Source organism: Stylophora pistillata, chromosome 2, assembly GCF_964205215.1.
Source record: "Stylophora pistillata chromosome 2, jaStyPist1.2, whole genome shotgun sequence".
Taxonomy (NCBI): domain Eukaryota; kingdom Metazoa; phylum Cnidaria; class Anthozoa; order Scleractinia; family Pocilloporidae; genus Stylophora; species Stylophora pistillata.
The window spans coordinates 45,081,393-45,152,377 of NC_142520.1; the positions used below are offsets into that span (position 1 = coordinate 45,081,393).

Genomic DNA, 70,985 nt, shown 5'->3' on the forward strand with positions numbered 1-70,985 from the left:
TTGTAAACTTTTACATTTTCTCAAGGATTATGAGAAAATTAATGGAGAACTGTACATAACACCCAATATGCATCTCCACCTTCACCTCAGGGAATGTGTGGAAAATTATAGCAGTATTTATGGATTTTGGCTGTTTAGCTTAGAAAGATACAATGGCATTTTAGGATCTTACCACACAAACAACAAGACTGTAGAAATACAAATCACGCGGAAGTTTGTGACTTCTGGAACTCTGGCGAATATGCAATATAGTTTACCAACACAGTACAGTGATCTCTCCCTGCCCAACTGCAAAGCACAGCTTGAATCAAAAGAGAGACATGAAGAAACCAGTCTATTTCCACAACTATTGCTAGCATCTTCTGGTTCTTTATTTGGCAAGGAATCTGTATGGGCAGATTTGACATCAATCTGTTTTGAGAACATATACAAGCTGGCAGGTCTTGGCCAATCAGAATTGAGTGCATTGCTTAAAGTTTACCTCACCTTATATCCGAAAGAGACAGAAGCCTCACTGAAAGTGTCTGTGCTTTACAAGATGTATAAGTTTTTAACAATCGGTGGTGAGAGGTATGGTTCAACAGCAGGTTCCAGGCTTTGCCCTTATGCTCAAATAATTGCATCATGGTGTGACAACAATGGAATTATTAACCCTGGAATGATGAAGCCTGGAATAATTCGCTATTTCATTATTCACAGTTTGGAGATGAAGGGACAGCAGAACATTCATGCATTAATTTTGCTGTTGTGGACTGGTTGAAGTCATCTGAGCAAGACTTTGGTTATGGTAATCCACTGTCTGTTTGGTTTGCCAAAGAATTTGAGAAAACTGGACCAGCAGTTTTCTTGCCTGTCCAGAGGATCCACTCATAGTTTTTATATGCCGATCGACTTTATTGTGGACAAAAGTACATTGTAATATCTCCCATTTGCAGGAGAATCTTGTTATAATGTTTTATTAAGAATGCTGGGAATACTTAGGAAAGTTAATATGGTCACACTTTGAGGCTGCTATCTGTCAGTGCAAAAATTTCTAATTTCTTATTTGAAGTTGTTGGCTTTCAACTTTTGTACTTTCAAGTACAATGTACATGTTCAGTGGCATTTTACTGGTTTGATGTTGTTATGTCACAGGGTGCCTTGTACCTGTTCTCAAATATTATTGTTATGACTTTAATTTTAGGAGGGAATCTGTCGTGGATAATACTTCTGAGATTTAAGAGCCTAAAGGTTTTTTTTAAAGCAATGGAAAGTTATAAAATGGAATTCCAGTTTTGTTAACATTTCTCTGCAAAAGTACTAAAGCTACAAGAGAATTGATATCATGATAACATCAGGAGCTTTTAAGATCTTATATTTAGAAAGTCAGGCACAGTTTTCAAATTTCTGTCCTAGCAGCTTGAACAGAATAGCTAAAATCTAATAAAGGTTCTCCCACTCCTAAAACATAAACTATTTACTTGATATCTCCCTTCTTGTTTTAAGCACTTTTTGCTAAAGTACTCCTATTCAAGTTCAATAAATATCCATGTGACAGCAAAAGAGTAAAAGATATGCCATAAAATTGTGATGTACAGAGTGAAATGAAATTGCATTGGTAAAAAATGTAACAATCCTATTTTGTTGTGAGTATTTTTTTTAAAAATCGGCAGCTGTGTAATACTCAGGTGGATGGGGTTACTGAAGTGTAACATTGTCCAAATGTATTCAAATTTTTTATAGCTGCTAATTTACCACAAAATGACCCACCCACACAAATGGCCTGACTGCCTCAAATAAATCAATCTGTTTCAATAATGACTCTGTCACCTAAATGACGACTGTCCCAAATGAACCAAATACAATTTGTTTCAATGGCCCAATTATCTCTTGTGACCGCATCATCTCTAATGACCCAATCCACACAAACGACCCAAATGTCTCAAATGAACCAATCTGTTGCAATGATACAATTATCTCTAGTGACCCCACCATCTCTAATGAAGCAATCCACGCAAATGACCCAACTGTCTCAGATAAACTAATTCGTTCCAGTGACTCATTTATCTCTAGTGACCCAACGATCTCTAATGACCCAATCCATGGAATAAACCGACTGCCTCAAATGAACCAATCTGTTCTAAAGACTCAAGTATCCAGCGAGCGACCCCATTATCAAATGAACCAATCAATGAAACCATAGTTCCCTAGAATTGTTTATTATCTTTTGTTTTTGTGAAAACACACTTAAAATTGGGAGCACTCAAGTTTGAATTTTTGTTTTAAAAACAAGAAAATCTCTGCATTCTGGGTCGAGACTGATCTGTACAGCTTATTCTGTGTGTATGGGGAGAAGAAGAGCAAAAAAGAGAAACCTACATGGAGATCTCCTCATAGTTCATGAAAAAGGCAATTTCCACTTGGTGAATTGTGAAGAGGAAAAGCCAAGCATTACTGTTACTGTAGTTTTCCTAAGTCTGAAAGCAATGAAAAGTGCTACTATTGTGGTCATCCATTCATGGCTGAAGTGTCAAAGTCAGTTAAGGAGAGAAAGCCCACAAATGACTGCCTCAAATATTTGTCATGAGGTACATGGAGAAACCTTGGGTTACAATGTTTACAGTTTCAGATAATTCGGTTATATTTTCCTCAACTCTAGATGCTAAAGAGAAATATAAAGCATAACATAGATATCAGTGATTTTACACATGCTCGTAATTATTTCGTCTCACAACTGGGCCACTGTGTCCATTTCTATTGCTCATAGCCATAGAGTTCAGTTTCAGTGCTTTCACTAGTGGTTTGCTTAGTTTTTTTTTCCAAAAATGGCGAGGCAAAATATGGAGGCAAAATATCCAGAGGCTATATGTAATATGAACATTAAATCCCTATGAACTGCTTGACTGAATATAAATATTTGATATCTATTTTACAAATGTGGTGTCTAAAACTTGGGTAAGACTGATGTGTCAAGCCATTTATTTATTTTGTGTTTGTAGAGGTAACATCATTTCCATCTAACAGCAACAATTTCAGGTTTGGCCAAAGGGAGTGGGATTCTGTATTTTGATTAAAGTATATATATTAGTATCTCGGGATAAAAGTGGGAGATATTGATACCAAAATAAAAACAATTTAAATGCATTCTGGATACAAAAAAAATCCTCCAATTACCTTTGTAAACAAGAAAACCAAATGTGACAAGAGAGCTCACCATTATCCAAATCCCCTGGGCCTGAATGTTTTTTGTTTAAAATAAATTCAACAAGCATGCATGTCATTGAAGATGCATACCTCTTTCCTTACATTATCAGCAGTATTTGTAATTGTGATGATCATTTCAATTGCATAAACTAAAAACAACAGTTGCAGTTTCAATAGTTACTGTCGAAATAAACAGGTGACTTTCTGTATTTATTGCTGGCTAATTCCAAACGAATTCCAATAGCCATAGCTGTCGATTTCAGTTGCAAACACTCTGCAGCTTTTTCATTGAAGGTCATCACTCCTTTTTTGTCTTCGCTAACAATTAGCTTTGCTTGTTCCTTTCATTCACCAAGCTGCTTTATAAATCCATCACTCTTACAGCCTTCAAATCGGTCAAATAAAAGGTAGAACCTTCTCAGACTCAAAAAGGTAATCACAGAATGTGGTTTAATTTCTCCTGTACTTCCAAACCATACCTTGTTCGTCCAAGAATCTCTTTAGGCAAAAGTTTAAAAACCTCTCGTGTGATAGGAAAATCGAAGACGACCATCCACGGGTGCAATGGCTCATTCGATGAGAAAGCCAGTGATCAATTGCACATTTCGCTGGAATCATCCAACGCTGTACCATTGGATATAGTTAAGTTTACAAATTTCATACTTCGGTCTCTCGAATCCCTCCAAAGTTTTCCTTCCTTACTGGCTCAGCAACATGGTTTAGTCCATTAAACGTGATATCTAGATCCCTGAATTTATTCCCATCCAGAGTTCTCTGTTGCAATGCCGATTTGTTATTCTTAAGTGCTTTTTTTACTGAGGATATTAGTTCTTCATCACAGGCCATTAGAGACAGCGCGTCACCCAAGCAGAAAATAGAAAAAAGTAAACTGTAAAGTACTTGGAAGGGGAAGCCTGGTTTCGATAAACAAAAGCGCCTGTCGTCTAGTGCGGCTTCGTAAGGTGAACATCAGTGCTAAACGAACACTAACTGTTTAGAATTTAGATATCGGTTTATGTTTTGCTTAAAAAAGCCGCTCCTGTTTACAAAGAAATGGCACGCGATTGTTTCACGAGAACTCGTCGTAAAATGTAGTTTGCCTTGAGAAAAACATGGAATCCAGCGCTCTAAGAATATTTAAAGTAAGTCAGGAACACACTTGCTCACTTTCCTTACAATATTAACAACAACAGCAACAACTAATAGACAAACAAATTAAACAAATCAATAAGGTCTGTCCTTTTAAGTACTCCGTATCAATTGTTTCTACGCACCACCTTTCTATGCATTTTTGGGTGCATCTTAAAAAAGTCAGTGAAGTACTGAAATCTGAATGTATTAAAAAAAAATTCGTTTTAAGGAAGCAATCGTTTCAAACTGACAAAATTTTTTTTGTACACTACGCAAGTAATGCTTTTGAATCAATGTTAATTACACCTTGTGTATTTCTTATCAACATACCGAATTCTACTTAACTTGACTTAGTGAAAAGCAAACTGACCTCTGCCAGATGAGATTGTTAATTTCTGTTTGATTTGAAATATTCCTTTCCCTGCTCAATATTGCGAAGCACATTTGAGCATATCCAAAATTGAAAAGTAGTAAAAAAATATTTCACATTATTATTATTACTATTGTTATTACTATTATCAGTATTATTACTATTTTATTATTATTATTACAACCCTCTGGCCTCATTTTAGAACAAAAACTCTATTAAATATAACTTGCACATTGTAGAGAGGCTAGGAAGGCTTTTAGAACTAAACCAAAGTACTTTAATTTCAATTTGACCTTCTTATGAAACAGGTCTATTGCATTGCAATATCATTATGTAATCAACAGTGTTTAAGTGTATATCAAGAGTATTAATTGGTTATGCACTTTACTTGGCAAATAATTCATGGGTGTATGATGGCAAAAAAGGGAGAGAAATAACTGAAAAATGGTGCTTGTCAAGACTGTGAGGAACTTAACATCTCAGGTAGCTGTGCTTCTTGTAGGTATCACAGACCCTTAATATTAATCTCAACTGGGCAATCAGCTTCTTATTTACTTGTTGTTACATTAAGTTATGTTAGAACAAGAAACATAACCTTGACAGAGCTCAACAACATCGCAACCTGTGGTGTCGCGAAAGTGACTAGATTTTACACAGTGGCAATTATTTTTTTGTGCTCAGTCACCAGCTGGCCACCAAGACTTTTTACATTTGTATTTTCAATTTCCTTAGATCCATCGTGAGTTTCTCATTTGCAGTTGCAAAACTTTCTAGAAAATTTGTGGGGACTGGAAAATTGATGCTCGAAACCAAATCTAAAACATTTAGCAGCCACCTGGCCTCAAGGTTTATTTTGAAAGTCAAGCCCTGTCTAGTCTGAGTCACTAATTTGGGCCATACACAAGGTATGCTAATGTAAATTAACAAAATAAGAGCTTCTTCAAGAGCGACACATATAACACACGTAGTTAGCCTTGTCTTCAACATAGTCACACAATGTATGTACCCACACTGCACAGTTATTGCCTCCACCCAGTCAACTAAGCCTCCGTCACTGCCAGGGCCATCTTCCTAAAAGCAGAAAGCTCATACCTCTGGATTAACTTTATTTAATTTCTCTAATATAGATTGAGAAATTACAGGTTTTTTCTTTTGGAGTTTTCATTTTTTTTTTTCGTGGAAAAGAAACGCTTTTGTTTCTCTGCAATCTTATCTCAAGGGTAGATTTTAGTTTTTAGATATTGATGATCATTGCCAACCACAGCAAGCCCTCTTGCCACTGATACTGCGGAAGGAACGTGATGGAGAGCTGCGTGAATGGCTTTCAACCGATTTATTGTCTCAAAATCCTTTTTTTCTCGCTATTGATGATGAAAACAAAAAACCTATGAAATAGTACTATAATGTACTCCTTCAATGGTCTATATTGGCTCTAGTCTCAATTCAAATTTTGCAGATCATCGAAGTTTTGAACGTTATGAGCCCTGATCCCTGCTTTAATTTACCGGCGCATTGCTCTACCATTTCAGCTATCAAGCCAACTAGGATCTGGACATTTAAGTGAGTTCTCAAATATAGTCCCGTAGATGATGTTTCAGTAAGTGAAAGCGTTACATCAATCCCGCAATAGTAATTTCCGGTCACGACAGGATTATCTGCAAATATTTTTTTCAGCCTTTGTGACCCTTTTTTGGAATTTAAGTGAAGTTAGTTTGTCTCCTTTCAAGAGCTAATATGTAGCTCCAAATGGAAAAAAAAAATTACTCACCGTAAGTAGGTAGAAGATCGTCGAAGGTTTTATCCCATATCATGTCTTGAAATGAATCAATAGTTGTTGCGAATATCTCACGCTTAGTTTTTGGCTGATAAAAGCCTTTCGCAAACCACTCCATCTCCGCCTTGAAGGCGTGGGGCATTTGTCTTCAGCGAATTGCATTAGAAGGATTCATGTCCGTTAGATCAACAGTGAAAAAGTCAGGATCATTCAAGGGTATCGAACCGCTTTGTTTTATTCAGGAATTTTAAATTTCCCGCAATTTGGCTTTAACAAACAGGCGCACTTATATGGTGACTAGGTACCAACTCCCTCTGAGTTATTTCTCAGTGTCCATCCAGTCTATTCTCGGCTTGGGTGACGCGCTGTCTCTGATGGCATGTTTCTGTACCGTTGCACTTATGTCCTCATGTTGTAGATATGTCCTCTGACGTAATGTGATACAATGGCCAATCACATCCTGTGATCTTTAGAGCGACACGCGGCTTGGGACTGGTTAAGAGACTCCGTTGCAGTTATGTCTTCAACCGAAAGTGCTCATTCGAGAGGGTCGGATAAGTAGAAAATTTGACACGTATGAGCAACTTCCAACTGATCTCAGGAAAACATGCTGTTCGCAGTCTCTCACATTACTTTCCTTGAAGTTCTATCGCTCCTTCGTTAACGCCGTGTGATCGCATCATTCTTCTAATCTAAACGTCCTAAATGTGGAAGAGCAACTTGCTACGTAAATAACAAAGCGACTTTTGACCAAAGGATGCGTTATTGTTCACGCTTTATTTGCAGTCTTGCTTTATTTACAGACGTCATTGCTCGACTTGCGACTTCAATGACAACATTTTACCCATATCACAATTGTTTTATTTTTGTTTTATTTCATTTTCGTTGAAGATCATATATTATGGTTCGTTGGCATAAAATTATATATTTTTGAAGCTTCGCTGATCTGCCGGAGGTGAGATCCAATGAGAGGTCAAAGTTTTGATAATTTGCTTGCGTCACGAAGTCTTCCTTCAATCACAGAAGTTTGGCCTTCAGTTGATTATTTCGAATATCGTAGGTTTTTGCTGTATGGCAAAAATCTGAAGTAGTAGATTGTGAAAATTTGAAATAGTAGATTGTGATGTGATTTTATTACGGTTCCGCTGATATTAGCTGTACTTTCTTTAGTTCTGTCTCTAAATTTCATTACGGTCCGGTTCCGCTGTTTTAAGCTGCTCTTTTTTTTTAAGTACTGTTTCTAAACTATTGTCGGATTTGTTGCACTTTTAGGTGGATTTGTCATAAGTTACCCCGTTTACGACAAATTCACATAATGATCAAATCGGAAATCGGGTAAAGATGCCTATGGCAAGTCATTAGGATATATTCCACCTTAAGGACCTTAAGGATGAGTTTCACAGAATTTACCCTGTTTTTCTAGAATTCGCTGATCAAATGGAAAAACCAGGTAAAGGGGATGGCATATGGAAACTTAGCGTGTTAGCCACTTGCGGATGAATTCGTAGAATTTATCCCGTTCTTCTTGAATTCATAAAAAAATGGAAAATCGGGTTAAAGATTGGCTATGGCAACTTGTGATCTAATTAATTCGGAGGATGAACGCTTAGACTTCACCCCGTTTTTTGTCAAAAAAATTGGAAATTCGGGATAAAGATAGCATGTGGGCACTTCGGGTATTATTCACCTGTAACATGAAGGCTCAGAATTTACCCCGTTTTTCTCGAATTCGATCGCTGATCAAATGGAAAATCGGGGTAAAGACGGCATATGGGAACTTAGCGTGTTAGCCACTTGCCGATGAATTCGCAGAATTAATCCCGTTTCTCCTGAATTCATTGAAAAAAGAAATGGAAAATCGGGTTGAAGACTGGATATAGCAACTTGGGATCTATTTCATCAGGGAGGATGAATTCTTAGATGACCTTAGATTTTACCCCGTTTTCCTATAATTTTTTTTAAAAAAATTGAAAATTGAAAGACTTCGTATGGGAACTTCGGATATTATCCACTTGTGACATGAATGCTCAGAATTTACCTCGTTTTTCTGAAATTCACTAATCAAATGGAAAGTTGGGGTGACGATGGCATATGGGAACCTAGGGTACTAGCCACTTGTGAGCCGAATTCTCAAAATTCATCCCGATTTTCTAGAATTCATTGAAAGAAAAATGGAAAATCGGGTTAACGATTGGCTATGGCAACTTGGGATCTATTTAATTCGGAGGACAAACTCTTAGACTTCACGCCGTTTTTTGTCAAATTCACTGAAAAAAAAACATGGAAATTCGGGGTAAAGATAGCATATGGGAACCTCGGGTATTATTCACTTGTAACATGAAGGCTCAGAATTCACCCCGTTTTTCTCGAATTAGCTGATCAAATGAGAAATCGGGGTAAAGATGGCATATGGGAACTTATGGAAAATCGGGTTAGGGATTGGGTATGGCAACTTGGGATCTATTAATTCGGAGAATGAACTCTTAGATTTTACCCCGTTTTTTGTCAAATTCACTGAAAAAAAAATTGGAAATTCGGGCATATGGGAACCTCGGATATTATTCACTTGTAACATGAAGGCTCAGAATTTACCCCATTTTTCTCGAATTCGCTGATCAAATGGGAAATCGGGGTAAAGATCATAATATGGGAACTTAGCGTGTTCGCCACTTGCGGATGAATTCGCAGAATTAATCCCGTTTCTCCAAAATTCATTGCAAAAAAATAGAAAATCGGGGTGAAGACAGGATATAGCAACTTGGGATCTATTTCATTTGGAGAATGGATTCTTAGATTTTACCCCGTTTTTCTCGAATTTGTCGGAAAAATAGAAAATTGGGGTAAAGATATAATACGGGAACTTTGGGTATTATCCATTTGTAGCATGAATGCTCAGAATTTACCTCGTTTTTCTAAAATTCATTGATCAAATGGAAAATCGAGGTGAAGATAGCATATGGGAACTTAGCCTTCTTGTGGGCCGAATTCTCAAAATTCATTCCGTTTTTTTAGAATTATTGAAAAAAAAATGGAAAATCGGGTTAAGGATTGGCTATGGCAACTTGGGATCTATTAATTCGGAGCATGAACTCTTAGTTTTTACCCCGTTTTTTTGTCAAATTCACTGAGAAAAAAAAATGGAAATTCGGGCATATGGGAACCTCGGGTATTATTCACTACATGAATACAACATGAAGGCTCAGAATTTACCCCATTTTTCTCGAATTCGCCGATCAAATGGGAAATCGGGGTAAGGATCATCATATGGGAGCTTAGCGTGTTAGCCACTTGCGGATGAATTCGCAGAATTAATCCCGTTTCTCCAGAATTCATTGAAAAAAAAAATGGAAAATCGGGTTGAAGCCTGGATAAGCAACTCGGGATCTGATTTCATTTGGAGGATGAATTCTTAGATTTTAACCCGTTTTTCTATAATTTGTTGAAAAAAATGGAAAATCGGGGTAAAGATATCATATGGGAACTTCGGGTATTATCCACTTGTGGCATGAATGCTCAGAATTTACCTCGTTTTTCTAAAATTCACTGATTAAATGGAAAACATATGTCGGGGTGAAGATGGCATATGAGAACCAAAGGTATTAGCCACTTGTGGACCGAATTCTCAAAATTCGTCCCGTTTTTCTAGAGTACATTGAAAAAAAAAAATGGAAAATCGGGTTAAAGATTGGATTTGGCTCTCTAAGATCTATCCCACTCGAAGGACGAATTCTCAGAATTTATCCCGCTTTTCTAGAATTCACTAAGAACACAAACATTTTTTAAATGTGGAATTTTTTCTATCTTCCATTTAACTAAGACTAGCGAGCCGCACAAAGAAACACTTTTTGTAGTTGTAAGCTTCTCATTTATTTCGGACGCGTTTCGACCCCAATGAAGACTTCTTTAGGCAATGATTACAATTAAAGAGGAACAGTACATTACATAGCGCGTTGTGTCTAAGTTTTTAATTTCTATAGAAGTTAATTAATTAATAATAACTGAAAGCGGGCCGGCGTTATAAAAAACTCCTAATTACAATTAAGCTATTTGCGTATTGCTTTATTTTAAGGGGCTAACGATTAACGCTAATCGTAGAATTCACCGCTGATAAAAGAAATGGAAAATTGGGGTAAAGATGGCATATGGGAACTTAGAGTCTTATCCACTTGTAGCGTGAATCCTCAGAATTTACTCGGTTTTTCCAGAATTTATTGAAAAAAGAAATGGAAAATCGGGTAAAGATTGAATATGACGAGTCAGTGGGAGCCCCGCTTTTCTACTCATTGAAAAAATGGAAAATCGGGGTAAAGTAGATTAGATGTGGCAAGTCAATGGAATATATTCGACTTGGAGGATGAGTTTCTAGAATTTTCCCTGTTTTTCTATAATTCCTTGAAAAAAATTCCAAATCAGAGCAAGATGGCACGAGGGAACTACGGGTATTATCCGCTTGTAGCATGAATTCTCATAGTTTACCCCGTTTTTCTAGAATTAATTCATTAAAAAAGGAAAATCAGGAAAGATTTGACATGACAACGTAGGTTATATTCCTCTTGCGGTATTAATTCTAAGAATTTACCCCTGTTCTCTAGAGTTCACTTAAAAAAAAAATTGGAACATCGAAGCAAAGATGGCATTTGGGAACTTCGGGTATTATCCCCTTGTAGCATGAATTGTCAGAGTTTGTCCTGTTTTTCTGGAATTGATTCATTAAAAAAAAAAAAGGAATTCGAAAATTGGGGTAAAGATTGGATATGACAACTTAGGATATACTCCGCTTACGGTATAAATTCTCATAACTTACCGTCCCCTTTTTTTTCTGGAATTCATTGAAATAAAAATAGAAGACCGGGTTCAAGATTGGATATGGCAACTTAGAATGTATTGTACTTATGGGGTGAGTTTTCAGAATTAACCCCGTTTTTTCGGAATTTATTAGAAAAAACGGAAAATCAGGGATGTACTGAGTTATAATTCAATCAGCGCGTTGGAATATATTCTTTTTATGACATGAATTGTTTTTTTTTTTAAATTCTCTCAAAATAATGAAAAATCGTGCAAAGATTACACACAACAAGTTGGATTATGTTTCAGTTGCCGGATGAACTGTCCGATTTTACCCATTTTTGGCATATCCCACATGTGGAATTAATTGTCAGATTTTACCTTAATTGTCTCTAATAAACGAAAAACAAAATGGTGAAATTAGGGTAAAGATTTGATATGGCAACTAAGGTTATATTCCACTTGCGTGATGAATTGTCAGAACTTATCGCGGCTTTCTCGGGACTCGTTGAACAAATGGAAAATCGGGGTAACGATTGGACACGGCGAGTCACGAATCGAATTGTCGCGATTCCCGTTTTTCTACAGTTAATTGAACAAATCGGGGTAAAGATTGGATATGGAAAAGTTATGACCTTATCCACTTGTAGGATGAATTGTTATAATTAACCCCGTGTTTCTAGAGTTGATCGAGAAGTGTAAAATTGGGGTGAAGATTGGATTTGGCATGTTAGGATATATTCTATTTGCTGGATAAACGGTCAGAATTTATTCCCTTTTTTCGAGAATTTCCAAATTTAGTGAGAAATGGAAAAAGCAGTTAATAATGGATATGTCAAGTTTGGATGTATTGCACATGCTGAGTACGAGCTGTGAAATTGTTTTGATTTTCGAATGCACTCAAAACATGGAAATAGGGATAAACAGATATACTGCAGTTGTAAGTTAGATCGCTGGAAGTGCACCCTTGATTCGCGTAAGAAAACTTTGGGTCGGGGGGTAGTTGTCGGAAGGCTATCCCCGGGTGAAGTCTATAATTTTAGCCGGTACTTTTTAGGATCCCCCGCACAAAGCCTTAGGATTAGTGGACAAATATCACTTAGTTTGACGAGATTATTTTGCTGGAAAAGAGAATGTAGCCTTCCCCATAAAATATTTATCAGTATGCAAGTTTTGGTGTTATGTTTCACCACTGTGATGTTCTGATTGTTGAAAAGGGTCTGCATATTATTCACACCCCTGGAATTTAAGTCAATTTAGCGTCAAAAATGTCTTCAGGCAATGAGAAATTTTCCCAGAAGTCGCTGTAGACACAGATGCAAGTGCATATATTGACGGCAAACTATTGATTTATCTTTGCTGGACAAGCAAAGTGAACGTCTTCGTAGAGGCTCTTGTAACAGAATAATTGAAGGGTTCATTGCAAAAGACGCCTTTGGTGATTTAGGACGAACTACTGTCGTCCCATTCCAACGTGCTGCCTATTTACTTGAGGAACCGAAGGAGAACTTAACATGACATCAAGAGTCACTTAGTAGGGCTTCACAAAAGAAAAATCTATGTAAGCAAAGGACAAGTTTTAAGTTTCTCTTCCAAATATTTAATGTCTTCCGATGACATTGACGTACTAATATGGCTGTCCTATTATAAACAAGACCATTAAGCTCACTTAAAAAGAAAAAAAGAAACAATATACATTAATGCAGTAAATGGTTTGAACCCGGGGGTAACATGTGAAGGTGTAGTCTGATCGTCCGGGTGAGTGTAGTCCTGAGAAGGACTGTTGCCGGTGGCAGTGACTGACGTTTCGACAACCTGTGCGAAAGTCATCATCAGAGTCAAGTGAGTGATTGTTGTCAGTAGAATGTTCTTATTCCAGTTCGTGTGAAATGATCGGTTGGTTTTGCCGTGATGTTATTGGCTGTAAGACTCAAGTGACGTAAGTCGTTCGTGATTGGTCTATTTCGGTCTGTCGGTAAGGCTAGGTTGTTCTTTTTCGGTCGTTTGTGATGTTTATGTCGTGAATGAGTCGTTTGTATGGGGCGGGTAGTTGTTGACATCTGTTTAGGGGAGTCTGTTCTAAGTTAGTAAACCAGCTTTCCAGAGTCAGTCGTTGAAAATAGTCAGTGCTGTAGGTTAGGCATTGCGCAGAGTCCCAGAGCACAACATTGACTGGGACTCTGCGCAATGCCTAACCTACAGCACTGACTATTTTCAACGACTGACTCTGGAAAGCTGGTTTACTAACTTAGAACAGACTCCCCTAAACAGATGTCAACAACTACCCGCCCCATACAAACGACTCATTCACGACATAAACATCACAAACGACCGAAAAAGAACAACCTAGCCTTACCGACAGACCGAAACAGACCAATCACGAACGACTTACGTCACTTGAGTCTTACAGCCAATAACATCACGGCAAAACCAACCGATCATTTCACACGAACTGGAATAAGAACATTCTACTGACAACAATCACTCACTTGACTCTGATGATGACTTCCGCACAGGTTGTCGAAACGTCAGTCACTGCCACCGGCAACAGTCCTTCTCAGGACTACACTCACCCGGACGATCAGACTACACCTTCACAATATACATTAAATTTATATCCCTGATAGAGTAGTTTTCCAAGAGATTATGATTTCACATATTTGAAAAAAAGAGGAATTACTGTGTGACATAGATATACAGGTTGAAAATTTTAAAAGGGATAACTTAAGTATAGGTATGTGTCGGAAAAATGTTCTTCTCCCTTTCTTTGTTTCTCTCTTTTCGTTTGCTCCTCCCTTTTTCTTTCTCTTCCTCTTTCCAGCTGCTCTTCCATAACTATTTCTTGTTCCAGCCTGTCCATGTTAATCACATGCTCTTCAAAACATAAGATATGTATCACTTAGTAACAGCAATGTACGACATTTTACAAAGCTGTTTAGCCCTGAGCCTCTGTGGTTTAATACTTCCTTCAAAATTCGTAAACATGGCCGTTCAATGATGGCCTTTGTCAAAAATATCACCAGCAATGTTCATACTAGAGATACAATAACGTTCACCCTAGAATGTGCACATGAACCATTAGGGAGAGTACCTATTTCCGTGCCAATATTCTTTGATATGCCTGACACCTAAGTCGCTGATTATTAATTTTTAAGTAATGTTGTAAGTGAGAAAACAGTAGTTTGATTGCTTCTCAGGGATGAAATGCACCAGTACTTCACTATGCCAGACACCCTCATCTGAAGTTGTGTGTAATTCATAACAGCCTTGTTCACTGGTTTTATTTCATGATAGGTGATAAACCTCAAAGCAACTTCAAGAACTCCCTTAGAACATTCAATTTAAAAGGGAAGATTTCCTGTTGAGTTGTCAGGTTAGCCAAAATTCTGTTCTATTCTGAAAGTATGAGAAACCCTCTCAGGATGGCAGAGCAGAAATTAGTTTATCTCACCACGTGGTCCTCCATCTTGAGCCATGGTACTTAGCAAAAATTGATCAACAATCCTATTTTAAAGAGAACGAGAGAATATGGATGGTTACCAGTTTGCTCGGCTCCCAGGTATTCAGAGAAAAACATAAGAGGATATGCAGAGGCTAAAGCCACTGTGTATCAAAGCATTCATTTCAATATATAAAAGTAATGTAAATTTTTCGTTTCTAGGGCAGATTTATGATATGACTTAATCGCATGCCACAAGCTCAAGGTTACTTCCCACTTTTGCGGGTGTCCTTCGGGAAAAAAATTGTTTGCACACTACAGTAGTTTCACTAAAATCTTAGAAAACTATATATCAGAAGAAAGCTTTATAAATGTTTACGATAAAAATATGTCTCAAGCAACTTTTCTTTTAAGGACGTGTCAAGATCCAATAAGGCGTGAAATGATCGAAGGGTCTTCTAAATTGAATTTATTGGATATGGGATGCTGCAGCACGAGCTAATTCGCTGTACAGTCTTATTCACACTTATTACACAACGCCTGTGCAAAGCATGTCAATTAAAAATAACAAATATGGAGAGTGCAGACTACTTTCAATAATTTATAGTGCAAGCAATTTGTTCCTTACCATCATTATTTTGTTTACTTTCCATTTAGACTCAATTGGCTGTAATGAAAAAAAATTCAAAAAATTTTACCTTTAGTTACTTCTTAAAGTAAGAAATCACAAGACTAAACAACAAGTGTAGAAACTTAGACATACTTAGGCTAAAACTCTGATTCAAAAATAAAAAACTACCCCCCTGCAAAAAAGAATTATACAAGTCTTTGATACCATCCTGTTCATCTCCAATTTTTTTTCACTTTTCTTTGCTTTTAATTTTGTAATAATTTGGATATATCAACAAAGTTGAAATGGTAAATTGGCCACCGTAACGATTGCAAAAGCTGACGTTTCGAGCGTTAGCCCTTCGTCGGAGCGAATAGAGCCGTAAAAATCTTGAACAAAAGCTCATCTTTCAAACCAGCAGTCTAAATCCCACAGGGATCAACGAATGCTTTTCATTCCACTAATTTATTCATGTTTTTCTCATTGCCATGTTCCCACCAATAACGTAGCTCCATTTTCTGCCTTTAAAAGCACACACAACCCACAATTCCTCTATTAATAAATTTGGCAATCAATGAAATGATCAGTGTCTAATCATGAACTAGCTCTTTGTCAGTGACAAGTTTGTAAAATTAATATTGGAGAAGGGTACATTACTTCATACAACAGTTACTGTGAAACCATCATACTGAAAAATATGGCGACTGCTACACTCAACCAGAACTCTCTGTGCTAGAAAATCCTGGAACCACTCATAAAAACAAGCAGTAAAGGTCTGAAAAATTTAAACCTTGCATACGTTGTTTTTTTGTGAAATATTGCTTTCTACATGTGCCTTATCCTAAGAGTAATGGTAAAATGTACAGGTGCCATCTTTGTCTGTCAGTGGATTGAATCTATTGGGTGAACACCAGAAAAATAATAATATTGATACAATTAAAATGAGGGTTTAGTATAAGTAAGCTGTGGTTCAGTTTCATCCTTAGTTTAATTCTTTTACTTTTAATAGAGGCCAAATTGATGGTGACACATCATCTCATCATAACTTACACTCTAGGAGATATATTTTATCTTTCTTTACACAGAATGCATTTTCATTCATATCATTAACAAAACCAAAGGAAAATTATGCTTACACCAAGGACAAAAATTTATCACAACATTTACCTTTTTATAGCTAGTGCATAATTTTCCAAGAAAATGTTTACAATGGAGCTTACCACCTCATTGGCACTTTTGTTTACTTTGCTTTGCTGCTGGTTGTCATCCATGCCTGTATGTATGAAATTAAGTAAGGGTGAAAAGATTAGTATTTTCGTTGCAAAGATAGTTGCAGCGAGTGTCTCCCCTAATATATGGATCACCAAAGGCTCACAATGAAAGCCAACAAGACCAAGTTCTTGCTAACACATGTAGGAGCAGTAACTGCTAATAATAGGCAATAGTCTCTACTGAATTAAGTATTCAATTGTGCATGAATTAGTATTTATTTCATTTCAATATTTGAAACACATAGTTGAAAAAGCATGTAAAGCGTGGTAACATATAACCTGCATATTATTATCATATTCCTTATGATTTAGTTCAAAGGGTTTTATTCTAAATAGATCATAAGAAAGAAAGTGGCTTACGTCAGCCACTGATTTCAATGAAAAAGCACATATTATTAAGTGAAGAGTAATTTTGCTGCAAATCTGTCCTCTTCTGGGCGAGCAAAGAGAATGATTTAATGGATTGTAACCCAACTGTCTATTCCTGGAGAGCATGGGAGAGAGCACCCTATCCTTTATAAAAGATACCAGATCTTCATCATACGTGTCAACAGTTTGTGAGTTAACTTTCCAGGATATATGATGTTTGACATCAGCCATACCAGAGGTTGAATTTTTGCGTAGTCCCATACAATTACAATGAATACATGTCTTCAATCGTCTCCATAATAACTATCAATGTAGACACTATGAGATTGCTAAATGCAACATAATAAAAATTATAATGAGGCTGGAAGAAAATTACAAATTTTCGGTCATTGAAACACGGAGATCTGTCTCGTTTTTTAATTATGTATCATCTAGTTTTGCATGTCCCAAACAAAATAATAATAATAAAAAAATCATCCCTCGACACAGAAGGATTCAATGAATCCAGGTTAGTAGTTACTCGGACGCTGTATCAGTATACATCTGACAGTATTTAGCCCGAAACTTGAACGCGATCTTTGAATATGGTTGTAATATTTCAATTTGACAAAAATACTAGCATGAAGTGCAACCGAAACCTTACCTTACCGTACTAGTTCCGATAGAAAAGCACAACTTCGATCACCAACGCACTCCAAACTAATAAGGGAATCGAAGCCACGAGGCAACGTCAAATTCTGGTCTGCCTAAGCTTTCCAACCTATAGAAGAAAATTCCGCCAATAATTCGCACTTAAAAACGCAACCAGAATCTTAATCTTTCACCAATCCGAAGTGTCCCAAACGACACCTAGGATAGCTCATGAAACAAGGATATCCCGTGAAATTCTTAACCTTCGAGCGCCGAAATCTTAACGATCTTCTTACAATTGATATTTTTGCATTGCATCCCTCCCCTAGTTAGGAAGTGACAAGCAAGAGACACGTTCACAACGCCTTTTGATTGGAAGAAATAAAACCACATTCTATTGGTTATTAGTTGTGAGGACATAACTGCAACGGAAGACACAACTGCAACGCTACATGTTTCTTCATCGGTGGGCTCAGAAAAATCCGCCATCTTAGATTTAGGTAGAGTTTGCCCCAGGTTACGCGCGGCCAATGACTCAAAATAACAAATAACCCAACCAGCGCAAATGTCCCAACAAGTTCCATTTATCGGCATATGGTATTTCGAGGACTGGACTGGACTGGACTGGACTAGTAAAACGCGGACTAGTAAAGCGCGGACTAGTAAGACGCGGACTAGTAAAACGCGGACTAGTAAAACGCGGACTAGTAAAACGCGGACTAGTAAAACGCGAACTAGTAAAACGCGGACTAGTAAAACGCGGACTAGTAAAACGCGGACTAGTAAAACGCGGACCAGTAAAACGACAACAACGAAAAAAAACAATTTCATACGAAGTCGATCATAAGACTTAATGGCAAGCCAATTTAGTAAGTGACAATCCCTGTTTGACTTTTAAGCTGCAAATGGGTTTGACATGCGCCAGATACAAACGAATTTATAAGTTTAGGCTAAGAAAGAATTTTATTCAGCACCAGTTCAAAGTTCTAAAATACACTTTCGTCGTAAATTTCACGGCAGAAACGCAGGAATTCGATGAATAAAAGTCGCATTAAATCTCCTTGTGTCTAGGTAGAAAGAGTCTCATTGACCTCAGCTTTTCGGTGGAAGAAACAGCGATTTACACACGCCATTACAGAAAACAAACAAGCAGACTGACAACTCCCGGCCAAAACACATATTTGCATTCACTTACAATTTGACTTTCCGTGAAATTTTAAAACGGAACAGAGGTAAATCTTCGAAGATTAATCGTCGTTGGAAATAAAAAAATACTTTCCGTAAGATCTCTAACTGTTTTTCTTTGTACGAGAAAATCGTCGCATGATAATTTAACTCGTGTGTGTTTGTCATACCAGTACTTCTGTTTCTTCAAAAGCGTATGTTTCTTTCTTCTTCAATTGACAGGTGTCACATCCTCACAGTTGCTTATCAAAAAAATGTTTCGGCGAAAACATCCTCTTTAACTTGAATAACGCTTGTTTTCTTTATAACTCACTCGCCATCAAATTGTGAAGTTCAAGGAGGATTTTCCCGTAATTAAACTCGTAATTGTAGCCCTAAATCATTCGGGTTCTTTTAGCAATCATTGCTTTTATGCGTTAGAAAAAGATAAAAGTGTTATTCACCAGCATAGGTCGGTCCGTAATGGGAACTTCTGAACTGTTCGTATATTTCTGAACTGTTCAAAAATACCTAAATTAAACGAGGCTTACCTGTAAGGTGAAGTTTGATTGGGATTCTGTGAGTCATTGGTCGGGAGCGAAGGAGTCATGTGAGAAGGCGCACGAGCCTGGGAAGATCAGTCTTTAACAGATGTGAGCACTTACACCCAGTCATGGGCGGGTTAATAACACATGGGTGGGCACATGACTCCTTCGCTCCCGACCAATGACTCACAGAATCCCAATCAAACTTCACCTTACAGGTAAGCCTCGTTTAATTTAGGTATTCTGTTTCGTCATTGGTCATTGGTCGCTACGGAGTCACGTGAGATTTTAAAGCAGTGTGAGTGCGAACTCAAACATAACAATGATTTATAGCAATATGAACCTGCTTTAATAACATTCTCTCTTAGCCATCAAAACGTACAAATATAGGACACAATCTTAGGTGTCCCTACATACAGCTTTAAGGAGCTCAGTTCCGAAACTCTCTTGAGGTTCCACTGGTTTGTTGTAAAACTTAGTAAATGTGGACTCCTGGGACCACCCCGCACTTTTCATAATTGTGGCGATAGATATGCTGTTTGCTTTTGCTGCAGATGTAGATGCTAATCGAGTGCTGTGTGCACTGTACTTCGAAGTGTCAATTCCAGCATCAACCAGTGTAGCCTTAATCCATCTGCTTATTGTATCAGGGGAAACAGCTTTATGAGGCTTAGAGTAACTAATAAGAAGCTGCTTTACATTACTTCGAAGAGTATCTGTGTGCTTCAGATATTGCTGAAGATGCTTTACAATACAAAGACTTACATCTGGTACATAGGCCTGAAACTCAATACAAGCTAGATGTTTACCTGGTCTGGAAGTTTTTAACAATGAGTTAATGGAAAACACAGCCTTTTCAGAACTTATTTGCATATAATCAATTGATAATGTGTGCAGAGTCTGGCGACGCTGTCCCGAAAGCAACGCCATCAACATAACCACTTTCAAAGTCAAGTTCTTAAAACTAAGTTTCACAGGTGGCCCAAGTTTAGCTAGATAGTCTAATACCACCGTGACATCCCAAGTTTCTTGGTACCTTGGGAGAGAGGGTCTGCACTCAAAAATTCCTTTGAGGAAACGACAGACTAGGGGATGCTGTCCAAAAGTGTAATGCTCTGATGTAAAACAAACAGTAGACAAAGCACACCGTGCAGTGTTGAGGGCACTGTATCCAATCCCTGTGTGGTAAAGTTCTGCTAAGAAATTAATCCCATGTTCTATAGTTGCTGAAAAGGGATTAATCTTCCTTTGACAACAGTATTGTTCCCATTTAGTGATGAATGGTTTATATTGTTGTTTGGTGCCCTTTCTCCAAGACTGTAGGATGAGTGAGGTAGCTGATTCCGAAAGCCCTCTGCCTTCAAGTGATTTCCTGACAAGTGGCATATCAGAAGTGTGAGCTTCTGATATAGTGGATGCACCAAGTCTGGCTGTTGAGGTAGAAATAAGGTGTGTTTCTTCTTGGGAAGCACAAGGGGTTCCTGAACCAACAGTCTCATAACCAATGGCCACCATGGCTGAGTTGGCCAGCACGGCACAACTAACAGTCCTGTGGTCTCCTCTGCTTGAATTTTCTGTAACACTTTTGGGATGATACTAAAAGGAGGAAAGGCATAAAAAACATAAGGTTTCCAAGAAATTGAAAAGGCATTAATAGCCATTGCTTCAGGGTCTGGTTGGTAGGCAACAAATGGTCTTAGCTGGTAATTAAGCCTAGATGCAAATAGGTCAATCTGAGGCTCAACATGAAGTTTCTTAATGGCTGCGTGAAAAATTTTTCTGTCTAGAGTCCATTCAGTTTCTTTCCTAGATTTCCTGGACTCTGCATCAGCTAGTGTATTCTCTTTCCCTGGGATATGACTTGTGGTTAACCACATGTTATTGTCAAGGCACCACTCCCAGAGCGTACGGGTTAGATCATTTCGCTTTCTGGAATGGCTTGTGCCCATTTTACCTAAATCTGACACAGCAGTCATATTATCAATTCGCACAAGTACATGCTTTCCTGATAACTCTTTATGAAATGCCTTTAGAGAAAATAGCACTGCAAGCATTTCAAGATAATTTATGTGATTAGAAGCCTCTTCTGGAGTCCAAGGTCCCCCAATCTTTGCATTATTGAGTACTCCTCCCCAGCCCTCTTTACTTGCATCTGTGTATAAAGTGGCCTCTGGCTGAGGAGGGCTTATAGGGTTGTATAATGACCTTGCTGAGTTTATCCACCACTGCAAATCACTGCGAGACAACTCAGACAGTTGCATAAATGCATCAAAGTTGCCCTTGTTTAGGCCCAAGGCCTCAGTTTTGTCCATGTCCAGTGACCTAAAATGTAAAGGCCCTAGCCTTGCTGCTGGAAAATTTGATATGAGGAACCCAAGGGTTGATGCAACCTCTCTTACTGTAGGGTGCAGACACTCCAACAGCCCTTGACAGGTATGAATTATCTTTTCGGTCTTCTCAGAGGTTGGATAAACTTTCATTGTGATTGAGTCAATGATAAACCCCATGAAGGTGATTCGATGTTGTGGAACAAAGGACGATTTTTCAGGGTGTACAGTAAACCCAAGAGAATCAAATAATCTGACAGTATCCCAAACATTTCTTTCACAGTCATCATAGTCATCACCCTGGAGATACGAGTCATCGATATAACTTGCTGAAAGGTGTCCCAGCTGTCTCAAATGTGAATATACTGGTTTTAATAATTTAGTAAACTTCTTGGGGCAAAATGCCAATCCATTTGGAAAGCAAACATATTTATACAGTTTTCCAAGCCACTGAAACTTCAGGTATTTTTGGTCTGCAGTGGCAATAGCCACAGAATAATATGCATCCTTTAAATCTATGGATGCCATAAAGCACCCAGGTTTTACCATTTGTAAAACAGTATTAAGTGAGTCCATTTTAAAATGGTGGTATTGTACATGAATGTTTAAACGCTTGAGATTTAAAATTACTCTGAAAGAACCATCCTTTTTGGCCCTAGTGAAAATAGGAGAGATATATTCCCCTTTTTCATGGCTACTTGGGGTAATAACACCCTTAGCAAGGAGTTCAGCTATTTCAGTATCAATGACATGTTGTTTATCTAAATCAAGGATTTTCTTCTCTTTGGGGACTACTCTTTGATATGGAGTTCTGGTAAACTCGATTGGCTGGCCTAGTATCATTTGCAATATCTCAGGGTCTGAGGTTAAGGCCTGCCACTGATAAAAATATTCTCCCAGCCCCCCTGCTTTAAAGCAGTGCGCCTTGTGCTCAAAGAACTGTAACATATTTACCTTGTTTGTTGGGATATCAGAGCATTTCACTGGCTGGATTTCTTCTCGGTTGCCTGTGGTTTGTAGGAATTGTGGTTGTGTGGCCGGTAAGACCGGCCCCTCTTCCCTAAAAAAGGCTTTCCATTTGAGTGAGAAGATTTGCCCTTCCAGCCATCGCTATGGTTGCGATAATATGGCTTTGCAGTAGTCGCATGACCAATTTTGTTAGTTGCTTTGATATTGTTAAGCTGAGATTGCAGCTCATCTCCAAACAATAAACTCGTGATGAGTACTTGAGAGCCACACAACGAGGAATATTCGTTATTTAAGTTTGGTTTGATGGCGTCGCGTCGACGGTATGATAGGTCAATGTTTACATGGCCTAACAATGCCAGAGCGTCAGCATTATGCGTGATTAATTTCCCCAATTTCTCAGTGAGAGCCGACGCTGAAGTCTTCTCAGGATCTGCACGGATAGCCAACAGTGTGTCAGTCGATTTAGCGATTGCACTACCGACTTTGACAAGTACTTTCTGCATGTTGGCAAGGCGTAAATCTGCGCTCCTGGTCACGTGCTTCAGCTTATTCCAGATCTCGGGGTTGACCTTTGGCACAGTTAATTTCTCGCAATTATCGGGTCGATTGTATTTCGCCAATTTTTCTTTCAATTTGGCTTCCTCTAACTTAGAACCCCATCGCTTATTGACAATATCCGCCAATTTCTGAGCGACTTTTGGGTCAGTTTGCTCATCCGACTCAAAGTCTTGAGCAATTTCATTGAGCAATGCGTCGGAGCTGCCCAGTTTTGGCGGGTCGCCATTGGGCGGGAAATTAAGTTCCTCAGAATCTGACTTCTCAGGGTCTGAATCTCCACTATCACTCATGGTATTAGTTGTAGGAGATGTTCTCCTCTTTTTTGATGGTGTAGCATGGTCTTCTGGTGCGCCAGCTAACCGTTTCATTGTGTTTTCCATGGACGACATGGTAGAACTCACTTGGGTCATGGCCGACAATACATCAGCAAGCACTTTGTCTGTACCCCGATGCGAAGAATTCGCTGTCTCGTTTTCTTCAGAAAGTAAATTTTCTTCTTCTACCGGTGAAAGGGGGTCCCTTCCACTCATATTTTCGGCAGTCATCTAGTTTTCTCAGTGTCGTGCAAACACCGTCCGACCTTCCCAAAAGGATCGTACACAACTGATCTTCCCAGGCTCGTGCGCCTTCTCACGTGACTCCGTAGCGTCCAATGACCAATGACGAAACAGAATTGGTGTAGCATCCTGGATTCTTTAAGGCTCGGGTCGCATTACGACCGAATTGTTTACTCTAGGGATTAAACTCTGTCAACACAAGCATTTTCTAATGCGACCCAATTTTTGCGGTTTCCTAAAAGTTTCAAAATTATAAAAATCATCAAAGACGCCGGTGTGCCTGGGTGGGGCTGACCGATTTTGCCAAATTTTTTTGAAACGAAAGGACCCGCGTCCGTTGCGGACAAAGTTGTCATTTGTGCGTGCGTGTGAAAAAAGATAAAAACCAAAAAGAGCGGGAAACACATATTTGCATTCACTTACAATTTCACCTTCCGTGACATTTTAAAACGGAACAGAGGTAAATCTTCGAAGATTAATCGTCGTTGGAAATAAAAAATACTTTTCGTAAGATCTCTGTTTTTCTCTTTACGAGAAAATCGTCGCATGATCAGTTTAACACGTGTGTGTTTGTCACACAAGTACTGCTGTGTCTTCAGAAGCGTATGCTTCAATTGACAGGTGTCACATCGTGACAGTTACTTTTCAAAAAAATGTTTGAAAATTTGTTCGGAAGCCTTTTAACTATCTTTACACTGACAAATAAAAATATTTCGGCGAGAGCTTTCTCTTTAATTTGAATACCGTTTGTTTTCTTTATAACTCACTCGCTATAAAATTGTTCAGTTAAAGGAGGATTTTCCCGTAAATAAACTCGTAATTGTAGCCCTAAAATCATTCGGGTTCTTTAAATTAAAGAGAAAACTTTCAACGAAAGATTTTTATTTGTAAAGGTAGTTAAAAGGCTTCCGAACAAATTTTTAAACATTTTTTGGAAAAGTAACAGTCACGATGTGACACCTGTCAATTGAAGAATACGCTTTTGAAGACACAGCAGTACTTGTGTGACAAACACACATGAGTTAATTGATCATGCGACGATTTTCTCGTAAAGAGAAAAACAGAAATCTTACGGAAAGTATTTTTTATTTCCAACGACGATTAATCTTCGAAGATTTACCTCTGTTCCGTTTTAAAATTTCACGGAAAGTCAAATTGTAAGTGAATGCAAATATGTGTTTTGGCCGGGAGTTGTCAGTCTGCTTGTTTGTTTTCTGTAATGGCGTGTGTAAATCGCTGTTTCTTCCACCGAAAAGCTGAAGTCAATGAGACTCTTTCTACCTAGACACAAGGAGATTTAATGCGACTTTTATTCATCGAATTCCTGCGTTTCTGCCGTGACATTTACGACGAAAGTGTATTTTAGAATTTTGAACTGGTGCTGAATAAAATTCTTTCTTAGCCTAAACTTATAAATTCGTTTGTATCTGGCGCATGTCAAACCCATTTGCAGCTTAAAAGTCAAACAGGGATTGTCACTTACTAAATTGGCTTGCCATTAGGTCTTATGATCGACTTCGTATGAAATTGTTTTTTTTTGTTGTTGTCGTTTTACTGGTCCGCGTTTTACTAGTACGCGTTTTACTAGTCCGCGTTTTACTAGTCCGCGTTTTACTAGTCCGCGTTTTACTAGTCCGCGTTTTACTAGTCCGCGTTTTACTAGTACGCGTTTTACTAGTCCGCGTTTTACTAGTCCGCGTTTTACTAGTCCGCGTTTTACTAGTCCGCGTTTTACTAGTCCGCGTTTTACTAGTCCGCGTTTTACTAGTCCGCGTTTTACTAGTCCGCGTTTTACTAGTTCGCGTTTTACTAGTCCGCGTTTTACTAGTCCGCGCTTTACTAGTCCGCGTTTTACTAGTCCAGTCCAGTCCAGTCCAGTCCAGTCCACGGAATACCATATGCCCCATTTATCCAGTCCCCTTAAGACGCCCATGGCCAACCGCCTCAAATGACTCAGTTGGCCAAGTTGTCCAAGCTATCTCAAATTATTCTACGAGGTCATGCGTATCAGAAGCCGAAGTTACTAATTCATGTACAAACTTTCTCACGATAGTTGTTCCGAAAAACCCTTATTTATTCAATTTCATCGATATCTAAGTGGATTTTCTTGCCGTCTAAATTTCGTCAAAATAGTAAAAATCAGGCCCAAAATCATGATCGGTTTGTTTTCCGTCATTGCAAAGATTCAACAAGGATATTAAGAATCCGTTTGCAGAAACATAACGGAAACAAAAAGCAGCGGAAACGTCCTGGCTTAAATATAACGGAAACATTGCTTGGCATTTCCGTTCCGGAAACGTGACAGAAACTTGATAGAATCGCCAAGCTTGGTACTACATGTTTCCGCAAGACGTAAATATAACGGAAATATGAAGCCCTGTGTTTCCTTCACATTTACGAAATGCGGAAACGTGGGATTTCGTCCTGTGATCACTTTTTGGGGGGCGGTGCTTTATTAGTAGGGTATAAACATTTCAACAACAAATAGATACCAGTTAAACGATGCGTTGCCTTACGATGTTCATAGCTCTTTGTGTCTTTGGAGCATGTCAAGTTCTGGTGCAAGGTATATGAGCTCAAGAACTAACTCTCAGTTCGTCGAGCTTTTCTTAATTGATAACAGATGAAATTTGCTTTAATACTATACCTGTCTTAGATGTGGATCCTATCGTTTCCAACTGATTCCCTCAGTATATTCGTTTTATATTGTATTATTATCTAAGTATAAACTACCGATGTTAAAGATAGACAAGAGATTAGTTTAGCTGCTGTAAAAAAAGAACGACAAAAAAAAAATGAGTGTTTTAGTAGGTATCTACGATATCACTACACAGTCCATGTATTATACATGTTGTCATTAGTCTCGAGCGGTCCACAAAACTCGATAAAAGCCGGAAAATAATTCGCACGAGAGTTTAAAAAGGAGTTTCACTTAGTAAACAAGAGATAAGTAATTGCATGGATTTGCAAAACTTCCCCTCAGGAAATAGAATGGATCAATATCAATAACTAGGCGCAGTTAAATCAAGTTCGCAGTTAAATCAAGTTCTCGAAACCACCCTTCCTAAAGGGAAAAGGACTCTATCATGATGAGGGCTTTAAGTCATAGCCTCGTTAAGCTAAGAAATGTTTCAAGACAGGAAAACTCCACATACTTCGAATTTTTACCGGCAAGTAACATGCAATGGATTATAGACAGTATTTTATAATCTTTTTTAACATGCCATCATGTCGTTGCTAGAGCTGTGGTTTCAGACAAGAATTAATTTAAAATCGTCAATTTGACCATAATTATCATGAAATTTCCATAGAAAAAAAGGTAGCAACGGAAACTAAAGCCAATTTGAGACCCTTGCTTGCTTCACAATTTTTTATTTACGAATGAAAGAGTTGTTTGCAAAGTGCTTAAAACGTTCTCTCGATGTTTTTTCGGCGAAAGTAGCAAAAAGTAAAAAGTCATAAGTCACGCATTAAAAGGGAAACATTTTTGGCACACCACGAACCAAATTATTAGTTCAAGCTGAACACGTCAATTTTAAAGTTTGGTTAATAAAGTTTACAAAAGCTGGGTATTTGTTTTGCCATACGCTGCTTATCAGCGTGCGTAGCAGAGGGAAAACTGAAGATTTTCCGGCTAAGTTTGTAACAAGCAAGTACAAATTCTGTTTGAGCAACGTCTAACAGTGATTTATCTGTTCTTAACATGTGTAGGTTCTTTAATCAGAAAAAGAGATAGCCCTTGTTTTTCAAAACCATGCCTGAATGGAGGCGAATGCCGGGTACTTGGGGTTGGCTCAAGTTACCGCTGTCGGTGCCCTGAAGGTTTCCGCGGAAATCATTGTCAAGAAGGTAAACATTATCAAACTATGCATGTCTCTTAGTAAAGGGACACCAGACGAGTGGAGTTTATCCTTGGCATCGGACAGTTTTATATTTTCCAATTTTTATCGCCATTTCTCCCTTTGTGATCTGAGTTTAGAGTAAGACTGAAGAGTCATTTCGAACTGATGGTATTAAATTAAAATTGGCTCAAGAAAAATTACTTTGTAACACCTGTTTTGACAGAATATTCTTTTGTTTTTAAGCAAATATACATATTCCTCGAATGAGCGCTGCATCGAGGTATTAAAATGCGCCCTTAATCCAGGCAGCTGTTTTTTTTTTGTTTTTTTTTTTATCGTTCATGTTAGTCACATCACTTTATAAGAACGGCGCTCAATTAATAGGGTATAAACATTATAACAGCTAATAGATACCAGTTAAACGAAGTAACATGCGCGGCAAGATGCGTTATCATACGATGGTTATAGCTCTTTGTGTCTTTCGAGCATGTCAAGCTCTGGTGCAAGGTAATTTGGCTTTAGAAATAACTCTCAGTTCGTAGAGATTTTCTTATGTTGCATTTTGAATTGATGACAGCTGAAATTTGCTTTAATACTATACCTGTGTTAGATATGGATCCTATTGTTTCCAACTCGTTCCGTCAGTATATTCGTTTTATATTGTACTATTTTCTAAGTATAACCTACCGATGTTAAAGATAGACAAGAGATTAGTTTAGCTGCTGTGAAAAAAGAACGAAAAAAAAATGAGTGTTTTAGTAGGTATCTACGATATCACTGCACAGTCAGTGTATTATTCACGCAGTAAATGGTTCGAACCCGGGGGTAACATGTGAAGGTGTAGTCTGATCGTCCGGGTTAGTGTAGTCCTGAGGATTGTTGTCGGTGGTAGTGACTGACTTTTCGACAACCTGAGCGGAAGTCATCATCAGAGTCAAGTGAATGATTGTTGTCAGTAGAATTTCTAATAGCTTTCCACTAAAACAATCATTTTATTCGCCCTCGACAGAAGCCCATGTTTGATGGGCTCCTGCCCTCGATTAATATGAGTGAACTGTCTATCACGGAATAGACAGCGAGTAGTATAGCCAATTACATTTTAGTATTTGCTATGGGATGTTCGTAGCTTTCTACTAGAACAGAACAAAAATGGGGCCTACCATTTATGAAAGAGGTTAAACGACATTTTGGTCGGGTGGCATAGGTTTAGTGCGATGATTTACTTGTGTCATAGCAATAATCGCCGATTTATAACTAAATTTTGTATTTTGAAGTGCGTTTTTGGTAGCCACACAAATCAGTGTTTCTCTAAAATTATACAGATTCACTTTAATTATATGTTTGGAGTTAAGTGTGCACTCAGGCTCTCTTTAGGGCTGAATTACACGCGGTGCATAGCGGTCCTTCGCATAACTCCCTCTGCCTCGCCACTCCGCCACCTCAACGCCAATTAGTCATCTACATTGCTCTATATGAAAGTTCAGATACGATGTCTGATGGTACAAAATATTTACAGCCCCTGTTGATGGACACTGGGGTCGCTGGTCAGATTGGGGAAGTTGCAGCAAAACCTGCAACGATGGTGTTAGAAGACGATTTCGAAGGTGTGACAATCCCTCTCCCGCTCATGGGGGAAAAAATTGCCAAGGTGATGGGAATGGACACGAAATGTGTATTTTGAAGAGATGTCATCTGGGTAAGTGAGAAATGATATACACTGCTTAGCTTTCAATAGTTTTGGCAAGATTAACATTGAAAAAAAAAATGGAAATGGAAAATTATTTACTAGATTATGATGTTTGCGACCCATTTTACATGCTGAAATCCTTATAACTGAGCCTCTTAAAGTTACTAGCCCTATGTTGATTGAGAAGTAAAAGTATGCTGTGAGGAACATTTCATGTCTCAACTTTATACCATATCACATTCGACCATTTCCCAATGTCTTTCACTGGGAAGTTCGACATGGCAGATAAATTGATACCCCTCCCTCCCCACCCCCTCTAATCCTCGGATATTTGTTTGCCGACATCATCTTTTCCGAGTAGTGAACATGTCTTGGGGAAAACTGTGAACACATTATAGTCTACGTCACGTCGTGTATTTTGCTTTATGATGTTCATTTGAAAAGTGTTTTCAAATGGCGCGGGTCATCCCTTGGCGATTCAGTTACAGAGACGATCCATTACACACTTTCCAAGCCAAAAATTGACAACAACAGTCGACCAACCTCGCATGATAAAACCTGCTTATGTACCGGGATGGCCCATGATAACTACATAAAAGTATCACACCGCATAATACCTTTACTTTGTGAAAGTTTTGGTATTTCATCACTCACTACTGAACAATATAAAAAGATGAAGTGCCATGGAAGATGGTACATATACCAGTTGATATGCTAAGATATGCGTGTGATTTATATGTTATTTTTGACTCAAAAACAAATAAAGAAACATAAACAAGGCCGCATAAAACGTAAAGAAAAACGAAAAAGTAATAAACTCATTTTTGTTATTTTCAGTCAGACTTATGCCATTTCCCGTCTTTACCTTTTCCAGACAACGACGATGTTGATTTTGAAAATGCACGTCTTGGGATGTGGAAGAATTCCAACAATGACCATCTCAACTGGAATTTTCATCGAGGCTTCACCCAAACGATGAACACAGGTCCTGAAAAGGATCATACAAGCGGGAAAGGTTATCTTTATACCATATTTCAGCCATAGTCAATAAAGTGCTTTAGTAGTAAAACTTGGCAGAGTAGCCTACTATTCGTAATAATTAATAGCGGTTCAGTTATGTTGAACCAAAAAAAATATATTTCAATCTTTATTGTATTCTATTGCAAAAACAAAGGACTGTGCAAGCCAGGGAGCGTTTAAAATTATGTTAAAACCAGGGCTGTTTTTGTCCTTGATTTTTTCTGTATTTCTATAACTTCAGTTTTCCGGCTTTCATGATCAGTCTTGTCTAATACATTCATATTTGCATTACCTACATGCAGTGTTATTCAGTGAATGACAACGGCATACTTGGAGAAAAAATAACTCTGAGTGCTCTCAAAATGAGTCACACCCTCGACCATCCGGTTGGTACATGTAATTCGGACAGTCTATCACTAAGATTTAGGAGACTTGTGGTAGGCTTGGTCCATGATGAAAAACATCCTGCATACAGCAAGGATAGGAATGTCGATATGTAATGCCTCTGCTTAAATATTGTTTAAATGAAGATGGTAAATTTTAAGCTTGGCGATTGTGAAAGATCATGTTACTCAGTAATATCATATTTCTTGGCTATTTGTTGGTCATCGTTTCGTACAGTACAATCAGTTATTCAGTTCTCGCTTGCATGTTTTTGTTGTTATGGTAGGATTCTATCTGTACATGGAATCTTCACGAACCCGCCCTGGACAAAGAGCAGACCTTGTGAGCCCCTGGACTGCGGCGAGGAGAGGCGGACAATGCCTTAAGTTTTACTACACCATGTACGGTAGTACGATGGGTAGTCTGGCCATCAAGCTGGAATTATCCAACGGCAAAAATTGGTTTATTTTCTACAAGAATGGTAACCAAGGCAAAGGCTGGAAGAAAGGGATGGGAAATATTGATGTTTCCATGGGCTTGTCATATAAAGTAAGGATGTTTGTGGCAAGATTTCCCTTCCCCCTCCCCGTTTAATTCCCTTACGATATCTTCAAGCAGTGTTTTACAACAAGCACCCATCATTTTTCAGGGGGGGTGGGGGGGAGGGGGCTGAATCTTAGGATGAAATAGACAGTGTTCTCACCCCAAGGCCATGTTTTATCCTTTTGCATCTTATTGCTTGTTGAACGTAAGCTCAGGTAACCGAAATATTTGAGAACCAACCTTCTTTGCACACTAATCTGATTTTGCGACGAATGCATTGGGTGAATTCAAATAACGCCTTGCTCAACATGTCAGCGAAGCTTCTAACAACTGTATGATGTTTTCAGGTCTCACCAACAAGTTAGTAGAAGTCCACAGCGTCATGTATTAGTATTGAAATTTAGATTAGTTCCCTGAATTTACAAATAGACTGAGACTAAACTTTCCTTTGTGATTGGTCCAAAAAACTTGCGATGTCCTCTCAACCAATCGGATGCAAAACTAAAACCAATCACGACTTGTACTTTCGGATTTTCTCGCGCTTCAAGCATGTTGCTTGTCCCACTTTGAGTTCTCATTGGCTAAAGACAAGGTAAATGTTTGCTCTGATTGGTTGCTTGGATTACTTGAGTCTTGTTTTGTTTCCTTTTTGGACGCTCCGTCGAAAACTGCCTTATTAACATTATCCTATGACAATCTCAGCTCACCATTCAAGGCACAGTGGGTCAGACTGGATACTCAGATATTGCCATCGATGATGTGTACATCGACCCTGGACTATGCAGTAAGTAGTGCTCTTCAGATGTTTCGTTATCTATTAAAACTTACTGAAAAAGACGGTCTCATTAGGGTGATGGCTCACCGTTAAAATAGTGGCCATTTTACGGCAAGTGGTCAATATAATTCCATTTTGATCGCCAGAAAATTTTTTGAGGTTTTTTTTTCTAAGACTATCGGCTAAAATTTGTCAATTTTTGCGCCTGAAGGGTTTATTTGTTTGGTCGTTCTACGGCTATCTTTTTTTGCATTGGTTTCACTATGACGACTCCTTCACCACCACTGCGTTACAGAAAAAGCCAATACTGCGCTCTACCATAAACATATAATCCCCTAAGAGAGGCTAGCATTTAAACATTACGGCTATAAGAATACAGGAATGATCACACACTTAAGCTCTTGATCGTTAAACGAATTCTCCTTGTCAGCACTATATGAAATATATAAAGAAAAGTATGGAGAATATGCACACTGATGTTAGGATGGAGAGGGTTAACGTAACTCAATGATTTGCTGTCTACCAGAGTGTCAAGATGATTATTACACCTGTCATATCTGGGCAGCCAAAGGTGAATGTTCAGCCAACAAGAAGTGGATGAAAGAAAACTGTAAGAGGAGTTGCAACGTTTGCGGAGGTAGGTAACTCAGAAAATATTGCCCAATGTACATTCCTCAAAACCGCATAATTATAAAAACTGGAGGAACTTTTCAGACAAAGGTAACTGCCATAGAATAACATGATATAATATAGCTGTTTCAAGTCTTAAAAAAATTAAGAGAACTTTATGTAGATCAAAACTGAAATTTGAGTCTTGGAATACCACCGCTCCTTTTAAAAAATTACGACTTTTCTGTTTTTTTTTTTTTGTTTGGGTATTACGTTTTGTTTTGTTTGGGTATTACGTTTTGTTTTGTTTTTATCAGAAAGTAACAGTCGAGGCGTTTTAGTTCATAAACTGCAAAGATCACTATTGGAGAATTTCAGTTGTTATCAAGAAACGTTTTACTCACTCTGACGGAGGGCTAACGCTCGAAACGTCAGCTTTTTAACTCTTTACATTAGCCAATTCACAATTTCAACTTAGTTGATAGAACCAAATTACGTTGTTTCACTCGCCTTGTTTGTCAGACTTTTGTTACTGTTGTTTAACGTTTTGTTTTGATTTGTTTTTTCTTTTTTACAAACCGTTGTATTTGGTTTATTCAATACTAATCTATTCCCGATGGCTTACATCTATTTCAGCAATCAGTGCTACAACACCACCTCCCTCTAACTGTGAGGATAACAGCAAATACAAAGATCAGTGCCCTGGTTGGGCTAGAATTCGTGAATGTCAAAAGAATCCAGCTTTTATGAAGTTTAACTGTCAAAAAAGTTGTAAGATCTGCAGTAAGTGTATATTTGACGTTATAACGAGGTTTTAAATGAGGTCTCGCAAAGTTTAGTGAACGTCTTTAAAGGGATAAGATTTATCTTTTAGAATATTGATTACGTCAACTTCTGTCGCAGCTTCATAGGTATTTGCGGTGGATTCTAAATTTCGCAGCATAATAATGAACCTTTTTCTGAGGAATAATGGGAAAAAGGGATTGCAGTAGAATTAAATTTTGAGGTAGAAAAACTTGGATAGATGTTGCAATTGAGAGAATGTGTTCTACTGGAGTCAACGGTAAAATCAAATTGCCTGAGGGGCGGGAAAAGACGAGCGACCAAATCGTGATTAGTGTTAGTTTCATCTGATTGGCTTAGAGAGCGATGCGAGTTCTCTGGACCAATTACAGAGCAAGGTAATGCAAAACATAAGAAATCCCGGGTTACTTTCGACACTCAACATTGAAAATTGCTCTATTAAATTAAATCAGATACCGTATGCCTACGATTATTCAAGAAAACGAGACAGGTTTCCACGGTTATGCCCGGCGCTTTGGATTCTTTGGAAGTCATCTCATGTTCCTAAAGATTCCCACATGCATTAATAACTCTTCAGTAATGTCACTTTTGTGCATGTTTTAATTGTGAAAACGATGGCAACGCTGGCTGAAATCGTAGACTTAGCGCTTGCAAAATTCCTTACGTCCACCGATCATTTACGGCTTAGATAAAAGAAAAATTAACTAAATAAGTCAACAAGAGTAAAGAGAACCATGTTTCAATTTCTCAAGCAACACCACTTGATACCAAATTTAACTTTGTTAAAGTCAGGTTTTGTTTTTCCTCCATTATCCTTCGTCCTTAAATGAATACGAAGAGTAAGTGAAATTATCTTTGAACGACATTTTTTCACCGAGATCAAGTCGATATCAATAAACGATGGAGAGGAAAAGGCTGAAAAACATACTTTACTTTTTTTTCTCTATTACTGAATTTCTGGAGAACTGGATCGAATTCTTCTACCTTTTAACATGTATTTCTAACAGATTTGACCTTTTTTTTTCTCTTTTCGCAGCACCTGCATGTACAGATTCAGACAAACGCTGTTCTGCGTGGGCCAAAATCGGTGAATGTACCAAGAATCCATTGTGGATGGGGCCAAACTGTAGGAAGAGTTGCAAGCAGTGCTGAATAACATTCTGGTTTAGCTTTAAATTCCTTTCAGTTTTAATACTTCTGCGGTCAATCTATTTTCTACTGGAGCTGAAAATTTTGGGTGGTAAAGTAAACGCAGTGGATTGGAATCATAAAGGAATTTATAATCTCAATACGGATGTCTATCATGTGACTTTTAGCAAGAATGACTGAATTGTCTCACCACTGCAAGACTTAACACTGTGATTCACTTCATTAAAAATAAATATTTAACTGCAATAAATTACATTCATCCAAAAACACATTAAAAGCTCATAATTTCACTGAGTACCATTACATGCTATTTCGTTCCACTCTCTCGGCTCTTTGCCCTCTTTCCATCGAACTCGCTCATACGGGTACTTCTTTCATTCTCCCAATCTCGCAAGGCATCTTGGGTCATTAATTGCTGCATCGCAAGTGACATGAGTCTGTCACAGTCTCCAAGGACCCTGGAGCCCGTCTGTGTCCCTGTTAAATCCTTCGCGAGGCATAGTTTGTCCACATCTATCTTTTGCCTAGAAAACCAAAAGGATGCACTTTCCTTGATTAATTGTTAATAAGCAAAATTTTGGGAAAATAAAATTAACTGTTAGATTTTCCCAATTTTTTGGGTTCCCTGTTCTACGTAGAAGCTAGTATCACGAGACCTGTTTTCCATATTTGGTATTGTACACGAGGTCTTCTTTCAGATTAAAAAATAGTTCTTACCGCCATCTTGATCTGGTTTACTGTGTTCCTTGCCTTTATTCGGAATACACAACATTAACCAAGAATTTGATCATGGTGTATAACAGCTGTACATAGTGTGAAAAGAACATGAGCATGGGAGTAATTAGAATTAGAGCAAAAGCTCTCAGTCATAGGTTGAAATATCGGAATTTTTTCCGTCACTCCAGGGCTCGACACCAACTTTTCAACTTACTAGCCAAGTGACTAGTGACATCTTAGATGTTATGACAATTTCAGTTTGTTTACTAGCTAAACTGGCTAGTGCAAACAAAAAACCACTAGCCAAAACTGAATTTCTAATAGTCTGTGGCTAGTGGACTACTGTTAGTGCCGAGCCCTGCACTCATATCATCAGATGACAAACACTAAATTCCCACCTTTCTTTTGCACTTGTGTCCAGTTCTGACTCAGATCACAAAAATCAAACAGTTTAGCATGTCTTGCTGTCTTCAGAGTCCTAGTACCTAAATCATTCAGTTCTTCAAAACATGAGCTTGCATGATCATCAAGAACATACTGTAAAATGGTCTCTGGTAATGAGTGTCACACTTTGCGCATTTTTCCATGAAGACATTGCCATGTAACTCTGACAGGTCTTTCTCTCTGGAATTCCAGACAGTCCATGTATCCATGTAGTCTATCTCCACTCTGACTGATAATGTGCTTGAGGAAACCTGACTGAATCAACTTGCAAAGAGCTTCATGAGTGTCTGTTGGACATACTGTATTTCTTCATATGGTACACCACAATCTTTATCACCCATCTCATGTATGTCCCCCTCGTCAACATTATCAATAACAGTCTTTGGAGATCTCGTTTTCTGGTTTGTTGTCATGGCCTTCATTTACTACTTCAGTTTAGTGGCTTTCCCTATAAAAAGTAAAATAAAAAGAACTTATGATTTCAGTAAGGTAGGTTATCAAAGTAGAAAAAGTATACAGAGGAAAACTAAAGTGGGAAAAGAAATGCTGCAGAGAAATAACACACTTGATACAGTAGAGAAGGTTGTGGCTATGGTTGTGGCCATTGTGTTGAATACACTGGTAACCCAGTGTTATCCTTTGTTTGACAATGTCTTTTATAACACAACCAAAGTAAATCGCGTGCTTTGATTGGTCAATTTAGCGTCCCCCATTTGCCCATGGGTGTACGCTGGTGACGTGAGCAAATGCAAAGACTATTTTTCCGCGCGCGCTCGTTTTTTCAGGTCACGTAAGATTTGTTAAATTAAAGGGAACTCTTTAGCTACAATGTATCAATGTTATGTTATAAAACAAATGGTAAACACCACAGCGTACACTATTGAGTTATGGATGCACTTGGGAGGTTTGTTAAGCACTCAAGAAGCTAGAGTCGTTCTCGGCTATCGCCTCGAGCGACTCTTACGCTTCTTTTGTGCTAAGCAACCTCCTGCATGCATCCACAACTCAATAGTGTACGCTGTGGTGTTTACCATTTGTTAATTGCTAGTCATCTTCTGGTCAAGATACTGATACATTACTGTGCCTCACAAAGCCTTACATTTCCCTTTGATTGGCCAGAATTCAACACCTTTGACAGGCACACTTCTGAAATTTTTATCTCAGTCTGCAACACCTCTTTGTAAGGCTTTCCTGTCAGGCCAATCATAAAATCTAAGAAGTCTATAAACCCCTTATCCACTAAGAGTAATGATCAGCATCTGACCTCACATTACAGTATCACTACAGAGTAAAACATCGAAGTCATGAGAATAAAAAAGAATCACCAACTGAAAAACCTCTTGAGTCACTCAGATTGACCAATGCTTTGTTTCAGAGTAATATGGAGTTTTGTATTGAGAACACAGTAAAAGTACTCGTACTAGTGTTAGTGATATTACTGTAATATTACTGAGTGATGTGAAAGTGCTGTTTTTATTAGTAAGACTATTCTACCAGCTTATAAGATACTTGATCAACGAATAAAGATAGAATAGTGGTAAGCAATTGAGGAGTGTGTGTCTCCACTAAATGAATACACAACACTCATGAAAATCAGAGAAGTGCACATTGTAAATGTGAACATTAAGTGGAGTGGGTGGGGGGGGGGGGTGGGATGGGGGAATTTTGATACCATGCCCTATTCACCCTCGATTCATTGTAAACATTGTGGTTGAGTTTATCAATATATTACTGGTATCCAAAAGTTGTATTTGAGCCTTCTCACCTATCTTCCGCAGTGCATTTGCCAGATTTCCCTCCGTAGTCCCCGATACCGGCAGATGTCGAAATCCCAGTACCACACAGTGCTTAGCTTTCCTTATCAAGTCAGCAATTCTCGAGGCTTCGGTGATGAAAATATCGAGAGAGTCCTGATACTCGGAAGTTTTCGACGCTTCTTTCACCAGCTTCTTCTCATCCGCACTCAATACAAGCGGTGCATTCGTTTTGCTCCTCATTCGAGTAGTTTTGATGAACAAATTCCAACAATTATTGATGAAAAATTCCATCTCCACTCAGCGTCCATTTTATCTTCGAGCAGTACGTGTGCCGCTTAGAGAAGCCGCTGTGAGGTACCATGGTACGAGCTTCGACCCTCGCTTCTGAAAATGAAATACAGGGAAATTTGCAGTCACTGAAACTGCAATTGGCTAGATTGCAGAATAGCCAGCCACTCATTTACATGTCATTGAATAAGAATACTCTATTGCACAATTGTGTTATGCTTCGTTCTTCAAAGCCTCCCGATACAGGTAAATGAGGTGGCTGGGTATTCTGCAATTGCTCCCTACAATTTGCGAAAAATCCACCTTCTTCCATGCCCAAAGTCATTCCTTGAGATTTTAAAGAACTGTTCATTTGCGCGTTTTAGACTACTTGTTCCCAGGTCTACCCATTACATTTTATATGCCATACAGAGGTCCAATAAAGTTTTCGTTGGGGGTGAGGTGAGATGACAAAATGTGAGTCAGAGAGAGAAGGCATTATCAGTGTAATTGAAAGGCCAACTTAGCAGTTAATTATTTCTTCTGAAAAATGCAAGTCACAACACCACTATGATCTATTCCGGCTCATCCTTGGTGTAAAAACCTGTGAAGCTCACGAGTGACGTAAAACAAAGACAATAAAACATTATAAACAATAGCGTACAGCAAAACAATTAATACCTCATGAAACAAAGAAAACCTCGTCAGGTTTTTACACCGAGGATGACCCTCTATTCCAGGCTCTCAATCAGTGAAGATGAGCAAAAGAGCATGAAAGTGGTTTTCAGAACTCTGCCTCCCCCCCCCCCCCCTTTTTAACATTCTCCACTGGTTGCACCCCTTGTCAAAGCTTTAGTAACTGCTGTTTTCATCATTTAAATGAATAAAATGACAAAATTTGAAAAACAATGTTATTCCGAGGGTTACCCAGCAGCATGTTGTCGCATTTACTTGACAGCTCCCTTTTATCATAGTTAGGCTTTTATCCATTTTAAATCCATTTTATCCATTTTAAATCCTGGTGGAAAGAAGCACTACTGACAGTGAGAGTTGAGTGTCTTGCCTGAAAAAATAAATACAGTAGAACCCTACTGCCCCTAACATGGTTAACTGGAACCTTTCAGTAACTTGAACAAGATCTGCTTAATTCCCTTGACCCCATTGGCCACTTTCCTAAATGGCTGCCGGATTAATATTCTTTTGTTTAAATTTAAATTAGCCTTTCTGGCCTCGCTTGAGATAATGTATTCTTTTGAATTTTTAACTGGAGAACGAGGTCAGAAAGGCTAATTTAAATTTAAACAAAAGAATAGTAATCCGGCAGCGATTTATGAAAGTGGTCTATATTTAAATCATTTACAGCAAAATGGTAAACAGCACAATAGCACCAGCAGAGTGGAAAATTAACATAATAAATAAACAATTAAGGAATGATTGAGAAATAAAGACAATGACTTAGTCAGAGCTTGGACCCAGTCCATTTGATCTACAGTCCAGCAAACTAATTTCTGCATCTCCCCAAAACATAATTCCAGACACATTGATTTCTGATAGCTCGTTATTAATCATTGATGGTTCACATCCTTTTTTAATGCCATTATGTCACACAGTAATTAATTTTACAGAAGTCTGGGTGAGATTAGACCAAACCAACACTTAATCAATGACCAAAAATCTGTCAAAGTACTTCTCATGAATGCCCAATTGCTAAATTTTATCATTCACTCATTCATTTCTTATGTACAGTATATCAAATAGAAAAAAAAAAATTCAAAAAAATCAATCATTACTACACTAACTGCCAACAACAACAACAATTTATCACTTATAGAGCGCTATTTACAATGACAGATCAAAAGCGCTTTACAATCAATCCTAACCTGCCCATCCCACGCCAGGGGAGGACATCCATCACACAGTAATCTCGTGCGTGGGAAATTAACGTCTCCTACCCATAACCCTGTAGGAGACGGGACCTCCATTTATTCGTCCCTATCCGAGAAGACTAGAATATCTAACCATTTCTTGATGTTATAGAAAGGTAGCATATTCTTCTCAATTATTTTAAGACCTTGAGTGTTGGTCCGGCCAAGGCTCGAACCCTCGACCTCCCGCACAACAGTCCAGCGCTCTATCCATTGGGCTAACCGGGAGGCGGTTAGCCCAATGGATAGAATACTGCCAAGAAATTAAGGAGGCTCAAAACTAAATGAACTTGGCTGAGAGTAATACAAAAACAAGATCTTTCCTGCTTTCACCATCTAATACAGTAGTTTAGGAAACTTCTCTCATGAATGACTGCCAATGATGGAATTTGTGGCTATGACCTCAAAAGGGGGCCATGCAAACCTCATCAGTGAATCTCTGCAGTGTTGAGTCTACTGAACTTCTATATCATCACAATACCAGCTGTGGGCCTTGCACGTGTAGCAATATGTTCTCTACTCTCTCATGGGGGTAGAACAACAACAACAACAACAATTATTGCATTCTCTGAGATCACTGGGAAACTCTTCATCTCTCCTGTGAGCCAGAAGGTACATGATAGAGGATGTGATCCCAAATCTGCTGTCCCGCTTTAGACCAGCTGTTCTTCCCATCATCTAAGAATAAATCTTGATGATCAAATTATTTCCTTCGGAGTCTCTTCACAAAAGTAACCTCATCTTTACTTTGAATGCCATAACTGCAAAGAGAAACAAATCTTACACTAAAGGTGATCAAAATTGCTCAGTCACCCAAGCTTTCAAACCTTTCGGGCACGCTTTTTTTTTTTCTCATTTAGTTTTTATTACATATGTGCAAACTATAATCAAAATTTAAGATATGGGTGAGATATTTCTACACGGAGAAATGAGGTTATTCACATGAAAAACAAAACTTCCCTTAAAAAAAAATACAGTCAGTCTGAATAATTGAATGTATAAAAATTGCAAAATAAATTACATTAATAATTTTTTTCAAAGTGAAATTCTTTACAAAATGTTTAATAAAAAATAGAAGTTACGCTCTAAAATACTGAGTCTGCCAACTTATAACTACAAGTACATGTCTGCTCTAAAACAAACAGTTCCATTTCTCAATCACAGTCAGAAATAAGAAAATAAGGTTTAAAATTGCTCAGTTTACAGTTTACATCCTAATATCAGTGAGTAAATTCTCCATACTGTTTTCTTTAACAAATGGTAAACACCACAGCATACACTATTGAGTTCTGAATGCATGTGGGAATTTGCTAAGCATGAAAGAAGCATAAGAGTTGCACAAGGTGATAGCTCAGAGAGTGACTCTAGCTTCTCGAGTGCTTAGCAAACCTCCCAAGTGCATCCATAACTCAATAGTGTATGCTGTGGCATTTACATGTACCATTTGTTTTATAGCATAACATTGAACATTGTAGCAAAAGAGATTTCTTTTATTTAACAAATCTTACATGACCAGAAAAAAACAAGTGTGCGTGGAAAACTAGTCTTTGCATTTGCTCACACCAGAAGTGTACACCCATTGGAAAATGGTGGATGCTGAATTGACCAATCAGAGTGTGCACTTTTCTTTGGTTATGTTATAATTACACTTCCTAGGGAGACATGGAGAATTATTTGAAAAAAACCAAGAGCTTCTTTAGCTGCATGGTGATCATTTCCTTTCTTCTCCATGACCTTAATGTGTGGTTCAGGTCGAGTGATATTGTAAGGAGAAATTAGATGCTAGTCACTCTCATGGGTTAAAGCATTCTATCATAATACATATATCTTATTAACCAAGCATGAGGGCCGTACTTGGAGAATATTGGCCTGAGGTCTTGACAGTACGGACCGAGCGCAGCTCGGTCTGTACGAAAATGACCGAGGGCCAATACTTTTCCAGTATGGTCCTGAGCAAGCTTGGTTAATAAGAGATTTATTATGACTGAAGTTCAAAGGGACACAAGTGCCATATCATTTGCGACCATTTGGGACAGTGCCCAGTCCAATACTGAGAGAATATTGACTGGCAAAAGAGCATTTTGATTGGTTGATTTTAGTTATTGGCCCTCTGACTGCCCGAGTCGTGTAATAATATTAAATAATTCATAACCATTTCTACCCATTGACTTACTACGTGAGTGGTTGATGATCCTCTGTTAGCTTCTGTCCTTCAAATGACAACCAATAGGTTTTCCAAACGTACTTCCTATTAATTATAACTTATATGTATTAAATTTATTACATAAAGATTTGTGTAAAGAAAGATTAACATTTAATTGTTTGTCTCAAATGTTGGCTTTGATACTGATCAGCAGTTATGCTTTTTAATAGTAGGCATCCATGCTTCATGAATTTCAATTTCTGTATCTCTACTGAAGTTTTAGCTTTGCATATACGTAAGTTGAACAGGTCAAGTTAATATTTGTTTTATAGCAGCGCTCCCACACACAAAGCGTGCGTGGAGCAGAGCCCCATACCCATGGAATATGGCCAACCTCTTTTTGTTTGGTTGTCAAGTGACTGACCGAGCATATGTGCCTTCAGATTGCATGGGTAGGGTAGGGGACACTATCAAAATGAAGGGAGGGGTGTCTCAGGCAAGTCTTGGCAACTGCACATCTTTTATGTTATCATTAATATTACAAACTTGGGAGCTCTGCTTTTAGGCTTGGCTAAATCTATATATTTAGGCTTTATAACCCTTCGCCACAAGTGTGAGTGTTCCACTATAAAATTCAACAAGTTTTCAAGTAGAAAGCTAAGAGATGAAATGAAAATTAGGGTACGTTGTTTGATTCAATACCAAATTTTCAAGGCTACAGAGTGTAAAAACATAACAATGTATAGCACACATAAAGTGGTAGACTGATATTTTGATCTTGAAAGTACAGTGTATAAATCTGATTATATCAATCAGAAATATCAAAGTATGTAAAAAAATAGGGCCGGTTTTTTTTAGACAAAATTTAGCCTTTGTTTAATTAGACTGTATTCTAAAATATGTTGAATTTGGCTAAATCTCTTACCTCAATGTTTATTTTTGTGGGCAGTGTACAGAGGACAGAAAGCTAGCATTGAAGGAGATATTAATATTAAATGAAAACAACCCCCCTATAGAAAATAGAGTGTAAAATGAACATGATTCAATTTTTTAAATCCACTTACCAGGAGACAACATTTGGGCCTCCTTCCCTAGATAGTTTAAGTGAGATGTGTCTTTGTATTGCCTTCTTTAAGTCATGCACTGTTGCATTTTGGATGACAACAACAGCTGAAGGTGTTTTAAAAAACATATAACATTATAATGTACTCACTGTATACATAGAACCATCAAGTAAATAACATTCTGGGCCCAGGTGTTCAAACACCGATCAGCGCTAACCCAGGGTTCAATTTTAATCCAGGTTTCTATATTTCTCTGTTCAAAAGCTGTTTTAGGATGATTTTCCTGCTTCTTCCCAAAGCATTCAATCATCAAATTGCAGACATGTGGAATTAAACTGAATTTTCTCTTAAAGCTTTCAGATCTGCAATTAAATTTTACACTAACCCTGGGTTTTCTTAACCCGCTTTTGAACAACCTGGCCCTGTTCTTTTGGCTTTCATCTCTGTCCATCAGAGTTCCCTCAAGAGTTAATAATATTTCATAATTATTCACCAAAGTAGAGTTGAACAGTGGAGGGTATGAACCAATCTGCAAAGGGATGAGGTATTAATGCCCACCAATGTCACTGACACTGGGGTGAAAAATTGTTTTTAATTAGTATAGAAACCACGTACAAAACAAAAATGTAGTTTATCTCAGTCAGTATACCAAAATGTGGTTGCATAAGACCCACTTGACATGCAATTTTGTCTCTTTGCTGTTCTGAGGTGAATGGTACTTGGTAATCAATTTTGATTTAGCCAGTCAGAGTACAAGAAAGGCACTTTTCACTTGATTGTATAGCACAGGTGTATCTACTAACTATAAGAAATTATTGGGTGAGGTTAGGTATGATATAATGATTTATCAAAACCCAGGTCTGAGTTGCCAGCCAAAGCCAAACGGTGAGGCAGATAACACAGACACAAGGTTTGGCAATTGATTAAATCATGCGAAAACCCAATTCAATAATCGTTTTATCATACAATGTACATTATCTACAAAAAAAGGGACTTCTATAAGTTTGCAAAAGTTTGAGAACATTACACTGGCGAGGGTCTTGTAAACTAAGCAGAACTTGCTCAACATGCTGCCTATAATATCTGCTGTAGATATTGGGTTATCGTGTCAACTTCGTATGTTATTGTATATTGATTGAATGCTTCTCGACCAATTAAATTTTTCATGGTAAGTCTAATATATAATAATATTTTCCTAATTAAAGTAATTTATTTTGATATTCTTAACCTACTTCTCTATCAACAATTAATTGAGTAGGCAGCTACAGTTCTTTCACGATTAAAAATTCTACGTTAGAAAACATTTGAGGTTCTTCTTACGTAGCAAAGTGCCTTGTTCATCTTGCTGACGAACGTTCACAACAATAGCGCGGCCATGTTCCAGTGCAATCTGCGAGTTCACTTCATCGAGAGTTGGTTCATTTGGCAATCCAATAAGCAGTGGATCTCCCATTATCTTTCCTAGTTGTTCAGTGAAGAGAGCCATCACTTCTGGATGCGATAGAGAGTCAATCTTTTTCTCCAATTCTTCTAGACTCCCTAAATCGTCCGCCATATTGACTTGAGATTCATTCCCAGGTTTTCTCGAGGTTCCAATCAGAGAGGTACGCCTGCCTCTTTTTGCCGCGATTAGATTACGGCCAACATTCATTTACTCCCACAGATAACGTAAATTGGATAATGATCTCAAATGGAGAACAACTTAAGATTACTATTCTGTAGTCTTTTCCTTTTCCTTTTATGTGAGTATGCCTCTGGAGCCAAAAAGAAGAAGGATTTAGAGACAATTGTTGAGGTATGTGAACCAATGTGAACCTCGGATAAACTACTTGCGCTTAAATGGCTGCAGGTAATATTTCTTTGAGACAAGGCCAATTTCTGAAATTTTATGAGTTTTGACCCGAATTTGGATTTCAGCTTGTCTTCGAAAAAATAATTATCTCTAAGGTCTGTAAAGTTGGCATTATTTGTGGGAAATTTCAAGGAATTTGTCGCGATTACCTGCTTGCGCGGGTTTTGTTATGCAGTCGAGAAAACTATAGTCTAAAAGCTCAAGTTCTCAAACATGGCATGTATACAGGGGGACTCTGGTGAATTTTAGAGCAAAATATGTTGTGGCGAAAATGAATTGATATACGTTTGGTTAGCCAAAAGTGGTTGAGGCTGAACTTTGTTGTTCAAATATCGATAAGACTGTAAGTTGTAATCTATTGTGTTTTCCAGTTATTTCTGCGGTGATATGAACGAGCGAGATTAATCCTTCGCGGGTCAAAGGCTCTAAAATATCACGCGATCTTTTTTTTTTTTTTTTTTTAATCCTTTACGCGGTATTAGCTTTATCGTTACTCAAAATAACGTTTTTCCGAGCGTTTCTGTTGGAGAAACAGTAGAAAATTAAATTATGAAGAATATTTTTTTCTGTTTTATACAAATAAAATACAATTGTAGTCTGGGTTATTTATGTAGGAGTGTCACGACAGGTGTTCTAAAGTAATGCTGGGAAATTAATAATTTATTACGAATCTTGTCTCCAGGCAGCAGTGATTTTAATATCTTGGGTTTGATAATCTAATTTGCATGAAATATTATTTGTGAGGAAAGAAAAACATTAAGATCTTATCAGAAATTTATGGAGTGTTCTTTGATAGAAGGGTGCAACTGGTTCACAAGTGATACATACAATGTAACTCATACATTGTAACAATGAAACATATTCTCAACATGTACCAATAAAATAAGCACAAGATTTTAATTTTAATATCTAGCAAGAACAAATAAATTATGGTTAAATTGTGCCTAATAGAAAAGCAGTTCAATTACCTGACAATGTTTATATTGTTGAATTGAGACCTATATAGACACCAAAGTGGAACAAAGGGGGAAACCTTACAGTCTCATTCCAAAGTCTCATTCAAAGTTTTATTAGAAATATAATATCAGCAGACTAAATGTGTTCTCAAAATTTAAAAAAAATATAGTACACTCAGGCCACCAAAATTTTAGTGAGAAAATAAATTATGTACAGTATGTGCTGTAACCTGAATTTTCTCTGATATGTGATGGCTCTCAATTCACTATTTTATTGCCAAATTTGGAAACTGATGATTGAGGGATATGATTTAGATTGTGTCAAATTAGGTTAGTATTGTAAATACAACTGAGGTGTCAAAATCAAATTCAAGTGATTAGGTGAAGAGATTATAAACATTCTCTCGTAGGTCTTCACAGAAAGTTATTTAATTTGTCAAATTAGGGAAGCTTCCATACTTACCTGTAAATAATGCGAAAAAAAAAGATGATCAAGAAGTCTTAAGAAAATTATGAAGAAGTCTGGCATTTTCATTTGTTATTTTACTTTAGGTGCTGCCACTAGAGCTGGTACAAATATGTGGTCATGATCTGACTGCACTTGCTGGCTAGTATCAGAAATCTCTTGTTTGTTGCACTCACTAGTTCAATATCCCATACAACCAACTTGTGTGTGTCAATACCATATAGACTATCTTTCCATGAAGTATTCTATATGCATGATCTTTCTATTTCAGTACAAGCCTGCTACCTGTGAGGACAAAGCAGATAATGGTGACATTGTGTCTGTTCACTATACAGTATGTACATGTATAATTATTGTCTGCTTCTCAATTAAAAGAGGGGTCAATAGTGTTAGAATACATGCCCGGATATTCCGAGCACCCACACTTAAGTTAATTAACAGTTGCCCCAGATTAGAATACACCACAACGTACTACTGCTCACCTGCAAATTTCCTTTGTGGTAAATGCCTAAAATGATTATCGTTTCGTTCTAATTATGCCTATCTAAAAACCTGTATATAATATGATTCACTATGAGAAATAAATCAGTTATTACTCCTAGCATTGGTTGATGTGCCATTTTGTGTAACTACTATGGCGACATCGAACTCTTGGAACCTAACAGGTTATGGGCCCAGGAGAACACTCCTGTTTGACGGGGATGACAGTAAATACGAGCTATGGGAGGTAAAGTTTTTGGGATACATGCGCCTTCAGAAGCTGTACAATGTGGTCGTTCCCCCAGAAAGCGAAACGACAGCCCCCAGTGCTGAAAAGAAAGCGCATGCCTTCGCCGAACTTGTTCAGTGTTTGGACGACAGAAGCTTGTCCCTCGTCATAAGGGAAGCCAACAACGATGGGAGGAAAGCTTTGCGCGTGCTGCGAGAGCACTACCAAGGGAAAGGAAAGCCCAGAATCATTGCCCTCTACACAGAGCTGACTTCGCTTCGTATGAATGACGGAGAAACCACCACGGACTACATTATTAGGGCGGAGACCGCGGCAACTGCTCTGAAGGCAGCGGGGGAGGTGATCAGCGATAGCTTACTGGTAGCTATGGCACTAAAAGGTCTTCCTAGCAGCTACAGGGCTTTTGCTACTGTAGTTATGCAGAGAGAAAAGCAAATGACCTTTGCTGAGTTTAAGACAGCCCTTCGAAGCCATGAGGAAAACGAGCGATGTTGCCGTAGTGAAAGCGACGGTGTTATGCTGGCTAACGCGTCCAAGGCGCTCCCAGCGAAGTTCCAAGGAAACTGTTATAAATGTGGCAAAAAGGGGCACAAAACTGTAAACTGTTACTCCCATAAAGTAGTGGATAAATGGTGCCAACAATGCCGGACCAAGTCCCACAACACTAAAGAGTGCCGAGTACGGAAGACCGATGCAGCGAAAACAGCCGCGGAACCCCAAAGAAAGAGGGAAATATCAAAGAACATGGACTCCGTTGAACATTATTTTACTTTCACCGTTAAAGACCAAAGTGGTCTAGGTAAGAAACAGCAAAATAGTTTACTTTTCGATTCGGGAGCTACTAGTCATATAGTAACTGAGAAATCTAAGTTTGTAAAGTTTGACTTAGACTTTAAAGCAAAGGATCATGTTGTTGAGCTCGCCGATGGAAGTAAGGCTAACGTAGTTTTGGGGAGGGGAGAAGCTAAGGTTAAGTTATATGACATTAACGGTAATTTGCATGATGTTATCCTTAACAACGCTCTGTATATCCCGTCCTACACTCAGAATATTTTTTCTGTTTCCGCGGCGGTAGAAAGAGGGGCGAGCATAAATCTTAACAGGAAAGAAAAATATTTCAAAGCACCGGATGGCACAAAGTTCGAGATCGAGCAAAAGGGGCGGTTGTACTATTTGAATAGCATTTCATCCTCCCACAACAATGCAAGCTCTTTGATGGAGTGGCATAAAATTATGGGCCATTGTAATTTTCAGGATTTACGAAAATTATCTAATGTTGTTGACGGCATGAGAATCAAGGATGACAAAATATGCGAGTGTGCGGTTTGCACGCAAGGTAAAATGTGTCAATTTCGGAACCGGAAACCCGATGAAAGAGCTAAAGCAGCATTAAATTTTGTCCACTGTGATCTGGCTGGTCCAATCAGTCCGGAGGCCAGAGATGGTTTCAAGTATACATTATGTTTCGTGGATGACTATACTGGAATCATTATGGTTTATTTTCTTAAGCAGAAAAGTGACACAGTAGAGGCCACAAAGAAATTCCTGGCTGACACAGCCCCGTATGGCAAGATAAAGCGCATTAGGAACGACAACGGAGGCGAATTTTCGAACAAAGCGTTCCGATCGTTATTGCGCGAAAACACCATAAAACACGAGACATCCTGCCCCTACTCACCGCATCAAAATGGATCGGCGGAGCGGGCATGGCGCAGTCTTTTTGAAATGGCCAGATGCCTTTTGTTAGAATCAAAATTGCCAAAACAATTTTGGACATACGCGCTAATGACTTCCGCCCATATCAGAAATCGATGTTTCAACGCGAGATTAGGCAAAACTCCCTACGAAGCGCTTGTAGGCAACAGACCGGATATTAGCCACATGCAAGTTTTTGGCTCCACTTGCTATGCTTATGTTCAAAATGCAAAGAAGCTAGAAGCGCGTAGCAAGCAAGGTATCTTTGTAGGCTATGACAAGGAAAGTCCATCTTACCTAGTGTATTTCCCGGAATCAAACAAAATTGAGCGGGTAAGATGTGTAAAATTTTTCCGAACTGACAACTCGCCACATTTTGATGAGGACGCTCTACGACCAGCTGTTGACCCGACAAAACTGACAGAGGGGGAACATGATGAAGTGACTAGTAACTCAACTGAGACAGAGGGTCAGAGCCCCGGTGAGAAATCTGATAACGGTGAAAATGACAAACGCTACCCCCCACGAACCCGTAACAAACCCCAACACTTAGAAGACTATGTTTTAGCCACTGACTCAGACGATGATATTAACGTCACAGTAGATTACTGTTATAGAGTTTCAAACATTCCGACAAGTTATGAAGAAGCCATAAACTCTATCGAGGGGATGAAATGGCAAAAGGCCATGAGCGACGAAATGACTGCAATTCGAGACAATGACACTTTCGAATTAGTCACGCCACCTGCGGGTAGAAAAATTGTCGGTGGCCGCTGGGTGTTTGCAGTGAAGGTTGGCCCGGACGGTGGGGAGACCCACAAAGCTCGATATGTAGCTAAGGGTTATTCGCAAACTGCTGGAATTGACTACCACGAAACCTTTGCTCCAACCGCACGGATGAGTTCAGTTCGACTACTTATGCAGCAAGCCGTGCAAACAGGCATGATCATTCATCAAATGGATGTAAGATCAGCCTATCTTAATGCACCAATCGGTGAATGCGAAGTTTTTATGCAACAACCAAAAGGTTTTGAAGAAGTCGGAGAAAATGGCGAAAAATTAGTTTGTAGATTGAAAAAGTCCTTATACGGTCTTAAGCAGAGTGGCCGAAACTGGAACAACATGCTTCATAATTATTTGTGCGAAGAAAAATTTGTTCAATCAGCCGCAGATTCCTGTGTTTACACTCACAATTCCGAGACAGAAGGTCGTGTTATTATAATTGTTTGGGTCGACGATCTAATTATTTCCGCAACAAATTTACCATTGCTAGAGCAGGTAAAAGGCGCTTTGAGTAATAAATTTAAAATGAAGGACCTCGGCCCACTTGCATGGTTTTTAGGCACGGAGTTTAAATGCAGCGAAGAGAGTATTGAAATAAACCAGACGCAATACATCGATAAGATTTTAAAGAAATTTGAGATGTCCGACTGCAAACCTAAATCGGTCCCATGTGCCACAGGGATAGAAAAAGAAAGCGAGGATTCGCGCACATTAAGCGATCCCAGATTATACAGAGAAATTGTTGGTAGTCTTATTTACGTTATGACAGGTACTAGACCTGACTTGTGTTATGTTGTAACTAAACTTTCACAGAAGATGTCTTGCCCCACTGAATCAGACCTCAGTATGGCCAAGCACGTGCTAAGGTATTTAAAAGGCACGCGTGCAAAAGGCCTAACATTTTGCAAATCAAGATCAGCATTGAAGTTAGTTGGATTTTGTGATGCTGATTGGGGAGCGTCTGTAAAAGATAGGCGCAGCATTACTGGGTATAATTTTCAGCTATCTGTAAAAGGCCCTTTAATTTCATGGAAAAGTCGCAAGCAGCCAACTGTTGCACTTTCGACTTGCGAAGCTGAGTATATTAGTCTAGCGAACGCAGTTCAAGAGGCGAAATTCCTCAAACAGTTATGTAGTGATATGAATGTAGTGATCGATAACGTACTTATTAAAGTTGACAATCAAGGAGCGATCAATCTAGCTAAGAACCCTGTAAATCATCAGAGGTCAAAACATATCGACATTAAGTACCACTTCATTAGATCTGAAGTACTGAATGGAAATGTAAATTTAGAGTATGTTGCAACGCAAGATAACGTAGCAGACATCTTCACAAAACCTGTAACTAAAGTTACGTTACAAAAGTTCACAGGCATTATTCTAGGTAGTTAGATTGTTATGCTCGCAACGTCCGAGCAAGAGGGGGTGTTAGAATACATGCCCGGATATTCCGAGCACCCACACTTAAGTTAATTAACAGTTGCCCCAGATTAGAATACACCACAACGTACTACTGCTCACCTGCAAATTTCCTTTGTGGTAAATGCCTAAAATGATTATCGTTTCGTTCTAATTATGCCTATCTAAAAACCTGTATATAATATGATTCACTATGAGAAATAAATCAGTTATTACTCCTAGCATTGGTTGATGTGCCATTTTGTGTAACTACTATGGCGACATCGAACTCTTGGAACCTAACAAATAGAAATGCCTATGAGAAGGATGTTCTCACATGCTTACATTTTTGAAGGAAAAGTTTGAACCAAAAAAACTGGAGAATATTGGGAAGGGGGGGGGGGGGGAGGGAGGGGAAGGCTTGGTGAATAAAAACCAAAATGCCTTCTGTTATTTTGTTGAACAAGACATTTTGCTTGAAAGTACAAAGAGAGCCCAGAAAAGAGTATGGTCAGAGCCATACAGTACATGCCTTTCTTCCTATTGCCATCTTTCACTGAAGGGCAGGAAAAATGAATTTAAGTATCACGAATGGTAATTTAGAGTAAACTTGGTGATAGGGGTTCTGTACTCACCCTTTTCTTGCCCCATCACTTTTTTCCCTCAAAAACAAGCATTAACCAAATAATACAAAATAGACTAAAAACAAACAAACAAAACAAAGCAATACAAAGGAAAAGACAAATCTGGTCCTTGTCCTGGCTGTTAAGAATAGATATATTCCACATCCCTTCCCAATCACATCCAAGTGTTTCAGCCATCACTTTAAAAGATCATGGAAGACAAATTAAATGATCACTAGGGTGCCAAGCTGTCATTAATGGATAGATTTTGCCATCTCTACCCTGTACTTTTTCATCATGGCTTCAAAAGACTGCCTTATGAAAAAAAAAAAAAAATCAAACAAAGTAAAACAAACTGCCAAAACAACAGTAAGAAATGAACAAACCTGATCTCAGTTCATATGAAAGGTGTTGCTATCATAAATGTATGGATTTCCTTATTTTCTCTATGAACTCTTGTAGGGTACACTGGAGAATGGACAAATGTTTGACTCATCCCTAGCAAAAGGAAGAGAACCACTTGAGTTCCAGTTGGGCAAAGGGAAGGTTATCAAAGGTAACTTCCTGTTGGTCTTTTTGATTATTTAGCTATAATTTTATTAGTCAGAGAAATTTCATTTTGGTGTTGTAAAATTATCTTGATAAAGCCAAAGTTGTTGCTCAATTGCTAACCAGAGCAAAACTAAACTCCTGAAGGAGCTAATGAGAACTCAATGTAACAACAAACAAATTGTGTGAAGCGTGAGAACCACTCAAGTGAGCATTGGTGGTAAATGTTTTCTTTTTAATCTGATTGGTTGACTCGGTAGACAGAGCTAGTTTTCTTGAATGACCAATCACATAGCAAAGTGAAGGAAAACTTTTGTAACCTTGGTTACTGTCAATACTTACATATAGTCGAATGAAAATTACTCTAATTGAAGTATTCCTTTGACTTCTAATAAATTATGTGAATTTTTTAGCTACTAAGAATGATGTACATCCATGGGATATAGTGAGGTGTAAAACTTCTAAAGAAAAAAACATTTAAAGCCAGACTAGTAAACAGTCATTTTTAGGAGGACATGCTGATCTCCTCCCTATGTAAGCAAAGACGAGGGATGATGTTAAGATCAAGGGTGGATATCAAATTGTGACAACATCACTGTTTATCTGGGGTGGGATAAGGCATCTTACGATCTAGCTTTATTTTTGGTAAAAACCAAGGAAAACAAAGTGTAGCCAACTTGTAGGTGAAAAAGTAAGACTCCTAAAACTAATGGAAGCGACCAATGAAATGAGTTATGACTGTGAAGATGCCAATTTTAGCAGCATATAATTACTAAATAGCTGTGCTGATACCAAAGGATTGCCAACAATGGGTACATAAAGTCTTTCTTCTCTGCCCCGCTCAATGGATCCCCTAATGTACAGGGTGAAGTTAGATATTTTAGTATGCAGGTTACATTGTACATTTTTGAAGAAACACTATAAATATGCAAAATGTGTCTTAGAGGCATTTCCTTATTAGTATCCATGTTTTTTTTGACATTATTATCTAGTGGGTTGCTCTGCATGAATGAATGAATGAATTCCTTATTTATATTGCACCTTTTCTATACAATATTCAAAGGTGCTGAGTACCCCCATCAATTTGATAGACACTACACAAAGATAGACCACAACACTGGGCACTACGTGCCCTACTCTTTTCGAACAGTGTGTGGGTTCTTTAATGCCCCACAAATTTTTTTATCACATACAAGGGCTTGTGAGACGAGACCTCCATTTATCGTCCCTATCCGAGAAGACTAGAAAGTCTAACCATTTGCAGATATTATTACAAAGGCAGCACTTTCTTCTCAGTTATTTAAAGACCCTGATTGTTGGTCCGGCCGGATTTAAACTCATGACCTCCTGCACAACAGTCTGGCGCTCTACCAATTGAGCTAACCGGAAGGCGGTCTGCATGCATATTTGATGCTTTCAAGATGTCTATTTTCTAATTGAAGATTCCAGTCTAGTAATCCAATTAGCCAAATATACTGGGACTAACTTAAAGTAACTTTGATTACATTTGTTTGACCCTTAGTCTCCTTCGCAGCTGTTGTTTGGGCTCGTCACGCAACGCTCCCTCTCCCACCAACGATTGGTGGGGGAGGGAACGTTGCATGATGAGCCCAAACAACGACTGTGAAGGAGACTATTTGACCCTTGAATTGTCAGTTTGTTAACAAATGAATGTAATTTATTCTGCACCATTGAAATTACTTGAGTGCTGTTGTTACAGTTAAATTTTAAATGATATTGCTAGAGGTTAGTCTACCAGTCATTTGCATCTCAAGCTTTTCCATTTTTGGTGCCCTGGTTTGAATTTAAAACCACCTCAATTTACGAATCTGGTCCAGTTCTTGCATGTTCAACCATTTACACATTGGGTACCTATTTTTCAATAACTTAAAGGTTTCAGTGTATCTTAATTCATTCAAGTGTGCTAGTTAATTTGACTACATTAGAACCCTTTGTGATATCTAACCTGGCCTGGTGAGCATCATTTAAAATAAAAAGTAAATTGTATTTACTGTGGTAAAAGTGCAGGCAGAGATAACTTCCATTATTATGACCTCTTCTACTGTCTGGTTAAAATCCACTAGTTAAAGCTCTTTTAAGATTTCCCCATTCTTGATCTCATGTAAACAATACCAGAAAGCTCACCAGTTGACGAGTAAGTGCCACTTTAACTTTATCACTCACTGGTATTTCTTTATCTGTTGAATTTATTTATTTATTTATTTATTTTTTAACAGGTTGGGAGATGGGTATAAAAGGAATGTGCATTGGGTAAGTTTTAGAAACGCTATGTAATTAAAACAACAACAATAACAAAGTTGGAAGATTTTCTTTTTTCAGCAGACAGTACCATTAAGCAGTAGACTTGTTCTAGACTGGAGCTTTGCAGAATTTCCTGAAGTGAAAGAAAAATAGTGGCTTAAAATTTTACTTCTATAAACAACAAATTGGAGTGCAAAAAATTGAGCCTGAAGATGGGTACAGGAGCCAGTAGTGGCTCCTGGTGGGTACTATTTTCAAGTTCTATTCATTTGAAATAAACTATTTGCAAACATAACTGATAATAAGATTGGCAACTAGCAGCTGCTACTCAAACTCACTTTGAACCTAACAGCCTTACTATAAATGACTTTCTCTCCCTCCTTTTCTTTTTGTATAGTCTACAGATAAGTTCAAAATCCCTTTTCGGGTCACCATTTTTGGGGCCCCCTGCAGTGAGTTTACAGAAGCAGTGCTCAGACTATTTTGCAATAGTGTACACTTCTGTTATTTTTATTTTGCAGAGAAAAAAGAAAATTGATCATCCCTCCTCACCTAGGGTATGGAGCTCGCGGAATTCAGAATGTTATTCCTCGTGAGTAAATGTTGATTATATTTATCACCATGGAAGACATAAGGTGGTCAATAAGGACAGAAAATCTCCTGAGCACGTGTGAAAGTCCTGATTTATGGCACAAGTGTTTTTCTGGAAGTTTTCTTTTAATTGAACTTGGGCGAACGAAATTTTAAAACTTTTCAAAACGTGAATGGCCATTAATCACCAAATGGAAAAGTAGTTTGTAGGATCATTTATTTATTATTATTTATTATATTTATCATTAAATTCACTTTTCAACTCTCTTTGGTACTTCTTTGGTACACATTACTTAGAAAACTTTTCATGGGTTGGAAAATGCTCATGTTTTCTTTGATTTGGTAGTTTCATGAAACAATTGTGGAAGATCAACGAAGTTAGTGTTTTTCGGAATATTGTATAACTTAGCATTGTTTGTTTATCTGATTCTGAGCGAGTGCAATTCGTAAATTTCATATTGCAATCTATAACTTACTTTAGTTTGTCACTGACCAACCACGAACGGGATATGTGTTGAGTATGTGGAAAAAAGAGGAAAAAAGGCCAAAAAGGGAAAAAGTTCCTATCTTCTCATTATAACATAGACAGAGAATGGTCAAGAAGCCTTATATTTTTGCTCTCTCGGCAAGATTTCCGCACAGCCCCATTGTTTATTACGCGTGCAGTTCTTGGATATAAAGAAAGCAATGGCGGAAGCAGTTGATCGCGTTTGAGACATAGACCTTGTTTTAGAATAGTATGAGTTAAATTATACCGAAATCTACTCGCTAATCATGATACTATTATCATATTACAGTACGTTATTGAATTAACAGCAAATCCTAACATTTTCTTATTTTTGTTTTATTCACACATAGCCAACTCTGTACTGATTTTTACAACCGAGCTCATGTCTATTAAGAGGAAGTCGCTGTTCGATCCAAATTTACTTCTGCAAATAGGATTTTGGCCGGTCCTGGCTGGAATTATTTTGTACTATCTGTATAGAAAGGCAACTAAGGAATCTGGCAAGCCTGAAACAAAGTCGAGCAAGAAAAATAAAAATAAATGATAAAACTGTAAACTGTTCAATATTATATGGCGTTACAGTGACGCCCCTTATTCACCTGCAGATGGCTATAGCACGGTTCTACTTCCCCTCCTTTCCGCAACTTTTCATACGCAACGCTTGATTTCGCTCGTGGATCACTCCTGGAGTAATCGGCGCGGACACTAGAACATAACTCGATTAACTCGATTGGTGATTGAAAAGAGGAAAGGTGACAAGGAATCCCACAAGTTAGGGCTGTAATTAAGGCCAGATCCTCCATAAGCTGAGCAATTTTTTGGCGAGTAGATATGAGTTTATATTAAAGTTCAGATATAAAGAGCGCTGTCATTGGTTGGAAGGGCGTGCTCTATTAGAGTTTATAGTTCTGCAGCCTTGACCTACATCATAAATAGATATTTAACTACCGGTATTTTACCTGATGATTGGAAGGTAGCCAGAGTCACTCCTATCAAAACTAATCCAAATAATTATAGACCTATATCTGTCTTGACGATTGTCAGTAAACTTATTGAGAGAGTAGTCTTCACTCAGTTAGTATATGACTTTTTAATGAGACATGATTTATTTACCGATGCTCAGTCGGGATTTCGACCTTGTCATTCCACTTTGATTACTTTTCTAGATATAACCAGCGATTGTTTTTCTAGTATGGACAATGGCCTACTAAATGGAGTTCTTTTTCTCGATCTCAAAAAAGCTTTTGCTACTATTGATCATGAAATACTACTTAAAAAGCTCAGTTTCTATGGGGTTGACTGCATAAGCTTAAAATGGTTTCAATCATATCTGACTGATCACAAGCAAAGAACTTATGTTAAGGGTTCTCTTTATGATTACGGCTCCACTGTGTGTGGTGTCCCTCAGGGTTCTTTGCTGGGACCTATATTATTCTTGATTTATACAAATGATGTTCTCTCGAGTAGTCTATCCTCAACACCAAGACTGTATGCTGATGTTACTTGTCTTACCCTTACTGCTCATGATCCTACTGATCTACAAATAAAGCTGAACAGTGATCTAAACAACAATCCAGTCTTGGCTCCAAGCATATAAACTTAGTCTTAATGTGAAGAAAACTAAATATTCCATTATTGCTACTCAATACAAGATCACACATCTAGATCATCAACCTGATGTAAGAATAAATGGACATTCTGTGGATAGAGTCAGAGCCCACACTGAGATACCTAGAGGTCGAAATTGATGACACTTTAACGTGGCCCTCTCAAATTGATCACTTGTCAAAAAAGTATCAGCTGGCCTGGCAATTCTAAAGCGGGCCAGGGCCGTAGTACCGCGTGACACCTTAATTAACATGACTAACACGTACATAGTTAGTAGAGGGGACAATGCCCCGGTTGTTCCTTTTTTCCACTATTGTAGCCCAGTATGGAGTTTTATCGGAAAATGCCAATCTGAGAGACTCCAGAAGCTACAAAATAGGGCTGCTCGTATAATAACCAATTCTGATTATATGACGCCATCTTCTTGTTTATTACATAACCTTGGCAGGGATAGACTTGAAGAAAGGCGAACTAAACAGCTAGCGATTGCTATGTATAAGGTGGTCAATGCTCACTTTCCACTTCGCCTTCATAATCTTTTTCAAACAATATCGGAAGTCTATACCTATAATTTGAGGGGCTCGGCTCATAATCTCTTTACTCCTAGACCACTCTCTGAAGCCGGAAAACGTAGCCTGCACTATCGAGGTGCTACACTATGGAACAGCCTCTAAACTACTAGCAAAACCCAGACCCGACTGTTACTGCCTTCAAAGAATCCCTGCTCACATAGCAATTGCTTTTTGTCATAATCTTAAAAATCTTTTTAGTTTTGGATTTAATAGCTCTTATTGTGTGACAAGTTGTAGTGTTAGTTTTTAGTTTTAGCGTTGCTGTTGGTATATAGTAGTGGAATATTAGTATTAGCATAAGTTGTATAATTATATTAATTAGTAGAAATAGTGTTCATTTTAGATTGCTTATGAATGATTATTTGCATATTTAAGTTACACACGGCCCGATGGAAGAGCATATATTATATGAAATTGATACCGCGTATAAATAAAGCTTATGTATGTTATGTATGTATAGCTTACCACTAAATTTTCTGCGATCGTTATTGGTTTAAATTGATCTCGTGACGCTATCAGCCCATAGTGCTTGTCCGCGGAAAATACTCGGATAGATAGTACTCATCCGTGGAAAAGTTTGAATGGTTTGACGACCGCGAAGCTAGGCAAATGTACGAGTACAATGTCTTGTTTTAATGTCTTGTCTTGTTTTAACTCACTAGTAATTTTATTGTATTTAATTTGTATGACAACTGTACTTATCTTTTAACTCATAATATACTAAACTAAAGCAAAACTTACAACTGCAGTAATATTTTAGTAGTAATGGAATCTCTTTTATTAGCTTACAATGTGTAGTATTTACTTATTTATTACTAATACCCGCCAAGACTAGCTAATGCTATATGCAGGTTGTGTAAATTGGCTTTTATTTTCCATGAAATAATAGTAAAACAGTAAATACTAATTAGTAAACGGTACGGTTGCTAATTATTGACATTTGTGACAGGCTGTACGCATGAATAAATGTTTGATCAATCTGCATTTAGTGTGTTTTGTCTGTTTATAAACTGGCGCTCGGAAGAAAATTTAGTGGTGAACAATAAAGACAACAGAGTGCTTACGTCTCGGAAATATCGGTCTGATAGTTGCCCCTTGGAAATTTGATGTTCTTAAAACTAGCATATTTGCCCTCGATGCCTCGCTTCTCGGGCAAATATCTGTTTTACGAACATCAAATTTCCGCGGGACAACTATCAGCCGATAGTTCCTGGACAGAAACACTCTATTGTTAAAAGAGAACATGGAGTTAAAGCTGTGGAGCTATCTGCCAGTTTGTAACATGGCGGACCAAATCCCAATCTTTTCTCTCGGGTTTTTATTCGACCCAGATGTCCTTTACGACCTAGAAGACGAAGAGAAAACGAGCTATTAGCGTCCATCGATTTAGAGGCTACTGTCAATAATAGTGCGACCTACCCGTTAGCAAGTTATGAAAACAATGAGCGAGGCGGCAACTTAAACAAGCAAAGATTTGAAAACATGTTAAGTGCCGCAATAGACGACATATTACAAGACCACAAAAAAAGAAATCTAAACAATCCGCAAAATGGGCTATCCGAGTTTTCGAAGGTGCGTTTCTTTGTTGCAAAAATATAATAAATACAATATGAAAACCTCGAATGGGGCGGGCGCACATTTGCTTGATCTTCTCACCGAAAAAGACAATCAATGAAAGTGGATGATTTCAACATTGGCTAGCACACACACGTTTCTAACCATCTAACCAACAACTACAATTTCCTCTCGCAAATGAACACCAAAACATCGATAAAAATCTTTCTTTTTCATGTGACATCCGTTTTTGCCGTTTTTTAATAGCTTGGTGCAGTGAAAAAAAAAAGCGGCCAAGAACCTCCAACCGAAGAGTTTGACCTAAATCTCCGCTAATTTTACACAGAAGCACGAACAAAAGATGGTGCATTGTATTCAAGGTCATCCCTTCTTGGATTGCGAAGTGCAACTGAAAGATACCTCAACAATCTGCCATTTAACAGGGGATATATCCACATCAAAAGGCACAGATTACCAAGGGGAGATGACAAAACGCGGAGCCCTACTCCATGAAGTACCCTATGGAATACCTAAATAGAGTACCCCTAAAAATCATGTAGTGGTCGAATAACATACTTCATAAACATGGTAAATCGTATAAATGTACATATTTTTAGTAAATACATTTTGAGCTTTCCCGCTCACCGTGATTTGCACTTAGTGTTTTATAGTTTTGGCGCCAGAGCGTTGTCCCAGGGAGTCTGGGAACCAACCCCTCTTTTTATTTAAAGTCGCGAAGAATCTAATATTCAAATAATGGTCAGCCAGAGATCACAAAAAGATCGAAAAGAAGTATGGAATACCCTACGAATTGTAAGTTAAAATTTCGTTAAACTCTCAAATGTTATTCGATATTTAAAAAAAATCTATATTTGTTTTTTTAGATTGACTTGCTTCCTCTGGCAAACAGTACAAAAATAAACGGCAACCATACATCAGAAACCTTCAAAGCTACAGTAACGCTTCAAAAAGAAAGCTCGAATCACACCGATTGTCAAATTAAAGTTCTATACATCCCAATTTTTTGGGGGTAGGGGGCTCTCACTCTTACAGTTCCCCCCCATTTTGGTTTTAGCGCTGTGTAATGAGTTCTTTGACCGGAAGATAAAAAAAAAAACTTCATATGATGAACAAATCTCGCTGTTTCGAGTTCTGCACGAGGTAAAATATTTAAACTTACTACATTTTCCAAATCAACTGCCCAGTCAGATTATTTGCTGACCCATCGATGTTTTGATTTTTTGTTTCCTTGCATATCTCAATTTTATTACGCTACAAATAGAAGGGCGAAGAGAAGGTCAGTTTAAACACACGAATTACTTTTTTTAAGTCCTAGCTTTTATCCTCATCGCTTCACACAATTAAGAAACCCACGAGGCCTTTTTTTAATAGATTGAACGCCAAACCCCTTAGAGACGCCTCACCTAAACAGGTATCTTTAAAGACGTAATACCTGCTGCCGAATGAAGGATGACCGTACTTTTGGCCTCTTGAAGATCATAAATAAAGATGGTACTTGGCCTATCAAAGAAAACGTTCATGGATTACATTTAAGCCTTCTGTTTGAAGTGGCCAGCAGTTTAATGTTCAATTCAAGATGGCGGTCAATTCGTAAACTGTGTCTAACTGTGACAATCATAGAGCTGGCAAGCGCAAAATACATTAAGATATGTACAGTTAAACAATTTACCATGTTTATAAAGTATTTTAACACGGAGCCCTACTCCATGGAATAGGGCTCCGTGTTTTGTCATCTCCCGATTTCCAAGCGTCAAACAGGCTCCTCCGGAGTCAGATAAAGCTAATAAACAAGCGCAAGAGCAACGAAAACGCAAAACAGAAACCTCGAATTCTAGAAGCAGATTTCCAAAAGATGAAGACGTGAAATGAAATCCGGAGAGATAATCCTTGGGGTCTTCTACGGAATCATCTGGTTTCATATAACCTTGTGCTGGTGTCGTCCAGGACGAGAAGGTCTAAGACAGTTGACGAAGCAAAGTTTCAAGTTCTTGTTAGATGACAACGGACGGGAATACGTTTCAATGACCCATGACGGGGCTACTAATTAAGAACCATGCAGGGGGGATTGAAAAACGCTTCCCCGCCGGTAATAAACTAACCTATGACCATTCGTAGGTAGTGAAAAATTGCAAAGGAGCGAGGATGGAGCGTACGATGGAAAACTCCGATTTCGGACTTGTAAATGCTGTCTGTATATTGGATTTTGTTTCTATAAGAACCTCCCTGCTAGCAAATAACATATTTATTTTCCACTGACAAGTCATTTTCAATAGAAAAGTCCAACCATGGAAGTCAAGTTTTCGTTTTTGAGTGACATTTAATATAACATAGGAAAATCCTTTAAAGTATGCGGTGACATTAGCAATGTTTTAAATTGCAGACTTTCTTCCAGACTTCCTTCATTTTTTATAAACTAAAAAGTGAAGAAAACGAAACAACGATTTAATTTCATTCTTTAAGTTGGACGCGTAGCTTGAACGAATTGAACGAAATACGTGATATAAGTTTTTGTCTTTTAACTTTGTATTTAATTAAAACAACAACTAACAACAGCTGTAAAAACCTTTACTTCTGTGTGGATTAATTCTCTGCTGCTTAAACAGATAAATGCGATCAGTTTCTAACAGAGTAAAGGGACAATCAACATTCAGGTACTAAACATAAGAGCTTTGTTACTTTCAGTTATTTTCCTATATATTAGCTTAATTCAATTCCCTCTCGCCTCCTATACTTTAGAAAAATTAGATTTAAAAGCAATAGGCATTTTTTTGGTTGATGACAAATAATCTTCTTTGGTTGCACAGATGTCGATACTTTTGATAAATCTATCACAATATTTATTCCGAGCTATTCTATCTCCCGCATGGTTTGTATTTTCTTCTTAGTGTTTGTGATTCTCATGTTATTCCTTTGATGCACATTAAATCGTCGTTTTCTGCGAAACAGAGACACGGAATAACTGAAACATGAATATCTCATTTCATCACTTCTTATCATTTCTCAGAATTAAATTTTTCCTCACCAAATCCGGTACATTTTCAGCAACAGAAATAGTAAGAGTTAAGGATAATGATCGACATAGAAAAGGGTCCGAATTCTTCGACACATAAGAATGTGTGGTTTGTGATGATACTTTACAATGGAAATGCAAATTTTACCGAAAAGGAAACATGTTTCTTTGGCGTTTTTCCAAGTTTGACGTAAATTTGAAAGTCAAGTGAACGAAAATTAAACATGAAGCAGTCATTTCGTAAACTATAAAATAATGATATTCACAGAGTAACGGACATAGAGTTATTAAAAATAAAAGTTTACCCCTCATTAAGAAATTGTAAAACAACAGACAAAAAAGAAATTAAAGCAGTGTATCTGTAGTGAAAAAAATCCTAAAACTGTTATTCTTTTTACCTGAATATATAGATAGCGAATAATGCATACAAATCTTTTTTCTTTTGTAATTCCTTTGATGATGTGCCATGAAACAATTATTGCAAAGTGCAATTTCTCCTTCTATCTTCAATATATGTTTTAGAAACTAAAGCTGATTGGCTGGGAGAATAACGAGACTGGTTAGACCTCAAAATTGCAACACTAACATTTCTCCTGCTTTTGTACATCTTGAAATTTATAAAACACTTTTTATAGTTTCTTGAGACGTTGGCACCATAAATGATATAACAAGATGACTTATGCATTTCAAAATTATAGGCAAGAGATCGAAACGTCTGACTTTTAAAGAACAATGGCCCTTCTCTTGCCAAAAAGAACGAGTAGTGACGGCTTTCGAATTACCGTTGAATTTTGAAACTGATGAATAACATGGTTACTTTATTACGAGCTCTTTTTATCTAAAGGCGGCGAGCTTTCCTTCTTTTATCGCTAGATATCTACACTGTCAGTACAGATACCGATCCTGTTTACGAATGTATGCTCCGTGTTCGGCTTCAACGTAGCTTCTAAAATAAAAATTATTTCCCCACAGCAAAGTATGTTTACGTCTCTTTACACTGTCATTCCTAATGGCGAAGGTCTTCTGGCCCTTAAACATTTTTTTTGATCAACGTGCTGTTAAGGAACCTAAATCTGAAACACTACTGCGCTTAGCCGAACTAGTGCTCACACTCGATTGTTTTTCATTCGGGGACAACTTTTTCAAACAAACCAATGGTGTAGCCATGGGCACCAAAATGGGACCTACCTATGCCAACCTTTTGTAGGTTTTGTCCAACATCAATTTTTCAGCCAATACAACGGTTCCAAACCTGAACTCTACGGTCGCTACATCGACGACTGTATTGGCGCCACCTCCTCTACCAGAGAGAAGCTGACTCAATTCATAACCGCAGTCAATTCTTTTCACCCGGCTCTGAAATATACCTGGGAAATTTCTGACAATTCTTTATCTTTTTTAGACATCACAGTTTCAATTGAAGGCAACGGTTTATGCACTAGTGTATATTACAAACCTACAGACTCGCATAACTACTTGTTGTACTCGTCTTCGCATCCATCTCACGTTAAGAATTCCATTCCTTTTTCTCAGTTTCTAAGACTTCGTCGTTTATGTAGTGATGACTCTGACTTACACCACAAATCAGAGTCAATGTGCCAGTTTTTCGATAAACGTGGTTACCCTGATTCTGTCGTTCAAGAGGGTTATCACCGCGCCCAACTTATTGATCGACTTTCAGTACTAGAAACGTCATAAAAGGAAGATTCCGACTGCATTCCATTCACTCTCGCGTTTTACCCTCAGAACCACTCAGTTAAATCCATCATTCTTAAAAACTATAAATTACCTCAAAACGATCCAGAGACAAGCACTATCTTTTCGCAGCCTCCACTCATTTCATTCAAACGCGACAAAAACATAGGAAATTTTTTGGTCAGAAGTTCTTTTCAGACTAATGACCAACCAGGCACTTTTAAATGCGCTCGTGCACGATGCAAAACGTGTCCTTTCATTCACAACACTGAGAAAATATCGGGACCCAAACGATCCATTAAGGTCACCGATCACTTTACGAGCACCTCCACCAATGTAATATAATATGCTTACGAAAATTTATCTTAATGCATATTTAATCAAAAAAATATTTGCTATCGGTCGCCATGAATTAACAATCAAGTTTTCAAGGGTTCATTTCGTAACTGAATTCTAACTTAATAGTTCAATGATCAGATTAAAATTCTTGTTTCTTACTTCAACACCTTGTTAAGTGGTCTTTTAGTGAGAATTGAGAGAAATGTGCATTTTAATGGCCTGCATGATTTACACCTGACAAAATTAACTTCTGGAGATACCTTGAATGGCCTCTAATCATTTTCTGAGACACTTTGGCTGAGAAAGGAAGAAAAAAACGACTATCTGCTCTATAAAGACTGTATTTGTACATGTATTTGAGGATATAATGAAAAAAGACAAGAATTGTGAAAAAGAACCAGAGCAACTGGCTTTTGAGCCCTGGTTTTTTTCTTTTTTTTAATCAAAATGAAAAGTAAATGATTTTTATTTGAAAATTAAAAAAAAATATCTGACTCCACTTAGATGAAGTTTGCATAAAATTGCTTTCTTATTAGATGAAAACAAGCATTCAAATTATTTCACAGATGGCTTCCTTACTTCACACGTTAAAACAATGCAAAAAAGCCGTTCTTTGGATATTTTCTTTTCATTTCGTGTTCCTCATTTTGATTTTTAAGCAGACATAAAACCCTCTTCTGATTCTCTTTCGTTTTGCTATTTACTGACGCATATATGCTGACATTCTTTCCGCTATCGCAACTAATGAAAGCTTAAAAAAGAAGACAGGATGCGAATTTCAATTATATTTCAATTCTCAATGCAGAAAGGTCATCTGTCAGTCATATGAGCTATAGATTTAAGAATTAATAATTTATCATTGTAAGTTTCTCTCAATGTTTGCATTTCTATCTGCAACGGGGTGAATAACGTTTAAATTCAAATGTCCAAGCTGTTTTTCAGATGTTATTTACTGACATCGGGCTACTTTTGGGTAACCAAAATACATTATCCCAACATCAGTTTTTTTCCTGAATTGTACTTGTATAAGTCTTGTATTTTAAGGTTACAGGTATTCCTTTTTCAAGGTAAGAAAGGGCTAACTCTCTCAACAATATCGACACATCAAGAAACAAATATCGAGAAAAGCGAGATTAATCATTAATGAACTATCCAGAATAAACCTCATTATAAGGAAATGATCTTCTTCCTTCGATTTCGATCCCAGACTACGAAGTAGACCGAACAAAATAATAGGCATTTTTTAGATACATTTAGTTACCACAACTGAATTAAAAAAGTAAATGTTGTAGATTATGTTCTTACAACAGGCAAGTATTTTCAAACTCCGGTAAAATAATGATTTAGAAAAACAAACGTCAATCCATTCGTCGAAGATAAAAACATACATAAACATAATTTTCTATTTGAATAATAAAAAAAACTAATTGCAAGTCGCTGTCCCAGAGTCTACCAGAATTATATTTACAAATCTTTGTTGGCTTGATGTTGGTTTACGGTGCATGAATGTTGCAGTGGTTCCAAGATAAGTAACCCACATACACGTAACGATGGATGACAACCATATCACTTCCGCTTTTAGTATTAGAACATTTAAGCTAGTGCTCGATGAAAATAAAGAAAATCGTCAGGCGTGGGGAGTCAATTGACGACAACCTCTCTCTAATTAAAATGAATCGGTCAGAATTTTGTCTAATACAGAGCAAATAGTTCTGACGTTTTTTAAAGGATAGCAAAGTCCTAATCATAGGCTTCGATGAGAAGGGTACCGATTGCTTTGGGAATGATGGAGGCAAGTTAACCAACACATTTTAAAGGAGTACTTCGATAGAATTCTTCAACCAGTTCTATATGGAACAATCTAAAATCTTTCAGCTTTGCATTTGACTGGGTTCCCACAGAAAAAAGTTAAATCGTGTCTAATTTCCTAAATTGGCTATCTAGGTCAAAGGAGATTTGCTACAGTTTATAAGCTTCTCCAAAACAGGCTGGAGGCTGTTTAAAAGAAGTTTTAAAGCATATTGTTTCGCCAAGCGCCATGTTGATAGAAGGATTTGTGAAATGATCACGAGATTGAATATTTTGCCAATCAGACTGCGTGAGCGATATTTTCCGAACCAAATGTTCAAATTTTTGTTTGGGAGCCACACCCTCCTCTTACGCCCCCACCCTCCTACTTTTCAATTGTAACCATATTAAGTTTCAAATTTGCGTTGAAAACGTTAACAACGGATCTCTACTGAAATGATAGACATCTATGTCAAATATCAAGGTAAAATTAAGCATAGCAACTTTTATTACTTCTGTAGCAAACAACATTGTGGTGGTATCTTCAATGGCCAAGTGGAGTTTCATCCTTGTTTTCTGTAAGCACTTAAATAATGATAGATAACGCTTTATTAAATTCTCCCAAGAACTAGATTTTCAGCATTCAATTACAACGAATATGAAAAAAATTAGTATTGTATAATATGTTCATAGTTATGTACAAAACATCGATTAAAAAGCGTAAGAAAGCATACACTATATACATGATGTAAAATTATGCCTTTATGTTCTCTACTCCAATTTTTTCTAATGGAGGGAGAGAGAGGAGGCCCCATGGGTAGGGTGGGCGGTAAGGAAGGGAATGGAGATAACAAATGGGACATCCGTCGACGGATGGCAATGAAGAGTTTGAGGGTGAACGAACATGGCATCTGCTTAAAGATAAGTGTGTAATGCAACTTAAACCAGGCTTGTGAAATGGGGTGCACCTCAGCAGAGTCCCATCGAAGTCCAAATAAGGATCTACTGTATGTTTTTCAGACGCCTTCAATTTTTGTGAGATTAAATGCACGTTCAATAAAATCATTCAAATGCAACAAAATCATTTCAACGAAATATAAGCAGTACACCTAAAAGCCAGTAATAAACCAACTTTTAACTATCCTCACACCTTTATTACAAGGAAACTACATCTGCGGTGTTAAATTGTAGATTCATGGCAAGTTTTTTAGTTGGAATCGGAGAGTCATTGAGGCAATGGCTATATCCCAAGCTTGGTGAGCCCCAGCCTTAATGTGTGTTGTGTTATTGAGACAGATAGTTTATAAAGCGTCTACGTTCATTTTCCTTTTTGCATTTGCTTTTTGTTGCTGTAGATATTACTCGGCGGAGGAACATTTGGGTTTGTTGAAATTCAATTCACCTTGAAGTTTTTGAAATCGTCACTAGTTTTGTCCTGGCTCGAGCAAAGGTTGGGTGCCGCTTCTCTCTCTCCTGAGCGGAGTTTAGAATAAAGTATAGTGTGTTTATAAATGAGATTTTTCAAATAGTCTCTAACATATAATAAATGGAGTAATTGTGCTTGGAAGAAAGGGCTCAACTTGTATGGAAGGCCTTATTTTGTGCACTAACTCATTCTTTCATTTTCATGGCCTTTATACACTTCTTCGATTTTTTTACGATAACCATCAATTGTAACCAAACTAATTGACTTGTTGTCGTTTTGCAGGTCTGTTGGAGTATGCTATGCAAGCAGAACGATGGGAGAAAGTTCAAGAGTTTAATGAAAAAAGAGTTCTTTCTGTTCCACAAGGACATTATGTGGAACTTAACTTTACCATGCGCACTCTGCTCCCACGACTATGTCTAGAGGGGGCTTACCTTGAGATCCGAGATGGCAGTAATCAATCAACCAATCTTCTTGGTGAATTCTGTGGGGATTACGGAACCGGAGTAGTGCGATCTAGTGGGCGAAATATGTGGTTGAAATTTATACGGAAATATCTCTATAATTTCATTGCATTCTACACTAGCAGAGGCCACAATGAAAGAGGCATGTATCCTTTAGGACCAGATGAATTTACTTAACTTGATTGCATTCTTTTCGTTCTCGCTTTTGCATTCTCAGAAAAAAGTTTTTGTTTCAACTGTGGCTTATTAGTTTTGGACCAGACATTTACCTCTTAACGGGCAGTGTGTTTGTATAGGCAATCGCATGGGGCCGAGTAAAATTAAGGATTAATATCATGCGTGTTTTCAGAAGTTGCTGATATTTCCCGAGTCGCGAGGCGACGAGGGCAATTTCAGCAGCTTCTGAAAACACAATTGTTATTAATCCTTAATTTTACGAGGACCCATTGAGATTACTTAATTAATTAAATTAAGGGGGAAATTACTGAATTTCTGAATGCGATCTTCAGTAATCAGTCATAGGAAGCTATTTAAAGATGACAGATAATCAATGGCCACAAACGCGCGAATGAGCTGAGTGAAAAATTATTTTTGTACAAAGATACCAGGACTTTGGATAGGCATTTGATTTTAGATATCTCTCCCGTGAATTCTGCATTATTTTCAGGCAGTTGGGCTCATATTCATCCCCGTTTTCTTTTCGCAACTCGGCATAAAACTGCGCCTGTGTTTGGTCGAGGACATCGCTCTCGTACTCTTCTAAATTTGCTTGGAAGTTTCTTTCATTCGCCAACTTTTTAAAAACGTTCTTTCAGTACTCCGTGCTTTTCCTCGTGTTTTCGTTTTCTCTTGTCTTTTAATTCTTCGATATATTCTTTGTCAACTATCTCGAAACGAGACGCCATTGTCAAATGCTTCAGCAACAACTTTTCGAAAGCATAAGCTGTTGATAGGCAACCTGAGAACCAATCATGAGGTAGTAATTTTGCCCTCTTCTCAAGCAAAGTTAAGAAAAAAATACCCTCTTCATTGACCAACCAGCATTCAGTAATTTTGCCCTCTATTTTATTGGTCTCTGCAATTGCATGATCTCCTTGCAATTGGGAATTCTTGAGAATGGTCTTGTTGTAGGCGCTGATTTTTCTTTCTAAATTTTGAATGCACTAATAGGTCACTTTCAAAGTGTTCTTGTTGAGGATTTGTCTCAATGGGTGTCCTGCTGTGAATGAATCGATTACGATGTGTTAAAAGTTCTTTCCCACGTTAATAGCTACGTTCTCATTAAAGAGTACGTTATACCACGTTATGTTTCTGCGTTTACTTCTATTCCCGCTGCGTGTCTGTTCGTTGGTTGGTGCCTCGAATTTTAATTGGTGTTCGTAGCCGCTTGTTTGTTACGCTTGTTGACACAATGGTGTCGCTTTGTCGAAGGAGTCTTTGCTTGATTCGATTTCACTGAGCCTTTTGTTGATCATCAGGGGAAGACGGAATATATGAAAGACTATTATAGGATAGGAACGAGGAAAGAGTATGAAGTCGAAGAACTAACGATGTTTAGTCAACTATAGAAATCCGGCTTAATCCGTAGTTTAAATACGCATTTTAAAACTCTACAGTGGGTGATTACTTTCACGATGGACATAAAGTGGCGTGTTGTCGGGCTTTGCATAGGGCCTGTAAATTCTTTTTTTCAGGTTCAGTGTGACATCGAGAAAGCTGATGTTCTTCTTATTCACTTTGATTGTTATTTTTGAAGTCATTTTAGTAAACACTTCGCAAATATCTTTCTTGATTCTTTCAATCACTTTTGGTGTTTGTTGGAATGCACCTTGGCCTTCATCTCTACACAGTACAAGCCCATTTGTTTTCTGATACGTTCGGGTTGTTGGTTTCACGTGTATGATCCCACTATTTCGCAGGTTTCCATGCCATCGAAGGAGCCAATTGTTACATCAAATGAGGTTGGTGAGCGCTTCTTGCTCCATGCGGAGAAAATAGGTTTTTCTTCTTCCACGGAGATGTCGGTGTAAGAGGCTGCGAGGGTTAGAGCGTTGTTGAGGAACTTGTATGAAATGAATAGATAAATATTTATAACATCATAGGCGATAAATGAGTGGTGGTCCTTGTTAGGAATGGTGTTGAACCAATCGAGGGTCACCTTTGTGTTCTTCCATTGGTTAATATCGGTTTTCTCGATAATAATTTTGTTAATCTTGTCAAGGATTTGCTTATTGACTTTGCCTAATTCTGATTTGGTTAGATAAATCAGGCGGCATGTGGGGTTGTTGTGGAAATTTTCCTTGTGGTCTTTCAGGGAGATGAATGATTCTTTAGGCGTCAGGGATTCGACTCTATCGTCTAGCTTCAGGGTTTAAGCGAAGGCTTTTGCTTTGGTGTTGATATGCTCTTCTGTGTTCGCAGGGGCCTTCTTTTATTCCTTCTCTGCAATTTTTCTTCAGCAATCATTTATATTCTATTTACATTTATATTCTATTATATTTAAACATGTTGTTGTCCTTGTTGATGGATTCGACGTGCACTGATAACTTCTGAAACTCTGTCGTCTACTCGTCTTCCTGTTTCGCCGATGTATAACTTTTTGCAGTAAGTGCAAGTTATGCAATAAATCAGCTTTGTGAATGAAGGGACAAGTTTTGCATCATACACGAGTGCATTTAAAAGTGCTGGGTTGGTCATTAGTTTGGAATGAACTTCTGACCAAAACATTGCCAATGTTTTGGACGCGTTTTTTCATTCAAACGCGACAAAAACATAGGAAGACGACTATGTGACCGATTCCGAGAACACCTTCGCGACGAAGAAAGGAATGACAAGGACGCATCAAAACCAGTCGCTAGACACTTTAATTTACCTAATGATTCTAACAACATATGGCAGTCTGCGGTCTTTCTTTGCATTTTGGCAACACGGAAAGCCGCAAAACTCTTGAACTTAGGTTTATCTTTCAAATCGGCAGTCTTAATCCCACAGGTATTAGCGAACGCTTTTCATTACACTACTTTATTCGTATTTTTCTCGTCGCCATGTTCCCACCAAAAGCGTAGCTCCGCTTTCAGCTTATAAACCCACATACAACCCACAATTCCTCCATTCGCTCTGACGAAGAGCTCACGCCAGAAACGTCAGCTTTTTTATTCGTTACGGTGGCCAATTTACAATTTCAACTTAGTTGATGTAACTTAATTACCTTCGTCAAGTATGCTCTGCTGAGTGCATCAGCGACTGGAATATCAGTACCAGGTGTGTACTGAACATGTAAGTC

At 38.0% G+C, this 70,985-nt stretch overlaps 4 protein-coding genes, 1 long non-coding RNA gene and 1 pseudogene across 10 annotated transcripts in view; 3 read left to right on the forward strand and 3 right to left on the reverse strand.

Annotated features, from left to right (window-relative positions):
- The window catches only part of LOC148739800 (uncharacterized), a 6,360-nt pseudogene extending 4,742 nt beyond the window's left edge, over window positions 1-1,618 (forward strand). Inside the window, exon 3 of the transcript XR_015996942.1 lies at window positions 1-1,618. This exon is cut by the window's left edge and continues 1,713 nt beyond it. The product of XR_015996942.1 is annotated as an uncharacterized LOC148739800 (transcript).
- Window positions 1,619-13,836: 12,218 nt separating this feature from the next.
- On the reverse strand, window positions 13,837-18,137 carry LOC148739801 (uncharacterized). The gene is made up of 5 exons (XR_015996960.1): window positions 17,576-18,137; window positions 16,460-16,565; window positions 15,311-15,349; window positions 14,695-14,747; window positions 13,837-14,117 (listed from the first exon to the last, which is right to left on the reverse strand). It is a non-coding gene; the product is annotated as an uncharacterized LOC148739801 (long non-coding RNA).
- Window positions 18,138-19,655: 1,518 nt separating this feature from the next.
- Window positions 19,656-22,796, reverse strand: LOC148739802 (uncharacterized). The gene is made up of 2 exons (XM_088750053.1): window positions 22,553-22,796; window positions 19,656-20,867 (listed from the first exon to the last, which is right to left on the reverse strand). Exon 2 carries the CDS (start codon window positions 20,784-20,786, stop codon window positions 19,671-19,673), a length of 1,116 nt encoding a protein of 371 aa, XP_088606179.1. The 5' UTR covers window positions 20,787-20,867; window positions 22,553-22,796; the 3' UTR covers window positions 19,656-19,670.
- A 6,041-nt stretch (window positions 22,797-28,837) lies between these two features.
- On the forward strand, window positions 28,838-34,498 carry LOC111320024 (thyroid hormone-induced protein B-like). Its single transcript, XM_088749570.1, has 7 exons — window positions 28,838-29,220; window positions 30,086-30,226; window positions 30,902-31,164; window positions 31,861-31,942; window positions 32,460-32,570; window positions 33,179-33,325; window positions 34,383-34,498. The coding sequence occupies exons 1-7, from the start codon at window positions 29,193-29,195 to the stop codon at window positions 34,496-34,498; spliced, it is 888 nt and encodes a 295-aa protein (XP_088605696.1). The 5' UTR covers window positions 28,838-29,192.
- Window positions 34,499-34,700: 202 nt separating this feature from the next.
- Window positions 34,701-44,390, reverse strand: LOC148739803 (U11/U12 small nuclear ribonucleoprotein 25 kDa protein-like). The gene is made up of 7 exons (XM_088750074.1): window positions 44,133-44,390; window positions 42,813-42,918; window positions 41,779-41,853; window positions 38,608-40,366; window positions 37,422-37,797; window positions 35,611-36,104; window positions 34,701-35,019 (listed from the first exon to the last, which is right to left on the reverse strand). The coding sequence occupies exons 1-4, from the start codon at window positions 44,365-44,367 to the stop codon at window positions 40,309-40,311; spliced, it is 474 nt and encodes a 157-aa protein (XP_088606200.1). The 5' UTR covers window positions 44,368-44,390; the 3' UTR covers window positions 34,701-35,019; window positions 35,611-36,104; window positions 37,422-37,797; window positions 38,608-40,308.
- Window positions 44,391-44,398: 8 nt separating this feature from the next.
- On the forward strand, window positions 44,399-58,389 carry LOC111344111 (FK506-binding protein 2-like). 5 transcript variants are annotated; one of them, XM_088750057.1, is made up of 6 exons: window positions 44,399-44,607; window positions 46,173-46,190; window positions 51,778-51,871; window positions 54,102-54,135; window positions 54,648-54,718; window positions 55,576-58,389. In XM_088750057.1, the coding sequence occupies exons 1-6, from the start codon at window positions 44,503-44,505 to the stop codon at window positions 55,767-55,769; spliced, it is 516 nt and encodes a 171-aa protein (XP_088606183.1). In that variant the 5' UTR covers window positions 44,399-44,502; the 3' UTR covers window positions 55,770-58,389. The 5 variants fall into 5 exon arrangements, 4 of the variants coding, with proteins under 4 accessions (XP_088606183.1, XP_088606182.1, XP_088606184.1 ...); XM_088750056.1 differs by lacking the exon at window positions 46,173-46,190 and adding an exon at window positions 46,358-46,420; XM_088750058.1 differs by lacking the exon at window positions 46,173-46,190.
- The last annotated feature ends 12,596 nt before the right edge of the window (window positions 58,390-70,985 follow it).

Bases quoted from the DNA above. Each gene is read 5' to 3' on its own strand.
- LOC148739802 (XM_088750053.1), bottom strand. From the start codon at position 20,786: ATGGTGGCCATTGGTTATGAGACTGTTGGTTCAGGAACCCCTTGTGCT.
- LOC111344111 (XM_088750056.1), top strand. From the start codon at position 44,503: ATGGAGAACAACTTAAGATTACTATTCTGTAGTCTTTTCCTTTTCCTT. The intron at 46,421-51,777 runs GTATGTACATGT...GAACTCTTGTAG, and splicing joins TTGTGTCTGTTCACTATACA to GGTACACTGGAGAATGGACA. The intron at 54,136-54,647 runs GTAAGTTTTAGA...TTTATTTTGCAG, and splicing joins ATAAAAGGAATGTGCATTGG to AGAAAAAAGAAAATTGATCA.
- LOC111320024 (XM_088749570.1), top strand. From the start codon at position 29,193: ATGTGTATTTTGAAGAGATGTCATCTGG. The intron at 30,227-30,901 runs GTTATCTTTATA...TTGTTATGGTAG, and splicing joins GGATCATACAAGCGGGAAAG to GATTCTATCTGTACATGGAA. The intron at 31,165-31,860 runs GTAAGGATGTTT...TGACAATCTCAG, and splicing joins CCATGGGCTTGTCATATAAA to CTCACCATTCAAGGCACAGT.
- LOC148739803 (XM_088750074.1), bottom strand. From the start codon at position 44,367: ATGGCGGACGATTTAGGGAGTCTAGAAGAATTGGAGAAAAAGATTGAC. The intron at 42,919-44,132 runs GTAAGAAGAACC...AAACACCTTCAG, and splicing joins TGAACAAGGCACTTTGCTAC to CTGTTGTTGTCATCCAAAAT. The intron at 41,854-42,812 runs GTAAGTGGATTT...TATAATTAATAG, and splicing joins GGCCCAAATGTTGTCTCCTG to GAAGTACGTTTGGAAAACCT.